Here is a 72,089-nt window from a genome sequence, read left to right on the forward strand (position 1 = left end):
AACGGTGTCTGGCAACAATGTATGCGCACTGGTGGTAATGGGAGTTGCACTGGCAACGGGGAGTGTCCGGGCAAGATAAGGGGGTGGGGAAAAGGCGGTTCCCTCCGACAAGCCTCCCCTAACAGTGGTATTTTGGGTGAGGAAATGGAGCTTGCCTCCGGCCTCACTTTCCCAGGCCCGGGGGGCTGCGGAGGGCGCTGTCACCCGTGCCCACCACCCTCCCCAGGGGCTGATCAGGTCCCCTAGCCCAGGCCCGCCAAGTTGAAGCACATAATCAGTGTCCCGCATTTCCCCCTTCTTTTCTAATTAAAGGAAGAAGCTTACCAGAGAGGTCCGCTAAGGGATGAGGGAAGGGGGAGGCCAGGGAGGGGAAAAAGGGGTTGACGGTGGCTCAGCGAGGCTGGAGCTCAGCGTTGGTGTGGCGCCCGGGCGCTCGACAGGGGCCTTGCTGCTTGCGGGATGGACGAGGGTGGGGGGTTTAAAGTTGGAGGTTCAGAGAAGCTGGAGCTCGAGGTTGGTGCGATGTTCAGGCGATCGAGAAGGGCCTCGCGGTCGGCGGGTTGACCGGTGGCGGTGAGGTCGCGGAGGGTTGGTTGTCATCTCGGAGTAGGGAGCGTCAGAGGTGGCAAGTCACTGGTACTGGACTTGCACGAATGAGGAGAAAATAGCATCCGTTTGTTTCCTTACAAGCTGGACAATTCTGCGGATAATGCAGGGTCCTTTCGAGCGCAGGTTTCTTCGACTCTGGAGACAAAGGTGGCGAAAGGCTTACTCGGCTCCTGGAGGAGCTTGGTGAATTTATTAGGCCGACAGGCGGAGCAGTTGGCAAAAGCTCGCAAGGCGATTCCCCAAAGGATAGGCCAAAAGGTGGCAGGTACATTAATATAAGCAGATGCATTTATAAACGCTCCCGTGCCCAAGTAAGCTTCGGGGTGATGATAGACTCCAGTGGCTGCGTCTTGCTCACTTTGCTTAGCTGCTTCTGCCTGGAAGTGAGCACGCCAATCAACAAACTGGCCGGGGTTAAGAATGGAACGGGCAAGCGAGGCCCAGTCTTGGGGGATGCAAAAGTCCATGGCGAGATCCTGCAGTATTTGGGAAGCGTATGGGCTACCTAACCCGTCCTCCTTGACGGCCCTGCGAAGCTGCTTGGTAGTATCTGAGTCAATGGGATACCAGTCGTACGGTTTCTGTGGTGTGGGGGTAAGGTTAAGAGGAAAGCAGTGAAAAGCACGAGAGAAAGGAGGACACGCTTGCAGAGGGCTTGGCGCGGGAGTGGGGGTAGGGGGAGCGTTGCCCCAAGGGTTGCCTTGAGGTGTAGAAGGCAGCCAGGGGTTGTTAGTCGGCAGGGTGGGAGGAGCGGCGGCAGCTGCCGGCAGCGGCTCCGAGGGGGAGCTCGCCGAAGGGGGAGGCGGAAGTGGGAGGCCCCAAGCGTCGCAAGACGGCGGCGCGGTGGGAGTGGCTAAGGCATAAGATGGTGGACTAGCTCCGCCCTGTGAAAGGGCGGGGTAAAGCGCTTGCGGTTTCCGGCCCAGCTTAGGGCTGACGTCATCGCCGGAGCACTTCCTCCCCTCGATGGAAGAAGAAGGAGGAGGAGGAAGTTCGCCATCTTGGCGAGGCTCAGTGTTATTTTGTTTTTTGGGAGTCACTTCGAGCGCGTTGTTAATCTGCTCGACTAAGGACTCTGTGTCCGAATCGTGGTCTACATTAGTATCGCTGTCTGAATCTGTTGACTGGGTTGATAGGGCCTCCTTGGATTTAATGGGGCCTCGATCAGGGGGGAGGGAGCCTTGAAGGCAGGAGCGGACGGTTATTAAGGTGGGGAGCAAGCCGGGAGGGAAGCGCTTGCTCTCATGTTCCATGGCGTTGGTGACCCGATCAATAAGGCGATCATAAGTAACAGGGTCCCAAAGGTGGCAAGTGGTGAGCCATGGGTTAAAGGGCAGCAGGAGGTCCCAGTATACTTGCAGCTGCCGGACAGACACCTTACAGCGATGTGTGTCTAGGAGACCAGCCAGAGCACGAACTTGGGGTGCTTGGCGTGCAGATAGACGATTACCCATAGCGGAGTGAGAAAAGAAAAAGGGGGGTTGATTATTGAGTAAAGAAAATGAGGTAAACCGTGGTTGCGAGGCCGAAGGAGACGGCGAGAATAGAAGGCAGGAGCCTCTAGTAGTGAGAGCAGTTTGGGGGGGGGCGGTCGCAAAGAGGCACACCGCGCCAAACAAAGAAACAAAGACACAAAGGACCACAGCAAAGTAATGGAGGGGAAGAGGGAAAGCTACTGGAGGAAGAGTGTTAGGAGGAATGGGGGGACATAGGAAGAGAAGACGAAAGGTAGTCGGGGGTAAGAGTTAGGTTAACGCGGGAAAGGAAGAGCGGCCCGGGCGCGGAGCGGCGTGGGAGAGGCGGCTCCGGACGTGGAGCGGCGAGGGAGAGGCGGCTCCGCGGGGCGGCGAGGGAGAGGCGGCCCTTACTTTGCAGGCGAGGAGAAGGGGAGCTGGAGAGGCGTCCGGGCGAGCGGGTGGTTTTACTGGACCGCTGCGTGGAGAGGACTTTTAATTCCAGGGGCCCCACGTTGGGCGCCAGTTGCGGTCGCAGTTGATTCGTCTGGGGGGGGGGGGTGGCGGCCGGTTGCTAAATCCTAGGCTCCCAGGATTGCTCGGAGGGTACCGGCGGCGGGGGCTCTTTCCCGGAGGCGAGGGCGAGGCGGGGGACTGGGCCAGGTCCCCGGCGGGGTGGCGTGCAAAGTATGGAGGGCGGCGAGAAAGGAACAGGCGGGACACGGTTCTTTTAGGGTGAAGAAGCCAAGAGAGAGAGTTTATTAGGGGAGAGTACAAGCTTATATCGGGCGTTTAGAGGGCGGGGTAGCTGTAGAGGTTAAAGGCTTGGATTGGTTCTGAGAGGGCGCGGAGGTTGATTGAAAAGGGGCGAGAGTTGCTCCGGTAACAGTGTCTGGCAACAATGTATGCGCACTGGTGGTAATGGGAGTTGCACTGGCAACGGGGAGTGTGCGGGCAAGATAAGGGGGTGGGGAAAAGGCGGTTCCCTCCGGCAAGCCTCCCCTAACAGTGTTATTTTGGGTGAGGAAATGGGGCCTGCCTCCGGCCTCACTTTCCCAGGCCCGGGGGGCTGAGGAGGGCGCTGTCGCCCGTGCCCACCACCCTCCCCAGGGGCTGATCAGGTCCCCTAGCCCAGGCCCGCCAAGTTGAAGCACGTAATCAGTGTCCCGCAGGGAATAAAGAGTATGGGATGGTTTGGGTGTTCTTTCTTATTTCTTTTATGTTTTTTATATTTTTTCTTTATTTTGGAGTGATGAAAATGTTTGAAACTTGATTGTGGCAATGAATGTACAACAATACAATGACACTGTGAGCCATTGGCTGTATACTTTGGATGGATTATATGGTGTGTGAGAATATCTCAAAAAACTTGTATTAAAAAAACTTTCCCCATAAATGTATAAATATACGTTTGTGTATTTCTTTTTTAGTTCTGCCAAGTTTTCCTTAATATAATTCAAGTTCTGCTGTTAAGTGAAAATACATTAAAGATTTATATATCCTCTTATGGAATTGACTTTGATCATTGTTTAGATACCCTTCTTTATCTGTAGTACCACTTCTTGCAGTACAGTCTTTATCTGATACTAGAATAGCCAGGGGCATTTTCTTTTGGTTCGTGTTTGCGTGGCTTATATTTTTCTATCATACTTTCAACCAATAGATTTCCTTCTATTTAAAATGATTATTTATAAACAGCACATAGTTGGGTCTTTTTAAAATAGAATTCAAACTAATATTCTTTTGTTTTTAATTCAAGTTGTTTGGTCCATTTTCATTTCATGTAATTAACAATATAACTCGGTTTTTGTCTACATAAACAAATGTTCCGCATTTATCCAATCTCATTTGTCCAATCTCTTCTTTGTTCCATTCCTTCTTTCTTGCCTTTATTTTCATTAATCAAGTATTTCTATTTCATTTTCTCTATATCAATCTATCTCTAACTCTCTGTCTATCTTTCTACCTATCATATTTTCAATTACACCTTTTTAGTATTAGTATTTTACTGAATACCCTGAACATTAAAATGTGCATCCTTAACTTATTAAAATTTTCATAAGTTGATACTTTAGCCACTTGTTGAAGAATGCAGGAATCTTTCAATAGTTTATTTACTTCCCATCTCCCCTTCCAGCTGCTGCCACCACTTATTTTACAAACCCCAAAGCCGTTGTTACTGCTATTGTTGTCTGAGCAGCAACACGTGTCCCCGTCCTGGTGGCATTTGTTCTTTTCTGCAGCCCCATATGCTTCCTTCTATTTTCCTTCACCTTGAAGAACGTACCTGAGTCTTTTTTTAGCGGCCGTCTGCTAGCGGTAAATTCTTTCAGCCTTCCTTGTCTTAAGACATCTTTATTTTCCTTTCCTTTTTCAAGGATGTTTTGCTGGGTGTAGAATTCTAGACGGGTAGGTCCTTTTGGTTTTCCTTGAGCATATTAGATGGCATTTCATAACTGTCACCTCCATGTTGTCCTACAAAAAGTCCATCATCACCCATCGTCACTCGCGTGAGTGGTTGTAAGGATTTTGATTATGATGTCCTTGGGGTGTTGGCTTTCCTTGTTTGAACTCAGTTTGGGGGTTGCTGAAGTGCTGGAATCTGTGGGGTAGTTTTCTTCATCAGTTTTGGCATATTTTTGACCAAGATTGCCTTGAATATTGTTACTGCCCCGGTGACTCTCCCCTCCTTTGATGGATGCCGTGTGCCTCTTAAACTGTGTGCTCTTGTTTCGGTTCTGTATTAGCCTCTGTGTGTAAGCTCAGATATTCTCTGGTGGCATGCCTTGGGTTTAACTCATCCTACTTCTGTGCCTAGTCTATTAAGATTTTGTATTTTTCAGTCCTAAAATGACCATTTGATGATTATTAATAAATCCCAATTCTGCATTGAAATTACCCACATTTCCCTCCATTTAATTAAGTGCTTCCTTTATTTTCTTCAACATATTTATAATACTTTTTAAAGGCCTTGTCTGCTAACTTCAAAGTCTGGAGCATCCAGCGTCTGCTCTGCTGTTTTCTTTCTCTATTGCCCATTGGTCAAAATTTTCTTCTTAATCCTATTTCTCATGTGCACGGGATGTTGTGTAGAAGGTGAACATCGGGATTGGAGTTGACCTCACACCCCGGGGGCGTGCTCTTTCCTCCAGAGCACACGGGTCACCACATCAGCTCGTCTGGACACAAGCTGCTTCAGGGCTTTGTCTAGACTCCATCCACCTCTGCCCTCACCGACTGCCAGGTGAGCCTCACCTGTGTTTCTTGCGTTGCCCCCTTCAGTGAGCCTTATTTTTCCTCTAAGCACCAGGAATCCGTAGGAGAGCTCTCTCTGCCTTTCCAGCCAAGGACCCCAGACCTCCTCCCAAATTCTGTGTGGGAAACGGCGGTTCATGTGTCCCTCCAAATCCCTTCACCTTGCAGGGTCCCGGCTTGGGTCTCATAAATTACTGCCGTGCTGCTAAGCAGGAAGGACGGCCTCCACTTCTTACAATTCCCTCCCCAGAAGTGGTAGTTCTTCCGTGGCATTTTTTGAACATTAAATATCACAATATTTGTCAAAATCCCTAGCAGAATTTTGACCACCAAATATATCTTCAGTAAGTGTCCCCTCCTTCCCTCTTCCTTCTCTTTCTCTCTCCCTTTCTTAATTTTGCACTCATTTGGCACTTACTCCCCTCTGCTTTGCAAATTCTCTTCTGTTGTCGTTGAACTCTTACTCGCTGCCATGACTACGTACTGCATGATGAGGGCGAATGTGCCCTAAGATTATTATTTCAGCACCATGCTGGCTCCACAACAAACACCATGTCTTGGTTTTGCTTTATTCTTTAAAAAACATGCTTGAAGTGTGAGAATGAAATTAAGTTTAGCTTTCACACAGAATAGGTGTGCCTTGCAGGGTGGGGCAGTTAAAAAATTGGCAGAAGGTTAAAAAGACAAACTGTAATCCACAGTCAGTCCCCCTGCTTATCCGCCCATTATCTGCTATCCTTGCAAGGTGGAGACTCAGGGTAGAGGTTCCCAAAATAGCCTCATAACTTGTTACCAAACTAGCCCAGACTGGCTCTAAAGAGGCCTGGGCATAACCATTATAGTCAGGGGTGGAGATTTGTTCCAACGGTTCCTAATGCTGCAAATTTGCCAGGGAAACATATTTCAAATGTTTCCAATTTGGGCGGGCTGCATGTTTCAAATTTGCGTGGCTAGTTAGGCTTGTGGAATAGAATGTAACCTCTGGAGTATCAGCCAATGGAGAAACAGGGGAGGGACTTGCGGTTAGGCATAGGGAATAAACACTGCTGGGTCTATTGTTCTGCGCGCCAACCCCCACATTTTGGTTGGGTGCCTGTTCTTGCAAGACCGTGAATAAATTCTTTTCTTCTCCACAATCAGGTGAGCGTTTATTCCTTTTAGGAACGGTGCTTGTTTCTCACAGAAGGAAAGGACGTTTGCAGACATTGTTTTAAATGTGTACCAGTGTCAGGTCTCTTTGGTAGGCGGGTGCACGGAGACCCACACTTACGCTCATCCCTAGAGTCCAGTGAGGCCATGTTACTGGTGACAGCCATTGAGATGTGAGTGAGGGCAGCCGCAGTCACTTCCAGAGGAGGCTGGTCACACCAGGGCTCTGCGCCCACCCTGCCCTCCACCCTGCACAGTGAGCACAGGAGCAAGGGGTCGAGATGGCAGCAGCACCCGCGGCGTGGCCCGACCCCCTGGAGACGGGGGGAAAGCGGGCTTGTGTCCTGTAAAATCTGCTGATCCTGGAGTTGGTTGTTACTGTAGCTTACAGGATACTAACCTGTGAGAAAGAAAAGTATCAAAATGTAAGAAAAATGGCAAAAATAGCATTTTCTCATCTATACCAATTTCAAAGTATTTTTCATTACCACAAATCAAAATGACATGCACAGAGAAGGGGGTGCCCAGGAGGAATGAGAAAAAATAAAACTAAAAATATTTGCAAAAATTCCAGATTTGGATAGAATCCAAGGAGGCCGCCATTGGCTGAGAGGAGTCAGAGGAAGGATAGGGGAAAGGGAGTGACCTGGGAAGCCGAGGGTTTTCCCTGGAATTCGGTGGGGAGCCTGTGGATGATGAGTGAGGTGTCCTGGTGTCTCTGGCAGCCAGGAACACTCAGAGCTTATCCAACTACAGTTCCAGTTATTTTTATTTGACATTTCATTTACTCTACTGCTTCTACTGGTTTATTTTATTCTAATTGTAGTTCATTTAAAGTTACATGGTAATTTTGATGCATTCAGCAAGTAACAATGTGAAAAATAAACCTCATCATCATAACACTAGAAGCTCACATTTATATAGCACTTGGGCTTCACCAGGTCTCATTATAAGTGATTTAAATATGCTACTCATATAATTATTAACAAACCTAACCACTGTATGACACAAAAGATTCATCACAATTTAACATCTTAAACATTTTCCATTCCATTCTCTAAATTTGGTTAATATAACAAGATTTCATATTAGTATGATTCAAAAATTGTTTTGAAGTTATATATTTTTATTGACAATTTCATTTTGTTGAAAGATTTAAAATAACATTAAAACATTTTTAGCCATATAGTAAGTAAGCATAAGTAAAAAAGCAGAATAGGAATCTTTGTAGGGGACATCTTAGTTCTGTGTGTAATGGTGCTTGAGAGTATTTGTGAGGGCATGAATTTATTTCCTCTTGGAATGAAATGCTATTTAACAATTACTTTTTCAAAGGACAAAATTATGTGGGATTTTTTAAATTTCCATCTAGAAACTACCTACTATTTTCTAAATATTCCACCATAAGTGTGTGCAGGAATTGTTTTTGATGAAATGTGCATATGATAAATTATTTTAAATTTATATATTCAAGGTAAAGTTTATGCAAATCAGCTTGTAGAAGGCAGAAGAACTCTAACCTTCATTCCCCATATTTCCTCCAAAAAATGAGGGAGTGGTCAACATTTCCACATTTGGCAGAGATGACCAGAAGAGGAGGCACAAAAAGCAGCTGATGAGCTTGCCAACCTGGAGGCCAGCTTGGACCCAGCAGTTTCAGGTGGAATCGTGGGGAAAGGAGCAGATGGCAGCAGTTTAGGGAGAAATGGGACTTTGGGACATGATCGGAGCAAACACAAAGCTTCTGGGTCAGTTGTCAGGAGGGTCCATTGGAGCCAAGAGGGTCTTCCCTCCGAGATCTATTTATCTACTGATCTATTTTTTATCAAGATGGGAAAAGTGTCTAGATGTTTAAATTCACTGGGAAATGCAGTGGCAGAGGCTGGAGAGGGAGAAGTGACGAGATGAGTCCATGGCGAGGCCAAGGAATGGGGTCAATGGCTGGTAGAGAGGCAGGCATTTCGGGGCCGGTGTCCGGGGCAGGGATGGGAGGGGCTGGAGGACCACGGAGGATGAGTGAGATGCCCATCTCGGAGGAGGTGGCCCGGAGACACGAGTTGGTGCCACAGTGTCAGCATCCTTGTCACGAGAAAGCGGAGAGAAAGTCCACGGTGGGCACCTGGCAGAACGTAGACCGTGGCTGTCAATGAGGCATTTTGTGGGTCTCCATAGCAGCTTCGGCAGTGATCTGAGGTGTGTCTGTCCCCAGCGCAGGAGCTCAGCAGCCGTGCATTCTGGACTCCACCAGGACAGGAGTGAGAGTAGAACGAGCTAGAGGCCGGCAGAGGGGATATTTGTCAATATGGAAGCATGAAAAACTAGGACTAATGGAGAGAGATACAGAACAGAGGGCTGTGGCCAGAGACCCGGGTATTTAAATTTAAGCTTTGTAAACACCTCTAGCTTTTGCCTTGGGGATTTGAGGGGTTCCTGGTAGCTCCGATGAGCTATGGGATGTGTAACAAGCCGGTACATGAGGAGGATGATGAGAGCAACTTCCCTTTTGGCGTGGTGAGTGTGGTGGACTGAATCATGAACCCCAAATAGGCGTGATCTTAATCTTAGTCTGCATCTCCGTGGGTGTGAACCCATCTAGAAACAGGACCTCTTGAAGACGTCACTTCCAGTTAAGCTGTGGCACGACTGAGCCAGGGCGGGCCTCACACAGGACTGGGGTCCTTCGGAAGCAGAGGAAATTCAGGCACAGTCAGAGAAGGCTCGGAGCAGAAGCCAGAAGCCAGTGGAAGCAGGAGAGAGAGACGGCACGTGACGGGAGGTAGTGATGCGAGCCAAGGAGCCTCAAGGATTGTGGTACCAGGATGCCACCAACGTCGGGGAGGAAGCAAGGTCTTGCCACCTGCTTCATTTTGGACTTCTAGCTCCTGAATCAAGAGACAACAAACGCCTGTTGTGAAGCTGACCCATTGTGCAGAACTGTGGCCGGGAAACAAAGACAGTGGGCTCGGGGTGTCGTCCACGTGGACGTGCAGGTGCAGCGTTCAGATCTAAGTTCCAGAGGAAGGTTCGGGCTCAACCTGAGATTTTTCAGCCCCGAGACAGAAGTCAAAGCCAACGTTGCAGGTGACCACAATTAAGAGCACACAGTGTTTCTCAACCCCCCTAATTAATGCCTGACCTCCTTCAGGAAGAAAAACCCCTCGTGCCTCCCTTCCGAATAGTTTGGCATAAATTACAAAGCTCAGTGGGACAGAGAGCTCCTTCCTCGTCAAGCTTCCCTGTCATCCCTCTCCTTCCATGAGCTTCCCCTTGATCAGAACAAGGAGAGAAATGAGAACAGAATGGAAATGGGAGACACAGCAGCATTTAGGAGGCGGGAAAGGAAAGGAATCCCTCCTCTGAGGGATGAAAGAAGAAACAAAGAGTCAATTTATAGAATCAGTGGGGAAGAGAGTTGAGCCAGAAGGAGTGTCATCAGTGCCAAGGAGAGAAGACTCACTGCTCCCCTTGGATTTGACAATATGGGATCAGGGAGTTAACTTTGCCAGTGTAGACTCGGTGAAATCACTCAGGTTACAGGAGCTTAAAGACAGGATCAGTGGTGACAGAGTAGACATTCGGGTAAGAGGGAAGGGACCCAGCTGGCTTCTGAGGTCTTTAGCTTGGGTGCCCCACTGGGTGGGTGTAAAAGTATTTTGATAAAAGGGAAACTTCAGGAAAAAATGATCTTTGAGAAATCTCACCCAACTTGTGTCTTGTATTATCTGTGGATAAGTGGAAAGTGTTGGATGGCATCGCTCTGCACCTAAAAGAAATAAAGTGAAATGTATGTGAAATGGCAGAATAAGACACCATTTGGGGTGATTTACACTTTCTGCAGAGAGGCGTGTCTCTTCCTTTGTCCTCCTGAGTTGCAGGAGAGAATTCAAGGAGTCTGGGGTGTGTGGTTGCAGAAGGATGCTATCCCCACCTCCCGTCATTTCCACACGGATCACTCACTTCTGCCATGGCTTAGGGAACTCATCCTGAGCCACCACTGGAGTGGGAACATGGTGGGAGAGTTTTCAGCCCCAGCTACTTTTATGAGGTGAGGGACCAGGTCATTAGTGTCCACCAAACTCTAATATCTAAACCTCACAATTCCCTTCTTTGTTTATTCATCTCAGAATGGAAGTCCTTGAAATATTTAAAAGCATTGATCCTCATTCCCCAACATTATTATCAGGGAACAAAATGTTATTTCATATGCTCATTTTGTCAGTTGCCAGAAGGACCCGAGGGACATGAAGAATTTCATAGCAGGCATTCACAATTTAACAGATTACAAATCCTTTCAACACTTTCAGCTAAATAGTCTGCTAAATAATTGAGTACATGTAATATCAACCTACTTAAAAGTCCTTCTCTCAAGCCAAAAGAACAGACACCCTCATCAATACTTGTCCCTACCAAATTATCCACATTGAATGCCAAAAAGTTCCTGTGATGGTTGGGTTCATGTGTCAACTTGGCCAGATGATGGTATCCAGGTATCTGGTCGAGCAAACACTGGCCTAATTGTTACTGCAAGGAAATTTGTAGCTGGTTAATAAACCAGAAGGCTGCTTTATTAAATCATTAGTCAATTGATTGCATCTGTGGCTGCTTACATCTAAGATCAACTAAGGGAGTGTCTTCCTCAATGAGAGAATCCAGTCAGTTGGATTTAACCCAATCTGTTGAAGACTTTTAAGGCAGAAGAGAGAACTTTTACTTCCTCTTCAGCCATCTGCTCCTGGGGAGTTCATCAAGGACCTTCACTGAAGTTGCCAGTTACTTGGAGTGGGTGACAGACACCTCAAATTTGGTATATCCAACCCAAAGTTACTGTCTTTCTCCCCAAATCAAGTCCCTATCCTGGGTCTCCCACCCTAGTGAAGGTGTCTGCCATTCCAGGGCTAGACCTCCAATCAATGTTTCACCTCCTTTGTGTGATTGTAAGAGCTTCAGCCTTCTGCACCTAATCGTGTTCTGACATCTCCCCTTGGAGATGTCACAGATGTGGCCAGTTCAACATCGCAAAAACTGAACCCGGTGTTCACCTCTTCAAATACCCCGGTTGGTCTTCCCTATCTCTGAAAATACTCACTGTCCCTGGTGTAAAACTGGACATCATCCTGTACATGCAGGCATCTAATAACTTGGCTCTTTGACCTGCTGATCACACTTAACTATTTGCAAGGTGTTTCTCTAGAGGGTGGGTAGAGTTTTTTTGGGTGAAGTCCAAGGATGTCACACCCTGGAAGTCTACACTTCTTATGGAGCTGCTCCAGAACAGAAAGACTCGGTTCTACTCAGCACACAGAATTCCTGGAGTGAAATGGAGCTCCTCAGTTTAGAAAGCAGCTTTAAAGTGCACACCACCTCTGTCTCAGAGTCCCCAGAAGCTGTGACCCCTTCCCGTGGCGGCTCATCACCTGCTCCCCTCCAAGCCTTAGACAAGTTTCTTAGATGGAGTTTGGGTATTCGCTTTTCCCCATCTAGATACGTTCTGTGCATTTTGAGTTCTGTGCATGTAATTTCCCCAAGCACGTTCCCATTAGTCAACCCTTTTCTCCAACTCTGTAGCCATCAATCATTAAGTCACGGCGATTCCAAGCAGTCAACATTTCTCAAATCTATGAATTCTCTCCTTCTGTACGTCATCAGGCCAGTCCAAGGGGCCATCATGTCTTCCTGGAATAGCAAATAGAATCCAGGTTCCTAAAACACTCTCTCTCTTAAAACATGAACCTGATCAGGTCAGTTTTCTACTTACAAAACTTCAGTGGCTTTCCGTTGTCCTTGCCACTGCTCTTCTTTGTCTCTCTACCGTTTAACACAAACTGCAATTATTAGATTTATTTGTTTGTTTACTTGTTGACTTGAATGGACTAAAGTCGAAAGATTCGGGTTCACCATATTTCCCCAAATTATAGCTCAGTGCCTGGTGCTCACGGATGTGGGGAGTAAACAAATCAGCGATTGCCATGGACTCTGCTCTCTGAAGTCTCCCCTCCACCCACCTCTTCTCTCCTCACACTTTGTGGTCCCAACTGTTAGAGAACCCAGAATATCGACCATCGCGACTGCTCCGCTCCCCCTGAAAAGCACCCCTCAGACAGAGTTAAACCATCCTTAGGTGTCTCCCTCCACTTGCTGTGGATTATCGCTCATTTCTCTTGGCAATGTTTCCTGTTTAGGGATCATGCACACTTCTTGTTAGATTTATTCCTCTGTGTTTGATGTATTCGATGCTATTATGTATAGCGGATTTTAAAAATTCCACTTCTAATGAATGTATTTATGTAAACACAAACTTGATTTTCATCTGTGTACTTGTATCCAACAACCATGATAGATGTAGATTCTTTCTTCTAATAATTATAACTTTTCTGAAGTTTTACATAATCAGTGATGCTGATTCAAATAATTTTTATTTCTTATATTCCAATCTTCATCCTTTGATTTCATTTCCTTGCCTTAATCTCCTGGCTACAATCTCCAGTTCAATGTTAAAAGTAAGTAGAGACAGCATACTTGTCGCATTCCCAATTTAGGGGAAAGATGCAGTATTTAACAATTAAGTCCTTCTGCTGTAGGTTTACTATAGATGGCCTTTATCAGATTAAGGAAGTTCCATTATATTCCTGGTTTGCTAAGAGTTTTTGTCATCTATTTTGTGCAACTATTAAAATGGTCATATGTTTTTGATAGTTCATTTTGCTAATATAGTGAATTATATTAACTAATTTTTGTTTAAGTTAGGACAGAATTAACATACAAAAATGCAAAGATTTTAAGTACTCAGTGTGATGAGTTTTAAAAATTGCCTACAACTGTGTAGCCAGCAGCAATACAAGACATATAACATCCCCATCTGTGCCGGTTTGTATATATTATGTCCCCCAGAAAGCTATATTCTTTAATGCATTCTTGTGGGGGCAGATGTATTAGTGTTGATTAGATTGTAATCCTTTGTTTCCATGGAGATGCGCCCCACCCAACTGTAGGTGATAACTCTGATTGGATAATTTCCGTGGAGGTGTGGCCCTGCACATTCAGTGTGGGCCTTGACGAGTTTACTGGAGCCCCATATAAGCTCAGACAGAAGGAGCGAGCTTGCTACAGCCAACAGGGACACTTTGAAGAATGCACAGGAGCTGAGAGAGGAGCTAGCTGGAGCAGAGACAGACGTTTTGAAGATGGCCATTGGAAGGTGATGCAGACATTTTGGAGAATGCCATTTTGGAACGCAACCTGGAAGCAAGCAGACACCAGCCACATGCCTTCCCAGCTAACAGAGGTTTTCCAGATGCCATTGGCCATCCTCCAGTGAAGGTACTCTTTGTTGATGGACACTTTATGGCCTTAAGACTGTAACTGTGTAACCAAATAAATCCCCTTTTATAAAAGCCAATCCATTTCTGGTGTTTTGCATTCTGGCAGCATTAGCAAACTAGAACACCATCCCTCCAGAAACTTTCTTCTGTCCATTTCCATTTATTCTTCTCCAGCCACCCACAACCAATTACCTATTCCTATCACTGCAGTTTTGTCTGTATTGATATTTCATAAAAATAGGAAATCCAGTATGCAAGTTTTTGTCCTCACTTCTTTTATGGAATATGTTTTTGCAATTTATCTGTGGTCTTGCATGTATTGGCAACTCATTATTTCCTTATCACTGGGTAATATTCCTTTATATGAATACTTGACTTGATCGTTTTCCTGTTGATAGACGTTTTGATTGTTTCCGATAGAGGGCAGGTATGAGTAAGCCGCTATGGACATTGTCATACAAGTCTTTGTGGGGACATACGGTCCACCACCCACAGCTAAAGACCTTGAAATGGAGAATCACGTGACAAGTGCATTTGTAATTCTATAAACAGCATCAGTTATCAAAAGTGGTTGCAGCATTTTACACTTCCAAGTGAAATGTACTGAAGTTGCATTTTTTCTAGGTTCGCACTAAAACTTAGTCATTGCATTTTAGCTATTCTATGAGTTTGAAGCAGTATCTCATTATGATTTTAGTTTGCATTAATTTCTCTGACGACTAAGGAGGCCGAAAACCTCTCTATGAACTTACTGACCATTTATGCATCTCCTTTGTAAGGTGTCTGGTCACGTCTCTTCCCCATTTGTTAAAAAATTAGATGATTCATCCTTTTATCCTTGAGTGATAGGAATTCTTGACCTATTATGGATACAATTTAGGAATTCCTTTATTTTTCTGCACTGTTTTTTAGTTTCACTTTAGAAGTGTTACAAAGTTTTTATTAGACTTATTCCTAGTTATTTAAAATATTTGATGCTCTTACAAATGATATTTTTAAATTTCATTTTCCAGTTCATTGCTATTATATAGAAATAAAATTTATGTCCATATATTGAATATCCTGTGACCTTCCTAAACTAATTTATTATGTCTAGTAGATTACTTATAGATTTGTTTAGATTTTTTATGCACACAATTATCTTTCCAACAAGAAAATTTTGAGTTAGTCTTTTCCAATTTTCCTTGTTTTATTTCCTTTTAAAAATAATAAAACAATTTCATTTTTTTTATAATTTTGTTTTAATAGAACAGTTATAAAAATGTGCTTTGATCAATTGTAACAAATATATCACACCAATGCAGTGTGATAATGATAGGGGCGTGTATGGGGATCCTATATTTTATGAATGATTGCTCTGTAAACCCACAACTTCTCTAAGAGGAATAAAATAAAATAAACATACTGACATGGCACTTCATTTTAGTTTTGAATATAAGTGTTAAAAGTGGATAACCTCACCTTATTCCTGCTCTTACAGAGAAACTGTTCAATATTTTGTAATTAAGATCTTAGTTGTGTTTATAAATGTCTTTTATTAGATTAAGGAAGTCAATTTTTGTTCCTATTTTGCTGAGAGTTTTTATAATGAAGGACTATTGAACCTGATCAGATGCTTTTTCTGTATCTATTAAAATAATCATGTTTGTTTTTTCCTCTTGTAATCTCTTAAAATGGTGCAGTACATTGATTCGTGAATATTATAAACAACCTCACATTCTTGTAATAAAAATCAACTTAGGCACAATGTTTTTCCCTTTTTATTTATTGATGGATTTTGATTGTAATACTTTATTAAGTACCACTGCATCTTCATGCGTGAGTGACCCTGGTTTGCAATTTTACTTTCCAATAAATTGTTGGGATCTGGTTCCATCCTCTTCTATTGTCTGAAAACATTTGTGTGATATTTGTGCTATTTCTTCCTTAAATAATTGGTAGCATTCACCAATAAAACCATTAACAACTTTGATGAAACAAATGCATTTCTTGAAAGATACAAAATATCAAACCAGACACAGGGAAAAGTAGAAAATTGAGGGAAACCTCATTATATAAATTGAAGTCATGATCAAAAACCTTCCCCCAAAAGAAAATTCAATATACCATTATGATTAACTCTGAACTCTCAATTGTATCCCATTGGAAAATGTGAGACTTTCAAATTTGTTCTTCTTTTTAAATATTGTTTTGCCTATTATCCTGGTATTTCTATATTAATTATAGGGTCTCCTTTTTAATTTCTGCAAAAAAGGAAACTGGGATTTAGATAGGGATTGCATCAAGTCTGTAGGTAAATTTGGGGCATATTACCACCTTAGTAATGTCTTACAACCCATGTAATTTCTCTCCATGTATTTAGACCTTCTTTCACTTATTTCAACAATGTTTTGTAAGTTTTCAGTGTATGAGTCTTACACTAACTTTGGTAAATTTATTCCTAAGGATTTTATTCTTTTTGATGCAAATTCAAATTAAATTAGTTTCTTAATTTCATTTTTAGAGTGTGCATTGCTAGTGTATAGAGATACAACTGATTTTAATATAGCTGTTTATCATACAAACTTGCTGAATATCTTTATTAGTTCTAATAGCTTTTTAGTGCATAACTTAGTATTTTTATACACAAGACCCTGTGTTTATGAATAGAGATAACTTTCTTTCCTTCTTTCCAAACTGGATGATGTTTATTTCCTTTTCTTGCCCAATTGTCTTGGCCACAATCACCAGTATGATGCTGAATAGAAATGGAGAGAGAAGACATTCTTGCCCTGTCCCTGATCTTGGAGGAACGCTTTCGGGCATTCACAAAGTGTGAGATCAGCCATGGGTTCTCTGTAGATGTCTTTAATCTGGCAAAGAAACTCCCTTCTATTCCCAGATAGTTGAGTGGTCCTTTCAGGAAAGGGGGGTGGATTTTGTAAAATGCATTTTTTCATATATTGAGACAATCATGCGATCTTCTTCCTTTTTTCCATTATTATCTATATAAATATAGATTTCAGTTAATGTAGTCTTAAGTTATATGCTTTCCATTTGACTATAAAGTTTGATTTCTCCATCCTTTGGTCTATTTTATTAAACATTGTTGCATTTGTCACAACTATGAAGATTGAACATACTTATTTAAAATTTCACTTATTTTAACTGTTTCTTCTATGGATTTCAGTCCTTTGTTTTTGTTTGCTTGGTTGGGTTTTTGTCTCTGTTTTCAGTCATTTCTGGTGTTTTCACATGATTCCTTTTGATTAGGAGTGAGGTGTGAGAGAAGGGACCTGACCTGCTTCCGGAGGGCCTGGAGGGAGCAGCTGGCTCCCCAGCGGGGTTGGGGCTGAGCTGGGCTGGGCGTCCATGGGTGGGAGGGCAACCCCACAGCTGATCTGGCCTCCCCGGGGCGTCTCCTACAGTCCCATTTCATAGGCGCCGTCTCGGGGGCTCCATGATGCAAGCACGTCCCCTGTGATTGTCAAGACCCCGCGGATATTTTCTGCCTTTACCCGCCTCTTTGCCTCAGATCCTCGGCCTCTCCCCTGCTTTAGAATCTGCAGAGCCTTTGCAAGGAAAAGCAACCCTACTTGTTGCCCTCTCCTTTCAGGCTCTCTTTGCTTCAGCGTCGTGCCCTGGAAGGCCTCTGGTGCTTCCAAATTGAGTTTTTCATCTACTAGAGTTTTCTTGTGCTTTTCAGTGGCAGGGAGGGTCTGTGGAAAGCTCATCTGCCTTAGCTGGAAGCACAGTTCCCATTACCATCGTGAACTGTTAATTAAAAAGGTAGAATTTCCATGCTTGTATTTAAATTATGCATTTATTTGATTGCTTGAGAAGTTAATCAGTTTTTCTACAAGCTTTATAAAAATTTTTGTCTTCTGGTCTGTGAGTTATTTACTTTTGTAAATAACTTCATACCAGTTATATCCTTACAAATTATTTATTTGCTTTTGCTCTTTATTTATGGAGACTAATAACCCTTATTTAATTATTTAAAATATTTCCACAATTTCCTTTTTGCTATTTTCTATGCTATTTTTCATACATAGAAAAGTACTGGCTTTTTTTTTTTTTTTTTTCTGTTTGTTTCCTTCCCTTACTTTTCTTTATTTATTTTTTTTTAATCTTCATTTTATTGAGATATATTCACATACCACGCGGTCATACAAAACAAATCGTACTTTCGATTGTTTACAGTACCATTACATAGTGGTACATTCATCACCCAAATCAATCCCTGGCACCTTCATTAGCACACACACAAAAATAACAAGAATAATAATTAGAGTGAAAAAGAGCAATTGAAGTAAAAAAGAACACTGGGTACCTTTGTTTGTTTGTTTCCTTCCCCTACTTTTCTACTCATCCATCCATAAACTAGACAAAGTGGAGTGTGGTCCTTATGGCTTTCCCAATCCCATTGTCACCCCTCATAAGCTACATTTTTATACAACTGTCTTCGAGATTCATGGGTTCTGGGTTGTAGTTTGATAGTTTCAGGTATCCACCACCAGCTACCCCAATTCTTTAGAACCTAAAAAGGGTTGTCTAAAGTGTGCGTAAGAATGCCCACCAGAGTGACCTCTCGGCTCCTTTTGGAATCTCTCTGCCACTGAAGCTTATTTCATTTCCTTTCACATCCCCCTTTTGGTCAAGAAGATGTTCTCCGTCCCACGATGCCAGGTCTACATTCCTCCCCGGGAGTCGTATTCCACGTTGCCAGGGAGATTCACTCCCCTGGGTGTCTGATCCCACGTAGGGGGGAGGGCAGTGATTTCACCTTTCAAGTTGGCTTAGCTAGAGAGATAGGGCCACATCTGAGCAACAAAGAGGCATTCGGGAGGAGGCTCTTAGACACAACCATAGGGAGGCCTAGACTCTCCTTTGCAGCAACCGTCTTCCCAAGGGTAAAAACTGTGGTAGAGGGCTCAACCCATCAAACCACCAGTCCCCTATGTCTGTGGTCATGTTAGCAACCATGGAGGTGGGGTAGGCGAATACCCCTGCATTCTCCACAGGCTCCTCAAGGGGGCACTACATCTTTTTTTTTTCCTTGTTTTTTTTTTTTTTTTTTTTTTAACTTTCCCTTCATTTTTAAATCAACTGTATGAAAAAAAAAAAGTTAAAAAGAAAACAAACATACAATAAAAGAACATTTCAAAGAGACCATAACAACGGAGTAAGAAAAAGACAACTAACCTAAGATAACTGCTTAACTTCCAACATGATCCTACTTTACCCCAAGAAAGTTACTTAATATAGCAACATTTCTGTGAACTTGTTCCTACTATATCCATCAGAAATTAACAGACCATAGTCATTTCTGGGCATCCCCAGAACGTTAAATAGCTTATCTGTTCTTCTTGGATTATTGTTCCCCCTTCCTTAATTGCTCTCTATTGCTAGTTCCCCTACATTCTACATTATAAACCGTTTGTTTTACATTTTTCAAAGTTCACATTAGTGGTAGCATATAATATTTCTCTTTTTGTGCCTGGCTTATTTCGCTCAGCATTATGTCTTCAAGGTTCATCCATGTTGTCATATGTTTCACGAGATCGTTCCTTCTTACTGCCGCATAGTATTCCATCGTGTGTATATACCACATTTTATTTATCCACTCATCTGTTGAAGGACATTTGGGTTGTTTCCATCTCTTGGCAATTGTGAATAATGCTGCTATGAACATTGGCGTGCAGATATCTGTTCGTGTCACTGCTTTCCGACCTTCCGGGTATGTACCGAGAAGTGCAATCGCTGGATCGAATGGTAACTTTATTTCTAGTTTTCTAAGGAACTGCCAGACTGACTTCCAGAGTGGCTGAACCATTATACAGTCCCACCAACAATGAATAAGAGTTCCAATTTCTCCACATCCCCTCCAGCATTTGTAGTTTCCTGTTTGTTTAATGGCAGCCATTCTAACCGGTGTTAGATGATATCTCATTGTGGTCTTAATTTGCATCTCTCTAATAGCTAGTGAAGCTGAACATTTTTTCATGTGTTTCTTGGCCATTTGTATTTCCTCTTCAGAGAACTGTCTTTTCATATCTTTTGCCCATTTTATAATTGGGCCGACTGTACTATTGTCATTGAGTTGTAGGATTTCTTTATATATGCAAGATATCAGTCTTTTGTCAGATACATGGTTTCCAAAAATTTTTTCCCATTGAGTTGGCTGCCTCTTTACCTTTTTGAGAAATTCCTTTGAGGTGCAGAAACTTCTAAGCTTGAGGAGTTCCCATTTATCTATTTTCTCTTTTGTTGCTTGTGCTTTGAGTGTAAAGTCTAGGAAGTGGCCGCCTAATACAAGGTCTTGAAGATGTTTTCCTACATTATCTTCTAGGAGTTTTATGGTACTTTCTTTTATATTGAGATCTTTGGTCCATTTTGAGTTAATTTTTGTGTAGGGGGTGAGGTAGGGGTCCTCTTTCATTCTTTTGGGTATGGATATCCAACTCTCCCAGCCCCATTTGTTGAAAAGACCATTATGACTCAGTTCAGTGACTTTGGGGGCCTTATCAAAGATCAGTCAGCCATAGATCTGAGGGTCTATCTCTGAATTCTCAATTCGGTTCCATTGATCTATATGTCTATCTTTGTGCCAGTACCATGCTGTTTTGGCAACTGTGGCTTTATAATAAGCTTCAAAGTCAGGGAGTGTAAGTCCTCCCACTTCGTTTTTCTTTTGTAGAGTGTCTTTAGCAATTCGAGGCATCTTCCCTTTCCAAATAAATTTGATAACTAGCTTTTCCAAGTTTGCAAGGTAGGTTGTTGGAATTTTGATTGGGATTGCATTAAATCTGTAGATGAGTTTGGGTAGAATTGACATCTTAATGACATTTAGTCTTCCTATCCATGAACATGGAATATTTTTCCATCTTTTAAGGTCCCCTTCTATTTCTTTTAGTAGAGTTATGTAGTTTTCTTTGTATAGGTCTTTTACATCTTTGGTTAAGTTTATTCCTAGGTACTTGATTTTTTTAGTTGCTATTGAAAATGGTATCTTTTTCTTGAGTGTCTCTTCAATTTGCTCATTTCTAGCATATAGAAACATTACTGACTTATGTGCATTAACCTTGTATCCCGCTACTTTGCTAAATTTGTTTATTAGCTCTAGTAGCTGTATCGTCGATTTCTCAGGGTTTTCTAGATATAAGATCATATCATCTGCAAACAATGACAGTTTTACTTCTTCTTTTCCAATTTGGATGCCTTTTATTTCTTTGTCTTGCCGGATTGCCCTGGCTAGCACTTCCAGCACAATGTTGAATAACAGTGGTGACAGCGGGCATCCTTGTCTTGTTCCTGATCTTAGAGGGAAGGCTTTCAGTCTCTCACCATTGAGTACTATGCTGGCTGTGGGTTTTTCATATATGCTGTTTATCATGTTGAGGAAGTTTCCTTCAATTCCTACCTTTTGAAGTGTTTTTATCAAAAAGGGATGTTGGATTTTGTCAAATGCTTTTTCAGCATCTATTGAGATGATCAATTGATTTTTCCCTTTTGACTTGTTAATGTGTTGTAATACATTGATTGATTTTCTTATGTTGAACCATCCTTGCATGCCTGGAATGAACCCCACTTGGTCATGGTGTATGATTTTTTTAATGTGTCTTTGGATTCGATTTGCAAGTATTTTGTTGAGGATTTTTGCATCTATATTCATTAGGGAGATTGGTCGGTAGTTTTCCTGTTTTGTAGCATCTTTGCCTGGTTTTGGTATTAGATTGATGTTAGCTTCATAAAATGAGTTAGGTAATGTTCCATTTTCTTCAATGTTTTGAAAGAGTTTGAGTAAGATTGGTGTCAGTTCTTTCTGGAAAGTTTGGTAGAATTCCCCTGTGAAGCCATCTGGCCCTGGGCATTTATTTGTGGGAAGATTTTTGATGACTGATTGGATCTCTTTACTTGTGATGGGTTGGTTGAGGTCTTCTATTTCTTCTCTGGTCAGTCTAGGTTGTTCATATGTTTCCAGGAAATTGTCCATTTCCTCTACATTATCCAGTTTGTTGCCATACAGTTGTTCATAGTATCCTCTTGTAATTTTTTAATTTCTTCTGGATCTGCAGTTATGTCACCTTTTGCATTCATTATTTTGTTTATATGGGTCTTCTCTCTTTTTGATTTTGTCAGTCTAGCTAGGGGCTTGTCAATCTTGTTGATCTTCTCAAAGAACCAACTTTTGGTGATATTTATCCTCTCTATTGTTTTTTTGTTCTCTATGTCATTTATTTCTGCTTTAATCCTTGTTATTTCTTTTCTTCTACTTGGTTTAGGATTGGTTTGCTGTTCATTTTCTAGCTTCTTCAGTTGATCCATTAGTTCTTTGATTTTGGCTCTTTCTTCCTTTTTAATATATGCGTTTAGTGCTATAAATTTCCCCCTTAGCACTGCTTTTGCTGCATCCCATAGGTTTTGGTATGTTGTGTTCTCATTTTCATTTGTCTCTATATATTTAGCAATTTCTCTTGCTATTTCTTCTTTAACCCACTGATTGTTTAGGAGTGTGTTGTTTAACCTCCAGGTATTTGTGAATTTTCTAAGTCTCTGATGGTTATTGACTTCTAATTGTATTCCATTGTGGTCAGAGAATGTGCTTTGAATAATTTCAATCTTTTTGAATTTATTGAGGCTTGTTTTATGTCCCAGCATATGATCTATTCTGGAGAAAGTTCCATGAGCACTAGAAAAGTATGTGTATCCTGGTGATTTGGGATGTAATGACCTGTATATGTCTGTTAAATCTAATTCCTTTATCAGATTGTTTAGGTTTTCAATTTCCTTATTGGTCTTCTGTCTGGTTGATCTATCTATAGGAGAGAGTGATGTGTTGAAGTCTCCCACAATTATTGTGGAAACATCAATTGCTTCCTTTAGTTTTGCCAGTGTTTCTCTCATGTATTTTGTGGCACCTTGATTGGGTGCATAGACATTTACGATTGTTATTTCTTCTTGCTGAATTGCCCCTTTTATTAGTATGTAGTGGCCTTCTTTGTCTCTCAAAACATCCCTGCATTTGAAGTCTATTTTATCTGAGATTAATATTGCTACACCTGCTTTCTTTTGGCTGTAGCTTGCATGAAATATTTTTTCCATCCTTTCACTTTCAGTTTCTTTGTGTCCCTGTGTCTAAGATGAGTCTCTTGTATGCAACATATTGATGGTTCATTTTTTTTTGATCCATTCTGCGAATCTATATCTTTTAATTGGGAAGTTTATTCCATTTACATTCAACGTTATAACCGTGAAGGCATTTCTTGAATCAGCCATCTTATCCTTTGGTTTATGTTTGTCATATTTTTCCCCTCTCTCTATTAATATCCTTTATTGTACCCATACCGAATCTCTTTAGTACTGAACCTTTCTCCAAGTCTCTCTGTCCTTTCTTTGTTTCTCTGTCTGTAGGGCTCTCTTTAGTATCTCCAGTAGGGCAGGTCTCTTGTTAGCATATTCTCTCAGCATTTGTTTGTCTGTGAAAAATTTAAGCTCTCCCTCAAATTTGAAGGAGAGCTTTGCTGGATAAAGTATTCTTGGCTGGAAATTTTTCTCACTCAGAATTTTAAATATATCGTGCCACTGCCTTCTTGCCTCCATGGTGGCTGCTGAGTAGTCACTACTTAGTTTTATGCTGTTTCCTTTGTATGTGGTGAATTGCTTTTCTCTTGCTGCTTTCAGAACTTGCTCCTTCTCTTCTGTGTTTGACAGTGTGATCAGTATATGTCTCGGAGTGGGTTTATTTGGATTTATTCTATTTGGAGTTCGCTGAGCATTTATGATTTGTGTATTTATGTTGTTTAGAAGATTTGGGAAGTTTTCCCCAACAATTTCTTTGAATACTCTTCCTAGACCTTTACCCTTTTCTTCCCCTTCTGGGACACCAATGAGTCTTATATTTGGATGTTTCATATTATCTATCATATCCCTGAGGTCCATTTCGATTTTTTCAATTTTTTTCCCCATTCTTTCTTTTATGCTTTCATTTTCCATTCTGTCATCTTCGAGGTCACTGATTCGTTGTTCAACTTCTTCTAGTCTTGTACTATGAGTGTCCAGAATCTTTTTAATTTGGTCAACAGTTTCTTTAATTTCCATAAGATCATCCATTTTTTTATTTAGTCTTGCAATGTCTTCTTTACGCTCTTCTAGGGTCTTCTTGATTTTCTTTGTCTCCCATACTATGGTCTCATTGTTCATCTTTAGTTCTTTGAGTAGCTGCTCTAGGTGCTGTGTCTCTTCTGATCTTTTGATTTGGGTGCTTGGGCTTGGGTTATCCATATCGTCTGGTTTTTTCATATGCTTTATAATTTTCTGTTGTTTTTGGCCTCGTGGCATTTGCTGAACTTGATAGGGTTCTTTTAGGATTTGTAGACCAATTGAAGTCCTTATCTCTAATTTATCAGATCTACAGCTTCGTGGAGTACACTTTGTCTAACTAACCAGCAGGTGGCGTCCACGAGCCACCTGTTCTCCACAAACCAGTTCTCCCCTGCTTAGCCTTTTTGGTGAGTGGGGGAGTGAGTCTTGTGGGGTCCAATTGGTGTACCAAGCTTGCGTGTGTAGTTGGTTTTGCCTGCCCTGTATATGGGGCGTGTTTCAGGGCAGTGGGTGGGGGGGTGGCTCTAACAATCAAATCTCCCTGGTGATCCTAGAGTTTTAAGGCTGCTGCAATAGTCTAATCCTTCAGTTCAGTCCTGCCACAGTTTGTCTCTGCCACTGACCCACAAGTCCTTGGTATTGGCGTATGGCTCCTGAGACTTGCAAGTGGGCCCCTCTTCCAGGCCGCGCACCCCCTGGTCCTCTGTTGAGGGATGACTGTGCTATGTCACAGGTGAGTGCTGTCCCCCCAGGGCAGTTCTGGGCTGCTGGGCTGTGTAGGGAGGCTCCCAGTCTGCTGAAATGATGGCTGAATCGGGCTTTGTTAATTCACACTGCTTTACCTTCCCAACTCTGGGACAATCAGCTGAGGTTGCAGGGAAGGCTAATGTCCACGCCCAGTTTTGTGGTGTGTGCCTGCTATCTGAAGCACTTCCATCACACTGGGTTGTCTGGGGCAGCTCTGGGCTATGGGGCTGGCGACGGGCAGGAGTGTTTCCTGTCCACCAGGATGATGGCTGTGAGCGGACACCCCCCTTTTCTTGGGAAGTTGTGGTGTTTAGTGAATTTTCTCAGCCACTGGATTATTACGTTTTGTCTCAGAGCTCTCCTAGTTCTGCTCTTGACTTGTCCTGCCCAAATTGCAGGTCTTTGAAGCTTTCTGTATTGGGCTTCTTAGAGTAATTGTTTTAGAAAAAGAAAAAAGGATTAAAAAAAAAAAAAAAAAAAAAAGGGCCCTCCTCAGAGATCTAATGGGTTATTGAAATGCTAAGAGACAAAGCAACCAGGGCCATTAAGGAAAGGTCCACAGGGCAGAGAGATCAGCTTTTCTTCGGGATTTGCATATGCGCCTCAGGGCCCGAGCTCGGGCCTGAGCTCTGCCCTTCCCCCTTCCACACTCACCAGAACTCCAAAAATCCTCCGCTTGTATTTTGGAGTTTTTCGTGTTGTTTTTTTTCTATGCCTGTCTCCTCTCTGCTGGGCTGGCTGCTCTCAGATTCTCTGGTGTCTGGTCTCCGTCTATCAATGGTTGGCATTTGGATCAGCAGAATGAGTTTCCGATAAGGGCTGCCACTGCAGTTCTCCCTTCTCCTTCCCGGCGCTGACAGCCCCTCCTCCCACGGGACTGAGCCTGGCAGGGAGGGGCGCGGGTCCCCTGGCCGCAAAAACTTACAGATTTCGCTGATCTCAGCAGTTCCACGTTTTCATGAGTGTTGTATGAAGTATGCCCAAAGTCAGATTGCTCTGTGGTGTCCAGTCCACGCAGTTCCTGGCTTTCTACCTCCTTTCCTGGAGGAGTAACTAAAACATACAGCTCACCAGTCTGCCATCTTGCCCCGCCTCCAGTACTGGCTTTTTAACCTGGTATAACTTCTGCCCTTTGGAACATATTGATATTGGAGCAGGAGGGTGAGAAAATCTGAGTTTTTTCATGGAAAGTGTTGCTCCCCATCACTGGGACAGGATGCCTTGCCTCACAGCTTACAATCATTTGGGATCTTCAATTTAAAGCTATGGGATGAGTTACAGAAAGAAGCCCTGGGTAGGGGAAAGAGGGAAATAAGTGTGATTGGATTTGGAGACCCAGGGCTGTGTGCTGAGCTCCTATTTGTTGGAATGAGTATTTCATCGTTTTAAAGAGCATGCAAGCTCAGCTGCTCATTTAGTTTTGTTTTTTTTTATTTATTTTTATTTATTTATTTATTGGATGACGGGCTTAGCAGCCAAGTGGGCAGGAGTCACACATGACATGTTGAACATCTGAGAAAGGAAACAAAATCCAGTTAACAATCCCTTTCCCGTGACCAATCCCACAGCCCTCCCACAGCCTGTTATCCCCCGTAGCTTCTCCCTAAACAGCCCAGGATACTGCCCGTAAACCCAGCGGCTCTGCCTTCTTCACTGGAGACATCCTTTGGCTCTGGGCTGGTACCTGTCGGACCAGGCTCTGTAATGTGGCAAAAGGCTCCTCAGAGTGGCCGTTATTTCCTAGGGCTCAGCTGTGGGGTCAGTGACCAAGCTGGAGATGGGGTGGGGGCCTCGGGGACGCCAGGACCCTCCCGCTGGACAGGAAGGCTATGTGTTCACTCACCAGGGGCCAGGGGACAACGTCGGCTCGATGCCCGTACCTCCACCTCTTCCCACCCCTGCCCATTGCCAGGCGGCCCCCTCAGGCGTGGGGACAAGAGGGGCTCCCTGTGGTCACTGCCTGGCCAGCTGCCAGCTCAGGGAAGGCCGGATTTGCAGTGGGTCTGAACACGTCAGTGAAACAAGCCAGGTATTAACTAGGTTTTTAAAACTAAATTCTCGATGCAACAGGTTAAACACAGAGAGTCATGTCATAAAAGCACCAAATGGCATGGGAGCAGAAAGCGCTGGAGAGGCCATCCAAGCCAGGGATTCAGGGGCGATTATCGGGCAGGGACCTGGCAGAGGACCCAGCGCACAGAACGCATGTATTTGAGGGGAGAGACCTGTTGGTTTGATCCTGTCCAGGACCTCAAGTCCAAGCCCACTGTGGTTCCTCACCTGCTTGGCCCTTCTGGAGTGTTCCTTGAGCTACTCCCTCCTTCCATCCTGAGATCTGCACTGCGCTTGACATCGACCACATCAGACCCTTCTGCTGCTCTCCTGCCACCCCAGCTGCCACCACGCAGCCTTCTTGGGCATCCTCTTGTCTCTAATCAAGACCTTTAATTATTGGGGCTCTTCAGTGTCCGGCTCACCAGGGCCCTGGCAGGGAGTGGAGGAGAGTCGAGTGATGTCCCTGTTCACCAAGGTGTGGACGGGTTTAGGGAACCCACCACTGTGGCAAAGCCCCCAGAGCCAGCAGCAGGGGTCTCACCTGCCCCCACAGGTGAGGTGGAGAAGGAGGATGCACCTGGAGGAGCACACAGAAAAGATCCAGCCAGATTCGTTCTCTCCCTCCTCTCCTTCAGTGATTCCAGCTGACTCGATACTTCTGCCCACTTCTAAATGCCATCATTCAATAAATTCTCACCCAAATTAGTTCAACAAATGTCTCACCATCCTATAGCCAACCTTAAAAATCCCACAGAACAGCACACTCAAGCCCAGATGAACCCACAGTCTCCTCCCAGGCCCTGAGCCTCCGTTGTCTTCTTGAGGCCCCGGTCTGTCCCCTGACCCCACACTCACTGACAATTCCTGGATCCCGGAACTCTCCATAATCTGTCAGTTACCTCTACCCCCCAACCTCCTTTAGCCCAAACCCCATCAGCTCCCACCCATACTACCCCCATCCCCCACCTCCACTCCTGCAGCTGCTCAAGGGAAGCTCTTAAACCAGAGGTTGGACCAAACCCCCTGCCAGCTCCATCCTCACATCCTGGTCTGCCCCTCAGCCTCCCTGTCCTCCCCACCCAGCCTCCCTCCCCACCTGGCTTCTAGCTGGGCCCGTAGCCAAGGCCCGGGTCTCCCCTTGGCAGTGCTCTGTGCACACTAGACAATTAAATGTGCCCCTTCCCGTCAAGTGTATTACAGCTTCTCATTCCAGCGTGCGTCTCATCCAAACCCTGCTTTATTCCCAGGAACTGCCACATCATGTGGGCTCAGTAAATACTTCTGGAGTGATAAACAGACCATTGCAAGGCGAAAGCACAGGTCTACCAACAGGCAGAGTGGGGATAGCTCAGCTCATTCACATTCTTCGAGAAGGACCTATAAAAAGTACACCCCCCCATGCGGTAAAGCCAACCCTCCATGGCCAGTCAGGGCATGGAAGGAATGTGGGAATATTTTAGATGCAAAATTATGATTTCAGGATCAACCTCTGTAAAGCTAAGAGGCTGCAGCCAATTTGCAACTCAGAATTATTTTTTTACAGATTCCAGCATGTCTCCTCCGGGCAGATGGAAGTGCAAGGCTGGCGATGGCCAATTCACACGGAAACGTTGATTCCTGTCCGGGGTATTTGGGCATCCAGCCCTCTCTCTGTCACTGTCGGCTCTGTCCACCCCGCGGGCAGCAGCAGCCCCTAATTACTCTCCCATTCAAGGAAGTGTCCCCTGGATCGGACTGAGCCAGGTCATCCACGGCTGCGCAGCCCAGCGAGGGCTCCTTAGCCAAGCGCTTGGCGCTGGGACCGTTTCCCAGCTGCTGATACAGAGGGAGCTTTGCAGAAACGTGCTGGGGCTTGTGCGAGGGGTGGAGGGACGTCAGCGCCACATGCCCCACAGCCCCCAGTGGCGAGGCCTCTCCCCACCACAGCGGACAGTCCCAGCCACGGGCGGGTACTGGGTCAGGACACGGGGAGAGCCCATTTGTCGGGCACCTCTGCCCACACTGAGGAGAGGAGTAGAGGAGGAGGGGACCCCCACCCTGATTGGACTTGGGAGACCCAGACAGCCCCAACATAGGCACCCTTCCTTCCGCCGCTCCGGTTTCTAGATTAGGATATTCCTACAGGCAAAGGTGTTTCATATTTTCTCGTGCTGAGTTCTACCAGCCTCCTGGCAGGGGCCCTTTCACCCTCTGAAGGGGCCCCTTTAAGACGAGGAAGGATCCCAAAGGAGAAGGGCTTTATAGCCCAGGCAACAGACCCCTTCTCCAGCCCCTCTTGGAACCAGCCAATAAGTAAATCAACAAGTGGCAGGGAGGAACGCGTGCCAGCTGCGTTGGCATCGGGGGCTCCCTCTGAAGGGAAACCTGCCAGCCACACTGCAGATGGGGCCAGAGTTAGAGGAAGACGCCGAGGGCCAGTTAGAATGTGTGCCCACCGGAAACCCAGCGGTCGGCTGGTCCAGGAAGATGGGTGAGCAGCCAGGGCCGTGGCCGACACATGGAATCCCTTCTGGGGACACGGCTGGCAGGTTCAGGGGGCTCCACCAGAGAGAGGACAGAGATCCCAAAGCCAGTGAGATTCCCGCCCAGCACAGAGCCAGAGATGGCTCCCTCGAGGCCAAGGGCAGCCTCAGAGAGGAAGTTTGGAGTGGGGTGTGGAGCGGGGGCCCGGCAGACCAAACGTGAGATGGGCATCCCTGGCTTCCAGCACAGCGGCCTCATCCAAAGCAGCCTGGCTTCCTCCCCGCTGCCTGCTGGCCCCGCCTGCCCACCGCGGACCACTGACCGCTGACCACTGTCCAGCAGAGAGACCCAAAGCTGACGTTCAGGCAGCCTCCCCGCACACCTCTTTGTGGGGTTGAATGCACTGGCTCTGGTTGCCTGACAGTAGCCCCAGCACTAGGAACTCACCGCACCCCCAGTTTGTGAATAAGGGGAGCAAGCAGAATGTGGCATCCCGTCCTATCAGTAGTGCACGGAGGACCCGGCTTTCCAGTGCAGCAAGCGGCTCCCGGCAGGGACTCCTGGCCCCTCGGCCGAGCTGCTTCCGTGGAAAGGACTTGGGGACCTGGGGGGTTGGACACCCAGGTGGGTCGGGGAGGAGCCGGGGACGGCAAGCAGCCCGCTTTCCAGCAGGAGGCCTGGTAGCGCTCTCTGTTCAGGACACCAAACAAAACAAGGCCTCTTTCCAGGACAAAGAAACAGAAAAAGAAGTCAGTGTGTGCTGTCGGTACTTTTTCTGAGAAATAGACTCTGAAGTAAGACATAAAGTTGAGACAACCAGATAAGACAGAAATGGAGCCTCCAAACTGGCAACAAAAATGAAAGTGGTGCTGGGTAAAGCAGGTGGAACTTGGGCCTGTAGAGCGGGGGTTGCGTATGTAAAGACACTGTAAAGGGAGATGTAGCAAAAAAGTAAATTCAACCCTGCAGGAAATCAACCTAGTGTGCGAACGGCAGAGGTGAGCAGCACTGTCAAAGCTCCTGGGAGGAGGGAAGCGGGAGGGATGGAGAGCAGGTCAAAGGTCAGGCAGGTGGAAACAGGAGCTGCGTCTTCAGACCCAGAGGCGCTCCCGAGGTGCAGATGCAAATCTTAGCACCTGCCGCTCTGGGCCCCCCAGCAGGCCTCAGTTTCCCCTTCGTAGGTGGGTGAGAGTGTCCCGTCTCAAGTCGGTGTTATCAGCTGCAGATTCTGAGCCGATTCGCCGAGGAGGAGGAGGAGGCGGGCAGCAGGGAGGGATGGGGCCGGGGAACGCACAGGAAGGCTGGAGTCCCGGGCCTCTCCCTGTGCCCCGAGGCGCCCCCGACGCCGCCAGCCTTGGGCTCGGGGAGAGCAATTCCACAGGAAGAGCCTGAAGCAGAAACGGCCTCAGAGCTGGGGGCGGGCGCCGGCCCCGCGGGAGGAGGCTCCGATTCATCACGTGCCCGTGATGCTGTTTCTGGGAAAAACTCCAAACAGCGAATCCTGTGCAAAACCAAATGCACTTGCCATAAATCATCCTTGAAACGAGAGCTAAATGATTCAATGCTGGTAATTTAAACTTGAAAGAATCGTGCATAAAATGTTGGACTTTACCCATGATAACCAGCAAGCAGGAGGGAGGAAATAAGAAGAATAAGTCATTCTTAATAAATCAATCCCATCGTTGCATTAGGGTGGTAAAAACCGATAGTGTGTTGCTTTTATTAGTCATTACAGAAATGTAAGTCTGAGTATTTTTTTTTGATAAAGGACAACCATTAGAAGAATTAAAGAGTGTGGTCTAGATAGATACGGTATTCTAAATTAAATAAAGCATAGTGCATATGACAAAAGATTGAAAATCCATGAAAAAACAAGGAAGAAAAATAAAGAAAGTAAGAAAGAAAAAGCTGCAGAGAGCATTAGGATGTCAAAACAAGACAAACGACCTTAATAATGATAACAAATAAGCATGTGGGGAGAACCATTAAGAACACAAGGATGCTGGGTGCTGGGGCCTGTGGGCCGCTTCAGGCTTTCCTGGTGTTCAAGATGATTTGGGTTTCACTTGGGAAGTTTGGAGTGAGACATCAGGGTATACGTTGCTGCTCTGACACTAAGTGACCACCCGAATCTGGCCAAGGGATTTGACCCTCAAACGCTCCACCGTCTCGTCCACAGGGGGAAACTGGAATCAGTGACCTCCACCACCACGCGGGACGGACGGGAGGTACAGCGTCAGGGTGCAGAGAACCTGCATTTTGGGAAAAATAATATAAAACAATGAATGAATCAAAGTAGAATTATTTTCATGTCACATTAGGAGAGTGATTTTATTTTAAGAAATATAAAATATAAAAAAGTTCTAATCATCTAAACAGATTTGATTAGGCAAGAGATTTAGTGTGAGACGCCAGTTCCGCAAGTTCTGCCTGAAATAACCAAACAGATTTAAGTAATTTTAAAAGAAAAAGAGAAGCTCCTTCGGCCGGGAACCAAGGGAGGGAGGGGCGCAGATGCCCCGGGACGGGCTGAAGGGGCCCCCGGGCAGCTCTCGCGGGGAATCCGGGCCCCGCTGCCCAAGCCCGACTGTGCCCCTGGAGTGACCCATGCGCAGCCTGGGACAGGAAACCTGGGGACAGACACACCTGGAACAGGTGCGCTCACTCTGCCTCTACCTGAGCAACCCCCAGAGACACTCGCTCCCCCGGGGTGACGGGCTACACCCACCAGCAGGTAGAAAAGAACACATTCCCTGAAGGCCTCAGCGCCCGTGATCGCTGACTGGGTGTCACGCAGCTGTCAGAAACCACACTGCAGCACAGTCTGACCGTCCTGGTCACACAGCCTCCTCCGTGCGCCTTTCGACGAGCCGCGCTGCGGTGGACGACGTGCAGGTTGGAAATCCGCGCTTGGAGTCCACAGCCAGACCCCTGCTCCTGCCGGGCCCGTGACCCGCACAGCCACACCCCGGCCACGCAGGGGAGCCCCCGGTCCTTCTCTGGGACGTTGTCGTCTCCACGCCTCGGGTGGATGTGCCGGAATGTCCCACCGGGGTTTTAAGTTGATTTCTCTGACAACTAGCGAGCGCAGCATCTTTCCCCCATATTGTCCCGTGTCTGCCCCTTTTCTGAGGCGTGACCGGCTCCCTTTCCTAGGGGCCGTCGTCTAACCGCAGGGCCTTTTCCTGCTGCAGTGATGCCCACACGTCGGGAGAGCCCCTCTCGTCTGGGACGATGGCTATCACGGTGCTCACCCCCCAGGCTGCTCTGCGGTGGGGCAGACAGGGCCCTGAACCGATTCACCCTCCAGGCAGCAGCTCAGCCCTGAGACAGGAGCCCCCTGTGCAGGAGTTTGCCTGGCGACAGATACAGTAACTTAATTGAGCTCTGGGATGCATCTATAAAATATTTAACAACCTGAGACATGAATGAAACATGCAGGGCTCTCGCTTGCCCGGCATAGGAGGACAAGGTGACTGCCTCCTCACGGGTGTGCAAACAAGTGCCCACGTCCCTCCATGTCCTCAGGGTGGGACAGCGTGGTCTGAAGCAGAGGCTACCGGGATTTCTCATTTCACACAATTTCAGGCTAATGTTTCAACATTTGTCAGCACAACTGTCCCTCAAATTCAAGAGGACATTTTTATAATTCTGTGAGCAAAGTAGGAAAACTGGACATTTTGACTGATTTATATAAGCATTTATAACTCAAGAAACATGGGGAAAATTCACCCAGAATATCCCACATCAAGCTAAAACCCTCTGAGTTGAAATGAGATAAGATCCTTGAAGCCCAGGCTTGAAATATTAGGTCCTTACATTTTTAATAGGATATTGTCTGATTAACAATAATTTACAATGTTTGAAGACAGCAAATTGCCTGATCTTTGTTGAGGCAAATTAAATTCCATGCCCCCAATGAAATAAATAAATACAAGTAAAAAGAGGAGCACCCAAAGATGGATACACAATTCATGACTGAGCTCACCTGAAGGGTGGGAGGGAGGGGGCAGCTTGGGCCCCGGGGTAACGGTAGCTCCCTCTTATAAGCTGGGAGGGGCACACAGCTGGGCACATTGCTCTTGTTTTAAGACCCTTTACACAAAGTATAAATGTTATTTTATGTAAGCAATATTTAATAAAGATAATTTTAAAAAATCAGTGTGTCTATTGCATTGGTTAAACACAGATGGGAATCTGCAGAAGGGGGAATCAGTTACCTGAAAGAGAGGGAGAGGTAATTACCCAGATTGCATAGAAGGCATCGTGGGAAATAGGAAGGAGCCGGGAAGAGAGTGGGGGATTGAAAGGAAATGACTCGGGAGGCGGGGCAAGATGGCGGACTGGTGAGCTGTATGTTTTAGTTACTCCTCCAGGAAAGTAGGTAGAAAGCCAGGAACTGCGTGGACTGGTCACCACAGAGCAATCTGACTTTGGGCATACTTCATACAACACTCATGAAAACGTGGAACTGCTGAGATCAGCGAAATCTGTAAGTTTTTGCGGCCAGGGGACCCACGTCCCTCCCAGCCAGGCTCAGTCCCGTGGGAGGAGGGGCTGTCAGCTCCGGGAAGGAGAAGGGAGAACTGCAGTGGCAGCCCTTATCAGAAACTCATTCTACTGATCCAAACTCCACCCATAGATAGACTGAGACCAGACACCAGAGAATCTGAGAGCAGCCAGCCCAGCAGAGAGGAGACAGACATAGGAAAAAACAGCACGAAAAACTCCAAAATAAAAGCGGAGGATTTTTGGAGTTCTGGTGAACATAGAAAGGGGAAGGGCAGAGCTCAGGCCCTGAGGCTCATATGCAAATCCCGAAGAAAAGCTGATCTCTCTGCCCTGTGGACCTTTCCTTAATGGCCCTAATTGCTTTGTCTCCTAGCATTTCAATAACCCATTAGATCTCTGAGGAGCGCCCTTTTTTTTTTAATCCTTTTTTCTTTTTCTAAAACAATTACTCTAAGAAGCCTAATACAGAAAGCTTCAAAGACTTGCAATTTGGGCAGGTCAAGACAAGAGCAGAACAAAGAGAGCTCTGAAACAAAAGGCAATAATCCAGTGGCTGAGAAAATTCACTAAACACCACAACTTCCCAAGAAAAGAGGGGTGTCCACTCACAGCCATCATCCTGGTGGACAGGAAACACTCCTGCCCGTCACCAGCCCCATAGCCCAGACCTGCCCCGGACAACCCAGTGTGACGGAAGTGCTTCAAATAACAGGCACACACCACAAAACTGGGCGTGGACATTAGCCTTCCCTGCAACCTCAGCTGATTGTCCCAGAGTTGGGAAGGTGGAGCAGTGTGAATTAACAAAGCCCCATTCAGCCATCATTTCAGCAGACTGGGAGCCTCCCTACACAGCCCAGCAGACCAGAACTGCCCTGGGGGGACAGCACTCACCTGTGACATAGCACAGTCATCCCTCAACAGAGGACCCGGGGTGCACAGCCTGGAAGAGGGGCCCACTTGCAAGTCTCAGGAGCCATACGCCAATACCAAGGACTTGTGGGTCAGTGGCAGAGACAAACTGTGGCAGGACTGAACTGAAGGATTAGACTATTGCAGCAGCTTTAAAACTCTAGGATCACCAGGGAGATTTGATTGTTAGGGCCACCCCCCCTCCCCGACTGCCCAGAAACACGCCCCACATACAGGGCAGACAACACCAACTACACACGCAAGCTTGGTACACCAATTGGGCCCCACAAGACTCACTCCCCCACTCACCATAAAGGCTAAGCAGGGGAGAACTGGCTTGTGGAGAACAGGTGGCTTGTGGACGCCACCTGCTGGTTAGTTAGAGAAAGTGTACTCCACGAAGCTATAGATCTGATAAATTAGAGATAAGGACTTCAATTGGTCTACAAATCCTAAAAGAACCCTATCAAGTTCAGCAAATGCCAAGAGGCCAAAAACAACAGAAAATTATAAAGCATATGAAAAAACCAGATGATATGGATAACCCAAGCCCAAGCACCCAAATCAAAAGATCAGAAGAGACACAGCACCTAGAGCAGCTACTCAAAGAACTAAAGATGAACAATGAGACCATAGTACGGGATACAAAGGAGATCAAGAAGACCCTAGAAGAACATAAAGAAGACATTGCAAGACTAATTAAAAAAATGGATGATCTTATGGAAATTAAAGAAACTGTTGACCAAATCAAAAAGATTCTGGACACTCATAGTACAAGACTAGAGGAAGTTGAACAACGAATCAGTGACCTGGAAGATGACAGAATGGAAAATGAAAGCATAAAAGAAAGAATGGGGAAAAAAAATTGAAAAAAATCGAAATGGACCTCAGGGATATGATAGATGATATGAAACGTCCGAATATAAGACTCATTGGTGTTCCAGAAGGGGAAGAAAAGGGTAAAGGTCTAGGAAGAGTATTCAAAGAAATTGTTGGGGAAAACTTCCCAAATCTTCTAAACAACATAAATACACAAATCATAAATGCTCAGCGAACTCCAAATAGAATAAATCCAAATAAACCCACTCCGAGACATATTCTGATCACACTGTCAAACACAGAAGAGAAGGAGCAAGTTCTGAAAGCAGCAAGAGAAAAACAATTCACCACATACAAAGGAAGCAGCATAAGACTAAGTAGTGACTATTCAGCAGCCACCATGGAGGCGAGAAGGCAGTGGCACGATATATTTAAAATTCTGAGTGAGAAAAATTTCCAGCCAAGAATACTTTATCCAGCAAAGTTCTCCTTCAAATTTGAGGGAGAGCTTAAATTTTTCACAGACAAACAAATGCTGAGAGAATTTGCTAACAAGAGACCTGCCCTACTGGAGATACTCAAGGGAGCCCTACAGATAGAGAAACAAAGAAAGGACAGAGAGACTTGGAGAAAGGTTCAGTACTAAAGAGATTCGGTATGGGTACAATAAAGGATATTAATAGACAGAGGGGAAAAATATGACAAACATAAACCAAAGGATAAGATGGCTGATTCAAGAAATGCCTTCACGGTTATAACGCTGAATGTAAATGGATTAAACTCCCCAATTAAAAGATATAGATTAGCAGAATGGATCAAAAAAAATGAACCATCAATATGTTGCATACAAGAGACTCATCTTACACACAGGGACACAAAGAAACTGAAAGTGAAAGGATGGAAAAAAATATTTCATGCAAGCTACAGCCAAAAGAAAGCAGGTGTAGCAATATTAATCTCAGATAAAATAGACTTCAAATGCAGGGATGTTTTGAGATACAAAGAAGGCGACTACATACTAATAAAAGGGGCAATTCAGCAAGAAGAAATAACAATCGTAAATGTCTATGCACCCAATCAAGGTGCCACAAAATACATGAGAGAAACACTGGCAAAACTAAAGGAAGCAATTGATGTTTCCACAATAATTGTGGGAGACTTCAACACATCACTCTCTCCTATAGATAGATCAACCAGACAGAAGACCAATAAGGAAATTGAAAACCTAAACAATCTGATAAAGGAATTAGATTTAACAGACATATACAGGACATTACATCCCAAATCACCAGGATACACATACTTTTCTAGTGCTCATGGAACTTTCTCCAGAATAGATCATATGCTAGGACATAAAACAAGCCTCAATAAATTTAAAAAGATTGAAATTATTCAAAGCACATTCTCTGACCACAATGGAATACAATTAGAAGTCAATAACCATCAGAGACTTAGAAAATTCACAAATACCTGGAGGTTAAACAACACACTCCTAAACAATCAGTGGGTTAAAGAAGAAATAGCAAGAGAAATTGCTAAATATATAGAGACGAATGAAAATGAGAACACAACATACCAAAACTTATGGGATGCAGCAAAAGCAGTGCTAAGGGGGAAATTTATAGCACTAAACGCATATATTAAAAAGGAAGAAAGAGCCAAAATCAAAGAACTAATGGATCAACTGAAGAAGCTAGAAAATGAACAGCAAACCAATCCTAAACCAAGTAGAAGAAAAGAAATAACAAGGATTAGAGCTGAAATAAATGACATAGAGAACAAAAAAAAACAATAGAGAGGATAAATATCACCAAAAGTTTGTTCTTTGAGAAGATCAACAAGATTGACAAGCCCCTAGCTAGACTGACAAAATCAAAAAGAGAGAAGACCCATATAAACAAAATAATGAATGAAAAAGGTGACATAACTGCAGATCCTGAAGAAATTAAAAAAATTATAAGAGGATACTATGAACAACTGTATGCCAACAAACGGGATAATGTAGAGGAAATGGACAATTTCCTGGAAACATATGAACAACCTAGACTGACCAGAGAAGAAACAGAAGACCTCAACCAACCCATCACAAGCAAAGAGATCCAATCAGTCATCAAAAATCTTCCCACAAATAAATGCCCAGGGCCAGATGGCTTCACAGGGGAATTCTACCAAACTTTCCAGAAAGAACTGACACCAATCTTACTCAAACTCTTTCAAAACATTGAAGAAAATGGAACACTACCTAACTCATTTTATGAAGCTAACATCAATCTAATACCAAAACCAGGCAAAGATGCTACAAAAAAGGAAAACTACCGGCCAATCTCCCTAATGAATATAGATGCAAAAATCCTCAACAAAATACTTGCAAATCGAATCCAAAGACACATTAAAAAAATCATACACCATGACCAAGTGGGGTTCATTCCAGGCATGCAAGGATGGTTCAACATAAGAAAATCAATCAATGTATTACTACACATTAACAAGTCAAAAGGGAAAAATCAATTGATCATCTCAATAGATGCTGAAAAAGCATTTGACAAAATCCAACATCCATTTTTGATAAAAACACTTCAAAAGGTAGGAATTGAAGGAAACTTCCTCAACATGATAAAGAGCATATATGAAAAACCCACAGCCAGCATAGTACTCAATGGTGAGAGACTGAATGCCTTCCCTCTAAGATCAGGAACAAGACAAGGATGCCCGCTGTCACCACTGTTATTCAACATTGTGCTGGAAGTGCTAGCCAGGGCAATCCGGCAAGACAAAGAAATAAAAGGCATCCAAATTGGAAAAGAAGAAGTAAAACTGTCATTGTTTGCAGATGATATGATCTTATATCTAGAAAACCCTGAGAAATCGACGATACAGCTACTAGAGCTAATAAACAAATTTAGCAAAGTAGCGGGATACAAGATTAATGCACATAAGTCAGTAATGTTTCTATATGCTAGAAATGAACAAACTGAAGAGATACTCAAGAAAAAGATACCATTTTCAATAGCAACTAAAAAAATCAATCACCTAGGAATAAACTTAACCAAAGATGTAAAAGACCTATACAAAGAAAACTACATAACTCTACTAAAAGAAATAGAAGGGGACCTTAAAAGATGGAAAAATATTCCATGTTCATGGATAGGAAGGCTAAATGTCATTAAGATGTCAATTCTACCCAAACTCATCTACAGATTCAATGCAATCCCAATCAAAATTCCAACCACCTACTTTGCAGACTTGGAAAAGCTAGTTATCAAATTTATTTGGAAAGGGAAGATGCCTCGAATTGCTAAAGACACTCTAAAAAAGAAAAACGAAGTGGGAGGACTTACACTCCCTGACTTTGAAGCTTATTATAAAGCCACAGTTGCCAAAACAGCATGGTACTGGCACAAAGATAGACATAGAGATCAATGGAATCGAATTGAGAATTCAGAGATAGACCCTCAGATCTATGGCCGACTGATCTTTGATAAGGCCCCCAAAGTCACTGAACTGAGTCATAATGGTCTTTTCAACAAATGGGGCTGGGAGAATTGGATATCCATATCCAAAAGAATGAAAGAGGACCCCTACCTCACCCCCTACACAAAAATTAACTCAAAATGGACCAAAGATCTCAATATAAAAGAAAGTACCATAAAACTCCTAGAAGATAATGTAGGAAAACATCTTCAAGACCTTGTATTAGGCAGCCACTTCCTAGACTTTACACCCAAAGCACAAGCAACAAAAGAAAAAATAGATAAATGGGAACTCCTCAAGCTGAGAAGTTTCTGCACCTCAAAGGAATTTCTCAAAAAGCTAAAGAGGCAGCCAACTCAATGGGAAAAAATTTTTGGAAACCATGTATCTGACAAAAGACTGATATCTTGCATATATAAAGAAATCCTACAACTCAATGACAATAGGACAGGCAGCCCAATTATAAAATGGGCAAAAGATATGAAAAGACAGTTCTCTGAAGAGGAAATACAAATGGCCAAGAAACACATGAAAAAATGTTCAGCTTCACTAGCTATTAGAGAGATGCAAATTAAGACCACAATGAGATACCATCTAACACCGATTAGAATGGCCGCCATTAAACAAACAGGAAACTACAAATGCTGGAGGGGATGTGGAGAAATTGGAACTCTTATTCATTGTTGGTGGGACTGTATAATGGTTCAGCCACTCTGGAAGTCAGTCTGGCAGTTCCTTAGAAAACTAGAAATAAAGTTACCATTCGATCCAGCGATTGCACTTCTCGGTACATACCCGGAAGGTCGGAAAGCAGTGACACGAACAGATATCTGCACGCCAATGTTCATAGCAGCATTATTCACAATTGCCAAGAGATGGAAACAACCCAAATGTCCTTCAACAGATGAGTGGATAAATAAAATGTGGTATATACACACGATGGAATACTACGCGGCAGTAAGAAGGAACGATCTCGTGAAACATATGACAACATGGATGAACCTTGAAGACATAATGCTGAGCGAAATAAGCCAGGCACAAAAAGAGAAATACTATATGCTACCACTAATGTGAACTTTGAAAAATGTACAACAAATGGTTTATAATGTAGAATGTAGGGAAACTAGCAATAGAGAGCAATTAAGGAAGGGGGAACAATAATCCAAGAAGAACAGATAAGCTATTTAATGTTCTGGGGATGGCCACTAATGACTATGGTCTGTTAATTTCTGATGCATATAGTAGGAACAAGTTCACAGAAATGTTGCTATATTAGGTAACTTTCTTGGGGTAAAGTAGGAACATGTTGGAAGTTAAGCAGTTATCTTAGGTTAGTTGTCTTTTTCTTACTCCGTTGTTATGGTCTCTTTGAAATGTTCTTTTATTGTATGTTTGTTTTCTTTTTAACTTTTTTTTCATACAGTTGATTTAAAAAAGAAGGGAAAGTTAAAAAAAAAAAAAAAAGAAAAACAAGGATTAAAAGATGTAGTGCCCCCTTGAGGAGCCTGTGGAGAATGCAGGGGTATTCGCCTACCCCACCTCGATGGTTGCTAACATGACCACAGACATAGGGGACTGGTGGCTTGATGGGTTGAGCCCTCTACCATAAGTTTTACCCTTGGGAAGACGGTTGCTGCAAAGGAGAGGCTAGGCCTCCCTATGGTTGTGCCTAAGAGCCTCCTCCCGAATGCCTCTTTGTTGCTCAGATGTGGCCCTCTCTCTGTGGCTAAGCCAACTTGAAAGGTGAAATCACTGCCCTCCCCCCTACGTGGGATCAGACACCCAGGGGAGTGAATCTCCCTGGCAACGTGGAATATGACTCCCAGGGAGGAATGTAGACCCGGCATCGTGGGATGGAGAACATCTTCTTGACCAAAAGGGGGATGTGAAAGGAAATGAAATAAGCTTCAGTGGCAGAGAGATTCCAAAGGAGCCGAGAGGTCACTCTGGTGGGCACTCTTACGCACACTTTAGACAACCCTTTTTAGGTTCTAAAGAATTGGGGTAGCTGGTGGTGGATACCTGAAACTATCAAACTACAACCCAGAACCCATGAATCTCAAAGACAGTTGTATAAAAATGTAGCTTTTGAGGGGTGACAATGGGATTGGGAAAGCCATAAGGACCACACTCCACTTTGTCTAGTTTAGGGATGGATGAGTAGAAAAATAGGGGAAGGAAACAAACAGACAAAGGTACCCAGTATTCTTTTTTACTTCAATTGCTCTTTTTCACTCTAATTATTATTCTTGTTATTTTTGTGTGTGTGCTAATGAAGGTGCCAGGGATTGATTTAGGTGATGAATGTACAACTATGTAATGGTACTGTGAACAATCGAAAGTGCGATTTGTTTTGTATGACCGCGTGGTATGTGAATATATCTCAATAAAATGATTAAAAAAAAAAAAAAAAAAAAGAAAGGAAATGACTCAACATTCGTCCACAGGGGTCCTATGAAGAGGGAAGAGAGGAGTGGAGGAGAGGGGATGGTGGCACTTCAATCACAGCTGACTACCTTCCAGAACAGAAGGAAAAGACAAGCCTTGCACACAGGAGTCGCACTGCGAACCAGCACCGAATGTGGCAACAAGTCCTCGTGTAGACACCTTGTAGGGAAAACGCTGAACCCAGAGACGAAGAGAAATATCTTAAAGCCAGCATAGTAAACTTACATTACCTGCAAAGGAAGGACAATTAGACTGACAGCCAAGTCTTCATCAACAGAATATCGGATGTCAAAGGAATAATATCTTCACAACACAGAGAATATGGCCACGAGGAATGAGAAAATGCACAGGTCCAAGCTAAAAAGATCACTGTTTCTAATTTAATTCTATCAGTAATTAGTAATAACTCCCTGCAACGCAACTTGTATGACTCGGGCATGTTGATGTTGTCTTTTTACAGAAGGTTGTTTGGCCTCTTTGCTTGTGTGGGAAACTCAAATGCGTAAGTTAAGGAAGAGAAACACCAGAAGCCCATCACAGCGTGAGGCGTGCACACAAGTACACACACGCACACACACATGCACACCACAAACCTAATGCAGGAAGTGTGCCGAGCACGAGCAACATCACATCAGAGCCAAGGGGAAGGGGTTTTCGCTCGGGAAGCTAGAAAGGATCTGTCGATTGAGGGAAGTCAGGGTGGTGATTTGAAAGGCAGCGATGTGGGAGGGAGCATGTTGGGGAGGGAGGTGGGGGCAGTGGAGGCCCTGAGCTGTGACTTATGCAGACAGGAGGGCTGTGGGTGCTGAGGGACCCTCTACAGCCAACGCAAGGGAAAAAGCCCCCTGCAAAACCGACTCGACGGGAGTCTCCGAGCCGCCTTCCAAGTCACACGCAAGTTGAGCCTCCCAGGGTCTGGTGGGTAGAGGCAGGTGCAGTGGGATACGGGGAAAAGGGGGTCAGCTCCAGGCACCCCCACATTGGAGGAGGGGTCAGCTCCAGGCACCCCCACATTGGAGGAGGGGCAGCGAGAAGTTCATTCTTAAAGACTTAAGTTTTATTCCTGAGTTAAAATTGTTTTCAAATCAAAGTTTGTTACAATAGAGTGTTTTCTGTTTTCTAAAGAAACTCAGACTTTGCTTGGAATGGACTTTCTTGGAGCTCTGTGTTGGCCACAAGCCTTCTGTAAATAATACAGAGTTGGAAAGGAAATCGCAGTTAAAACCGATTCCTATTGCGCAACTCCAGGAACAATCTTTTTCCTTTTGTTCATGAATCAAGATTCAGCGCCACAGGTTAGCATTTTTTATGGCCAAGTCAGCAGCCTCCGAACTAAATTTTTGATGAATCCAGCTGTAAAATATTCACAACCTGGAAATATATAATATGATTCATATTTTTACCTTTTTTTATATTTGTCCTATAAATGCGACAGAAAATATTAGTCAGGAGTGAAACACGGAGGCTGAGCTCAACAAGAACAACAGCTCCTCCAGAGGAAATTAAATTGTCCTCCAAATGCCCAGAGCTCCCAGGGGGTCCCCATTTATTAATTTTAAAAGATAACCAGAGTAAATGAAAGTGCACTTTTCTGGCACGAGTGGTAGTGACGCGTCTCTCTTCCTGTTTCATTTTGCTTTGTGGATGCTCCTCAGTGAACTTGGACCTTAAAGAAGTTCAGAATGGAACCCGTAACTCATTTCGTCAACCAGATGAGAAATGCCCCTTTTAATGGGAAGACACAGAAATGGAGAATTATTTTTTTGATGGACGGACTGCATTACAAAAGGGTGTAAGTAGATCTAAGCTCGCTGCAGGATACTTCAATTATGGGGTCCCTAATTGGGGTGAGCGAGTCTATGCAGCCCAAACAACCCACGTGCCTTGACGTTCAGCCCCAGGGATTTGCTTAAGAGCTAAATTCCACCACAGTGCCCCGAGAGTCACCCACGTGGACACTTTGGTTTACAGATGGGTAAACTGAGGCCCTGTTGGTCTTCCCGGCCTGAGGTTGTGCAGTGGCAAACCCAGAAGCGGGGACCCAAGCCGAGGTCTTCCTAGGACCTTAAGCAGTCAGCCCAGTTCATCACAATTTGTCATTCTCCAGGAGACGACGGGAATTTAAGGTGGATTTGTCAAAATAAAAATGGAAGCACCTTTGGCTGTGTTGGTGGGGATTCGGTCCTTGATTGCAGCTCTCTGTCTTCGTGGTGTTCGATTGGGCCCAGAGGTGGCCCCCGAGAGCCTCCAGGGAGCATCCGCACCCCCTGAGGGCCAGGAGCTCCCTGAAGTGGAGGGGGCACGGCTACCCCTCCCAGCCTTTCCCAGAGGAGGCCCTGACTCAGCCTCCCCCTCGTGCGGGGCCTCCGAGGCGCTAACTGCTGGGGGTTCAAAGAGAAGCTGTGCCCTGTTCTCGATCCACGCAAGGCAGTTGTGAGCCAGATGAGGCTCGACGAATTTTGAAACTGAATATAAGAGATGGAGGCTCTTTGTCAATATTTTGAACCCTAATGGCCATTCCCACACTGTAACCGTGTTTTTCTTTCCCCTGACGCCGCTGTGCTCCACTCGGCCCCGTGATCTTGGACTCCCCCTGGGGACCTGCCCACAGCCCCACGCTGCCCCTTGGGTTTGCGTAGCGTTCCATCAGGCTTTCCCTCGTTCCCTCCACACCGGGAGCCCTGGAAACAAATATTCTTCCCCAGTGGCTGGGGAACCAGTGAGGACAACAAACGTGTTAGGGAGTCATAATGCACAGAGCAAGACCTTCTCCAACAGGAAAGGAGAGTCATCACAGCCTCGGTTAGAGCTCAGCGTCCTCGAACAGGCGGAGGGACCAGAGGTCTCGCCTGCTCTTTCTCTGCTGAGGCAGAGCTTCCTGAGGGTCTTGGAACAGGAAAAATACGGAGTATAGAGGAGCAGTTTCTCCACTGAGCAACTTCTCAACTTAGGCTTATTTTGAATAGTGGCAGCACAATGCATTTTTCTGGGCACCGGTTTGTGTCACAGCAGGAACTTCCACTACCTTGATCACAACTTCAGATCGGGCCTAGAGGCTGGCGAGGGCAGGGGCTCCTCAGGGTGCCCACTGGTCCATGCCTGGGACCCTTTCAGGGGGTCAGGGCCTCCACGCCCGGCTTCCGGAAGCCTCCGGCTGTGGGGGCAAGCTCGCTTACGCAGGGCTCCAGGGGAGTTAACACAACACAGACCATAAAAGCGACTGGGGAGTTAGACAAGGGTAAAGTCACGTGGAAACACAAAGAGAGAGCGGGCCAGCAGCCCAGGGCTGGGGGGAGAGGAGAGAAGCTGGGGCTCCCGGGGTGGCTGGGTGGAGGGGAGCCCAGAGATTCCCGGCACCCTGGAAGAGAAAATCACAGCACTGTCGACGTGCTTAGGGAGGGGGCATTAGCAAAGGACTACATTTGTGAATCGTGTGACACCACACAGTGTGCTGTGGGGAAATTGAAAAGAAACAAATTTGATGGTGTTGAGACAAAGGGATTAAATTGCTCAGTTTTGGTCAAGTTAGGTTTGAGAATTTTGTGGGAAATCCAAGAAGAGCTGTCCAGTGTCCAGCTGGGACGTGAGGCTCTGGGGTGCAAAGCAGAGGTCTGGGTGAGAGCTTATTTGGAAGTAGGGGGCTTTTGGTAGATGAAAGTGATGTGGGCCTGAATTACAAAGCTCGTAGGCTGTGGAAAGCAGGCAAGCAACGCAGAAGAATGGTGCACCACACGGATCCAAAGTTCAGGTGTAAACTAGTGGTGGGAGTGTCAAAAACTAGCACACAAATGATCAGACACAACTCCAGACAGAAAGTTGAAGAAAGGAAAGCAATCCAAGTATATCACAGAATTCAGTTGGGTGTAATATTCACGTAGTCACAATAACAAAACACTGAGTGTTGATCTAGTAAAATTGCATCATAATTGACGGGCGGAAAGGGCCTGTGCAGGAGCAGCTCAGAGGGGAGATGCGGAAGGAAAGTCCTGACACTGTAATCGAAGCCCCCAGGTACTATGGAAGGCGCACTCTACACAGCCACCTCCCAAAGCACATTCCCCCTTCTCCTGGGTGCACTGCAAGTGCCCCAAGACCCCTGCAGCTCAGCATGACCTTGAAACGACCAGGTGATGGGACATGTGGACATGGTGCGCTGGCCCCTGACAAGCTTAACTGCACAAGCTTCCTCCTCTTTCCTTGTCTGCCGGCTGGAGCAGAGGCTCAGCGTCCCCAGAAGCCGTCCATCCGAGAGGATGGAGCTGCGGGCTCCGAGGAGCCTGGGCCCTGACTCACCGGCTGGCGGAGGGTGGCCTGCTGCTTGGACGCACTTTATCTGGACTTGACTTCAGCCAGAAATAAACTTCCATTGCCACTGAGACTGCAGAGGGAACCTTTAAATGAGGCCCCTGGGAAGTGGAATTATACGTGGAGTTTTCATTAAGTCCTAGGAGTTATCTGACTTCTAAAGCTCTGTACGTGGAGACCTCGATGATGAATAAAAATTTCACAAAGAATTAATGGCTGACGACAAGAGGAGTTACGATGCATGGAGAAGTCTTTGGCTCCAAACAGTAGCAGATAAAGAGAATTCTGACTATAGGGATACACTGGTTTAAGAGATGCCTGTGCAGTTAATTCACTTGTTTTCTTGTGCATAGACGATTCTAGAATATGTTTCTAAACCAATGAAAATCACATGGTAAAAAGGGAAGTGCTAAACATAAGCAGCAGCCCCGTAGGAGGAGAGTCTCCTGCTGCGCCGGGAAGGAAGGGAGCTGAGGGCAGATGCGGTGGTTTTGCAGACTTGGCAGCAGAAAGCCTACGGCAAGGCCAGTCCCGGGGCTGACGGCCTCTGTGCATCGCCGAGCCCGGTGGGAGCTGAAGAGGGGAGACGGGCGAGAGCAGCTTGGAACTGAGGGAGGGGTGGGGTATTTGTGACGGCCGTGGCAGAGCCAGGCAACTAGAGGGATCCCCAGGGGCGCTGACCACACCTGAGTCCACGTTTGAGATCTGTGGGCCGGGATGGATCCGCCGTGTCCCCAGCCTTCCAGGGTCTGTGGTTGTCACCAGGGGCCAACTCCGCTGCAGGAGCGCAGCCGTGCGAGGACAGATAACGCGATGCGAGGACGGACGACGCGATGCAAGGACAGACAGCGCGATGCGAGGACAGACGACGCAATGTGTCCCTGGCTCTGCTTTCCCAAGTCACAGTGAAACGGCCATGGATGGACCTCTGAAACCAAACTGGGAACAGTGGGGAATTAGAAACAAAGGGGGCTCTAATAGAGGGAAAGCAGGGGTGACTATCCTAATGAAGCACTTTTATTTCTGCCGGGCAACGTTCTCTGCACTTTCTATAATTCCCTTATTTAAACCTCACAGTGATCCTCTGAAGCAGGGCCCAGTATCATCCCCATTTTACAGACAGAAAACTGAGGACTGGGGAAGGGTCCGTGATCCATGTCATCAGTCCAGGAGTGGTTGTGCAAGTTAGCTACTTCTACAAAACAAGAGGAGCTGGAAGTTTTCCTCCTGGGTCAGCAGGGCTTGGCGTGAGGTCTCAGCCCGGCTCCCCCTGGTCTCAGCCCCAGCAGGCCGGCCTGGCTCGGCCTCACAGTGACCCAGAAAGTAAGAGTGAGCCCGGCCATGCCAGAGGGCGAGTGGAAGCCCCTGGGACCTCCCGAGACCACAGCTCTGAACAGAGAGATACACAAAGCCACCCTTGAAGGGGCTAAGGGCACAGGGCACAGAGCGTGGGTCCCAGGAGGCGGCTCGGGCGGGTCACACAGGCTCTTGCTCCAGCGCAGGTGCACAGCTGCCAACACCCAGGGGCGGCCCGAGCCCGGGTTTTGTGGGTCGTCCCTGTGGGGTCAGAGCCAGTGGGTGAGGCCTGGAGCAGGAGGTGACAGGGGAGGGGAGATTTTAAACCATCACTCTGGGTGTGGAGTTAAGTAATGTGTAGTTAAGAGCACTAAACTGGTTTTTTCTCAATTTTAAGAGTTAGAGCAGAGAGAAAAGATCATGTATTTTATGCTCACAATGATGTAAAATACACAAATGAAAAACATTGATTGAAATAATTTACCTAACATTTAGTAATGATTTATCCCCAGGGGACAGGACGGTGGGTGACGGCAGTTTGCTTCCTTCTATGTGTATATATTTTCCAAATGTTCTACAACAGGAACACACTAATTGTTCATTAAAAAATGATTATCTAGTGTCTTCTGGGTGTGCTGTATCTTGATGATAAACACCTCACGGCTGACACACTCTGGGTTTCCCCAAGCCGGCCGCAGCCAGGCCCCGCTTCGGACCCAGGCCCTTGGTGGGGACGTCCCAGCTCAAGAAGCCGGGGTCTCTGGGGTCAGCGACATCACGGGGTCCTCCCTGGACTGTGGGCGGGTCCGAGCACAAGTTTCACAACCCACCTGTGGCGGGACCGGTGCGGGAGCTGGAACTCCACCTGCTTTTAATAAGAAGGGGAGGCATCCTAGTCTATAAATCTATAGACGTCTTTAAAAATAAAAGTGACCTTTAGGGTGTGTATTTCTGCTCCCAGCCCTGCCCTGCCTGGGGCTCTGCAGCTTGAACCTGCGCTGGGCGGCGGCTGCCCCCACAGGACGCGAGAGCGCAGCGCCGGGCAGTCAGCAGAGGAGCAGCCGACACCTGCGCTGTGGCTCCCACCTGCCAGGTGCGCTTCGGGCCCTGGGCCTGCTTTAACTCGCAGTGTCCACACTCCCTGGAAGTTGGTTCTCCTCTTATCGAAGCGCAGAGGCTGACTGATCGGCCCCAGGGCCCCCATGAGCTTCCAGCTGAAGGTCAAACCCAGAGTGTGTAGTTTTAACCCTGTGCTACCCACGGTCTCGCTAATAAAGCGAGGCCGCTGCGAACACGAGGGGAGCTGGCAAGGGCTAAATCGGTGCGTGGCCTCCACGGGAGCAGGGAGGGCTTCCTGCCTGCCCAGGGGGAGTCATGCCCAGGGTAGAGGGCGAGGGGCGTCAGGGACAGCTTCCTCCGGAGGTGGCAGCTCCTCCAGGCCACCTGCACAGGTGAGCGGGCCTCTCCGAGGGAATGGTGACGGCAAATGCCGGTGCTGAAGACCCTGCTCCGTAGGGAGCCAGGAGAGCCGGCAGGTGTGGCTCCCACCTGGGGGCAAGGACGAGGGGTGCAGGAGGGGGCGGGAGGGGCAGGCTGGGCGGGGATCACAAGCAGGTGTGGGGAGCGCACCTAAGCGCGGCTCTCACAGGCAACGGTGTGATTTCACTTGGGTTTACAGGCGTCACTCTGGCTCCTCCTTGGGGCTCCCAGGGGTCCCTCCTGGTGATCCTGCAGAGAGAGCGGGCCAGCAGGATGCAGCTTGGCCAGGTCGGGGCACTGGGGGTTACAAATAGTGCATGGGTCAGAGGTGTCTCCTGGATAAAGACACCAAAGTCCTCCACTTCCAGCTGATTATGCAGAAGAGAATCAGTTCTCACAATAGGTCTCCCTAAAACAGGCCACACGAAGGAAAGGGAAGGACCTCGGCCCACAGCAGGGAAACCGAGGCAGGAGCAGGCCTGGGCGGCTCACCTCGGAGCAGCTCCTTGGCCCCGGGAAGCAAAGAGACAGGGTCAGGGGTGGGGAAAGGGAAGGCACGGGGGAGGGGTAGGACCCCCCAAAACCGCCTGTCAGGGGATGTGCTGACTTCCAGCACCAGCCACACTAGTCAAATGTTTCATCAGCTCGTTGGTGATTTCTTCTTTGACCCATGAGTTCTTTAAAAGAGAGTGGCCTAATTTTCAAGTACTGCAGGGGGTTCTAATTTTCTGTCATCTGTCGCCCATTCCAGTCCACTGTGGTCAGAGAATGTTTTCTGGTTTCTCTCCTTTGATGTTTGTTGGGACTGGCCTGGTAGTGAGGCAGGAATGTTCCACATGGACAGAAAAAGGACCAATATTCTGCATTATTTGGGTGTAATGTATGTACATATGTAATATATTGATGTCTACCAGGAACATGGCCTAACCCACTCTGTTGTCTCTTCCTTGACTGTTTTTTCTCCTTCTATAGCTACCGAGAGATGAATGTGAAAATCTCCAAATGGGACAGTGGCTGCGTCTATTTCTCCTTACAAATTTACAAATTTGTATGTTCTTAGTAATTTATCATTGTTGGGTCTAACTGTTAATTGACACTTTTATCATTATGAAATGTGCTTTTTGTCTAACAATACTTTTGCCTCAGAGTCTACTTTGATGTTGGTAAAATCAATGGTTAGGGATCACATGGTGTAATTTCCCAAACTTTGATTATAAATTCTCAAGATTTTTGCTTCCTGGTATTTAAAGTGTGTTATGCAAATAGCCGATAGTTGTTGTTTTAATCCAGCACGACATTTTGAAAAAAATTACTTGCTGTATTAACACCATTTATATTTAATGTAAATGCCGGTATTTTAAAATTTAAGTCTAACATTTTTGCTCTTTGTTTTCTATTAATCTCATCTGTAATTTCTTCATTGCTTCCCCCTTTTTTTCTTCTTTAGGATGAATCACATACTTATTTTTTATAATTTCATCTTTTCCTCCATTCGTTTGTTTTTTTTTTTTTTCAAGTTATGCACTCCTTTCCTTTTCGCTTTCTGATGAGGAAGAAAAACACACAAATAAACATACAAACAAGCATTCTTAACTTTTTATAGACTGCTATAAATCAGGACATTTACCTCTTTCTGAAAAACACAAGATCCGTACAGCAACTTAATTCGATTTACCCCCTCCAGCCTTTTGTGCATGGTTGCTAGCCACATATTTGTTCATATACCTACACCTATACATATTATACATTTATAATAGGCATATATTTACTTATATAATAACAAAATATACTATTATCCTTACCTTAAGTAGTCAGTGTTCCTTTATAGTGACTCACATATTTACCTTTTCCAGAGTTCTTTATCCCTCATAAGTTCTCCGTTTCCAACTGGGATCACTTACCTTCACCCAGAAGGATTTCATTTCTTATAACGCAGGTTTTCTGCCAATTAATACTCTCAGATTTGGGGGGTGAAAAGATCTCTATTTCGACTTAATTTTTAAATGTTTTCACTCAGTTAGGAATGCCGGGGGGCACTTCTCCCTGACAAGCCTTAGCCGAGGGTCACCTCACAGTTGCTCCTTCAAAGGTTTCCCGAGTCACCCCACCCACCCCACCCAGCTCTGAATTTTTTCTATTAAGATTTTCTTATTACATTTGGTTTTCATCGGTTTCATCTGAGTGTGCCTAGATTTGGATTTCTTTGCATTTATTTTGAATAGGGTACAGAGCAGTTTTTGAATCTTCAGTTTGATATATTTCATCAGTTTTGAATTCTGGGCATTCTTCGAATAATTCCTGGGCATTTTTTCTTCAAACTCTACTTCCACCCCGTCCTCCGCCTCCTCTCCCCGTAAGATTCTGTCCACACAAGTGTTGGCCACTAGCCAGGCTCTGTATGTCTCTCGCACTCTTTTCAGTATTTTCCAAGTTTTCTTCTTTGCTTTAATAGGATTATTTTCACATGCCTTGCCTTACAGTTCACAAATCCTCTGCTCAAATTGACCTATTCCTCCATTAATCCACCGTCACCAAACTACTAAACCCAACACGTACACAGCATTTCCATTTGACCTGTATGTATTTACAGAGAGAGACCCTGGTGTTTGCTGGAAGTGTACATCCCTCTTCTCTAGGCTTTGAACATATCACTCATCATTCAAGTCTCTGTCTGCCAACACAAATATCTGAATCGCCTTTTCTGTTGTCTTTTTCTTATGATTTTTTTTTGGGGGGGGGGAATTATTCATTTATTTACTTTTTATTTAGTAAGTCTTGTAATTTGTATTGGATGATAAAACATTGTGGGCAAAATGTTATAGAATACTGAACCAAGCTATTTTCTCTAAAGAGGGTTACATTTTCTTGTAGCAAGAGAACATTGGAATAGATCATTTTTTCACTTTTATTGAAATTTTGATGCAGGCTTTGTTCGAGCTGGTCCAGTTCAGTTCTTTTGTTCCTTTTCTCCTAAGAGACAACATTTATGGAGTCTCCGCTGAAAGCTGGGAGTGGGGCTGCCCATACGTTCACACGGTTTGTCTGCAATCTCGGTGACCCCAGCCACAAGTAGCTGCTGACATCTGCTCAGTTATGTGTCCATCAACGGCTGCATTCATTTGGGATCTTTGGAACTTTGTCATGCACATGAACCGTGTGACTGGAGAGTCATTTGTGCACAAATTTTTAGCTTCCCTGAAGTTCTCTTCTTTCTAATCCCCACACTCCCACCCTGCTTAGCCATTTAGCACTTTGGAGTTCGGATATGTGAATCTTTTCTCTACTTGGATATTTGATAAAATGCATTTCATATTTTTAACAAAGTATTTGATGAAGTAGAAACAGGCTGATAATTTCTCAACACAATAAAACGTGTTTTGCAGGCAGTGCATGTAATCAGTGACATGCTCAAAATTTAAATGAAATATTTTCATTAAAGCTAGGAACACAGCAATGGTCTGGGCTCATATCATTATTATATGACAAATTCTGGCCAACACAACTGCATAAAATGCAAAATCCACTGTGTAAAATAAATATTATTCATAAATAAAGTAATTGTATTCTGTTAATCTCTGTAAAATCAAGTGAGGATAAACATAACTATAGAGATGGAGGATAACAACATGTTTACACAAAACCAATGGCATTTTTATATGTCAACTTTAGCAGTTAGAAAACTTAATGGGAAAAAGTCCATTCATAATAGCAAAAAGGACATAATTATGACCCTAGCCTTGTATATTTTTGTGCATGTGTGTATGTGTTCAAATTTTTATTGTGGCAACACACACACATAATATAATTTCCCATTTTAAACACATTCAAATATACAATTCAGTGGTATTAATTACATTTGCAATGCTGGGTAGCCATTGCCACCATCCATTGCCAAAACTTGTCCATCAACCCAAACAGAAACTCTGCACCCGTTAGGGGGTCTCAACTGGAAGATGGGAGTGGGGCTACCAGTCCTCCCCCACCCCAGGTCCTGGTCGGCTGCCATCTGCTTTCTGTCGCTATGAATTTGCATATTCTGGGCATTGCAAATAAGAGAGCTCATGCAATATTTGTTTGCTTTCTCTCAACGTGATGTCTCCAAGGGTTGCCTATTTTGTAGCATGTATCCAAATTCCATTCCTCCCTATGGCTGAACAGTGTTCCCTGGCGAGCACAGACCACCTTTCGCTCATCCACTCGTCCGCTGACGGACACTTGGGCTGGTTCCAGCTTCTGGCTATCGTGAATCACGCACGATGAACGTTGGTGCACAAACATCGGCCTGAGCCCCTGCTTTCACTTCTTCTGTTTATATACCTCAAAATGAGGTAGCTGGGCCATATGGTAACTCCATATTTAACTTTTTGAGAGACTGCCAGACTATTTTCCACAGCAGCTGCACCATTCTACTTTCCCACCAGCGATGTGTAAGGGTTTCATTTCTCCACATCCTCATCAACACTTCTTATTTCCCATTTCTCTAATAACAGCCATTCTAGTAGATGTGAAGTGGGGTCTTGTAGGTTGACCCTGTTTACACTAGAAATATATTCTAATTTATTTTACTTTAAATAATTTTCAAACCAACAGAATAACTGCAAGAATAATAAACTCCCATAAGCCTTTGTCCAAATTCACCAATTTTTGACATTTTGCTACCCTTGTTTATCACCTCTCATCTGTCATTCCCTCTCTCTCTCTCTCTCTCTCTCTCTCTCTCTCTCTCTCTCTCTCTCTCTCTCTCTCTCTCTCTCTCTCTCTCTCTCTCTCTCTCTCTCTCTCTGCCTTTGTCCTTCTCTGAACAGTCTGGGGGTTGGTTGCACGCATCATGACCCCTTACTCCTTAACACTTCAGTGTATGTTTCCAGAACAAAGCCCATCCTCTTATATAAGCACAATGTGGTTGGCAAGTTCAGGAACTCTTACGTGGAGGCGATGGTTTTCCCTGCTCTGTTTTTCATCAGTTGCCGCAGTGTCACTCTTTGCGGCCTCTTTCCGCTCCGTGAGGGGAGCCAGCATCCTAACTCTCCTGTCCCTTTAGCCTCCTTGAATCGGGAGCTCTTGCACCACCTTCCTCTGACTCCCGCGCCATCGCTTCTTTGCAGGATTCAAGCACTGTGTTGGCTCTGCTTGCTCGGCTGAAGAGCCACCCGTGGGATGTCGTGTCCTTCTCGAGACATCTCGTCCAGAGCCACACCATGTCCATCTGTCCTTCGACCACTCATCAGCATGAGGTCTGTGTTCTCCTCTGCAAAGTGACCGTACCTCTGACTGTAACTGCCCAGATGCTTGGAAGTGTCGTCAGTATTTCCCCGGGGAGGTTAGGGTGAGCCCTGCGGTGTTGGAGCAGTGTCTGAGTTAGTATCGACCATCATCTGTACGTCTGTCTATATCATATGTGGGCAGAATCAAGTGAGGAGCAGGATATTTGCACAGGCTCAAGGATCTCCCCAAATGATGTTCTTTGAAGTCGCAGCAGGTGGTGCTGGGACGTCCTGCCTTGTGCGCCCCAAAATCTGCACCTGAACTTCCATGGCATTCTTGCCAAAACATCCGAGGAGATATCAGACAAACCCAAGCTGAGGGGCAGTCTGCAAACTAACTGGGCATTATTCTTCAGCAGTGCCAAGGTCATGAAAAACAAAGGAACTATCTCAGACCAGAGGAGTCTAAAGACACCCCACATCTGAACGCACCGGGGACCCCAGCTTCAATCACGGAACAGCAAGATGGCAAGAGTGAGACAGCGAGTGAAATTTGAATAAGGTCTGAGATTAGTTGAATGTATTGCATCCTAGTTTTGACAATTTTAATACGTAAGATATTAACATTTGGGGAGGATGAGTGAAGGGTATAGGGGAATTCTTTGACAAATTTTTTGCAAATATCCTACAATTCTGAAATTGTTTCAAAATTTAAAATAATAAAATAACCCCCCTAAATTTAGCATCCACTGATCAATTTTACCCAAACCAATAATTTCTAAGATGGATGCAAAATGCTGTTTTCATTGGCTGACATTCTGCTGTATGGAAAAGCCTGTCCACATCCCCTACTATTCAGCTATTTACTTATCATCGTTGTGAACACATGGAGCCCTCTTTTTCAATAATTTATTGTTCATCCCTGCCTGTAATTATTTTGATGTTTAAATTGTGCCATAGTTGGCCAGGGATGCCCCTGTGCATGTCTTTGAGACGGTTCCCTATTATTTTTTGAACAGTTTCTTACTCTCCAGCAAAATGCGATTCCCAAATGCCTCTTCTACCTTCCCTGATGTCAAATCTAGACTCCGCCATTTAACCAGGAAAGACTTTAAGACTTTTTAAGGAAAACATTTTCTTCAGAATCATGCCAATTCTGATGACCATTCATTGAGTCAGAATACTCTTAATTCTATTAAACCAAACTTAATTATTTAAACAAATTTCAATATGTGAGCAGATAAAACATTTCCAATATTTTCATTTTCATTTTGATTTTATTAAAATATTTTCATTGGGATCACACAGCTTACATTTTTATTTTTCAATAAAGATATGATTAATAGTCTTTTCAAACACATCCATTGACTGATTATAGTTTTTTGCCTTTAGTGATTTTTGAGGTAATTGTATCAATAAAGTCCAATTTCAGGGTATTAAATTATACATATCCAATTTGTTTTCAAGCACAAACTCCATCAATCTTTAATTGGTGTTCAGTTTTAATCACTGTCAGTTTTACTCAGGTCTGGCTAGTTCTAGCTGTGGTCTTTACTATGAAGTGCATATAGAGCTATTAATTCTAATTATTGATTAGATTAATAATCAATTAATTCTTATCTCCTCTGGGCTTATCCCAGCTGGCACCCACCCTGGCCTACTGGTCGACCCTCTTCTCTGGGCCCCTCACCTGCCCCCCCCACCCTCCGCCAGCTCGGCTGACTCCTTGGTCTCTGCATTTCCACTTGCAAAGCACTTCTCAGGGGTGTTTCCAGCCCATTGGCAGAGGGCCCCTTGTCTCCCCGCAGTGCACGTGACTTCCTTTATTCCTCCTTTCCTTCCTCCCCATCGTGAGACCTTGTACCACCCAACATCTGCCTTCTGCGAGCTCCCTGCTGCTCCCAGGCTCTCAGTATACTTCTGCATTTGAGACTCAACAATTTTTTGAGTCAGATACTGTTTTTCTACTCATTTTGCAGTAATGTGTATATTGCATTTTGTATATATTTATATTATTCATGTATATATACTTTGCATATATTATTTATATAAATTAAATATAAACGTAAAGCTGGAAGTGGCCTGCCCAGTGAGATGCTGGCAAAGAGCCCGGCAGCACCCAGAGCCTTGCCCGCCCCCGGCCACCCGTGCGGCCAACGGGGATGCAGACGCTGCCCCGCTGGACGGGAGGTTCCTGGCAGTGCCGGGTCCGTGCCTTCCCCTTGGAGCCCCCTTGCTGAAAACGCCGCTTGGCACGTAGCAGGTCGTCGGGAAATGTTTCCCCCTCACCTGACCTGAGGCACAGCCACTGTGCATTGTTTTGTTGAATAATTGAATGAATAAAAGAGGACTTCTATTTGCTCTGTCAATACTGAAACAGCACTTTTTCAAATAATATTATTAAAGATGGCTTATTCATTAAGGGGTGCTGAGAAACTAGTTAGGCATGGGGGGGTTCTCTTTAGTACAAATTAAATTCTAGAATGTTAATGACTTAATTATTTTAAAAGAACCAAAATAAAATATTGAGTATTCTTATAGTTTTTGTAGGTAAGGTCTTTTCTTATTTTTAAAACCACTTAACCCACGTCATAAAAAAAGGAAGAACTGGCTACATAAAAGTGTTAAATGCAAGCACAAATAACATGAATACATGAATTTCAAGCCGTAAAAACTTCTTTGCATCCTGTATGCCAGACAAAGATTTAATAGCTCTAAAATATGAAATTTCCTCAAAGTTGATGCAAACAGCCCACATGAGAAAACAAATGCTCAAATCTATAAATAGGTAAATGACAGAAGAGGAAATAAAAACAGAAAACAATGAATAAACATGAAAAGGAATCCAGCGTCAATAGAACAAAAGGAAGGCAAAGTGAAATAGAACCAGTGTTAGTCTCCAAGTAACTTGGCAAAGATCCGGAAGACTGAGCAGCCCAGTGCTGGCGGGGTCGTGGGGGACAAGCTCCCCCCTGCACTGTTTTGGAACTGTAACTTTGAACAACTTTCTGGGAGAGCAGTTTGTCACCATGGATCAAAATTTTAAATGCATGTGCTTTTGAAGCCAGCATTTCCTCCTCTGGGAATTTATTTTGTCATTAAGCGAATGTTTTTGGCGCACCTCCATGTCCCCAACCTCACAAAGTGATGGGAACCTGTGGAGAGCCTGAGCTGTTCCCACACAAACAGTTGCAGCCATAAAGATACATTGGCAAGAGTATTCATTATAGCGCTGTTAATAATCGGGAGAAAATGGAAACATCAGTGGCCATTTGTTGCCTTTGCATGAGGGAGCCTCGAAGGTCCTGAGTTGGTGACTGGATCTGACTGGGTGGGCACAGAGGGGTTGGGGTGCGGTTGGCGGACTGAGAGATTCAGGGTGCTCGGACCCCCGGCTATTCCAGGAGAAGGGAACGCAGACCTGGTGTGCCAGTTTAAATGTATTATGTTCCCCAAATGCCATTAACTTTGATGTAATCTTGTGCGGCAGATTGATTGGTCTTTTGATTAGGACGTGATCTTTTGATTGGATGTTTCCATGGAGATGTGACCCACCCAACTGTAGGTGATAACTGATGAGATATTTCCATGGAGGCGTGGCCCCACCCATTCAGGGTGGGCCTTGATCCATGGAGCCATATAAATGAGCTGACAGGCAGAGGGAACGCAGTGCAGCTGTGAGTGACATTTTGAAGAGGAGCTACAGCCAAGAGGGACACTTGGAAGAAAGCATAGGAGCTGCAGATCAGAGACAGTTTGAAGATGGCTGTTGAAAGCAGACTCTTGCTCCGGAGAAGCTGAGAGAGGACAAACAGCCCAAGAGCAACTGAGAGTGACATTTGTGAGGAACTGCAGCCTAGAGAGGAACGTCCTGGGAGAAAGCCATTTTGAAACCAGAACTTTGGAGCAGACGCCAACCATGTGCCTTCCTAGCTAACAGAGGTTTTCCAGACGCCATTGGCCATCCTCCAGTGAAGGTACCCGATTGCTGATGTGTTACCTTGGATACTTTATGGCCTTAAGACTGTAACTATGTAACCAAATAAACCCCCTTTTATAAAAGCCAATCCATCTCTGGTGTTTTGCATTCTGGAAGCATTAGCAAACTAGAACACCTGCTATGGCCATGGCTTCCTGCTTTATGAAGAATGCACACTCGTCATTTTTAACGTCCATTAAAGTATTTTCATTAGAAATCATCAAAGATGCGGCCTGATGTCACTTGTTGCCACACGTACAAGCCCCGGCTCCTCACTGCCCAGGGAGCAGCCACCCCAGGCTGGTCGGGGAGGCCGGGGCTTGCACTGACTGTCCTTGCGTGACTCTGCTTGTTCATCTGGGAGGCTGGGGCAGTGGCAGCAGCAGCCGGGCAGGATGGGCTGGTGGAGGGCTGCAGAGCACAAGCCGACAGTACCAGCCAGGGGCTCGGACTCGCACGGTGAGCCAGGGGAGGACCCGGGTACCACCTGAGGAGGGGGTGGGCAGGCTGTGCCTGGAGACCCGGAGTCTTCCTGGCTGGACTGTGTCATGCTCATCACGGATGTTTAATGATGATGTCAGAAGAATCACCTGGAAAGAATCAGGGCCAGGGTTTAAGCCTAGATCAATGGGCCCTAACCACCTCCCTGACCTCCTTCCAAAGCGAAACACCACAGGATTGCTGAGAAGTCTTATCTACAATATTCACCTGGAAAAACATCAGTGCTTAAAGCTGGGATAATGGGGGCAGAGCAACATGGTTCCCCAACAAATGAGGCCAAGGTTGGACCCCATTGGCAGACCCACCCTGGGGTACCCATTTGAGGGGCCTCGCCTATCGCTGAGCTTGTCCCACCCTCGTCTCCCCCCACCCCCACCCCCGCCCCCGCCTACCTCCAGCAGCTGGTCAGTTAGGAAGGGGCCTTGCACGATTGTCACTTTATTCATAACTGAGGAAAACATGCCTCCGTTGCCTGCGCGCCCTGTAGTTTCATTCTGTGCATCAGGAAACAGGTTTCCAGAGTTGTTTACAGCACTTTGCAGGGGACACTTCCTCCCCCCACCCTTTGGCTACAGTAATTGCTGCCTGAGCCTCAAAGGCTGGAAATCGTTGTTCGTCTCATGCGTGAAGACTCGCCACGTGATTGATGCCGGCGCGGAGCCTTGCCTTCCTCGCGGAGCTGCACTAATTTGCAAGCTAAGACAATATTAGCCGAGTACTAATGGTCCGTGAAACTGCAGCGGCGGCCCTCGGTGTTGTGCTGTGGCTCTCCCACAGCGGACGCGGCTCACCCAGACTCCCGCAGTGGCAGCTAGGAGGGGGGCTCCAAAACCCCGTCGCCGGGGGAGGAAGAGCTGCATCGGGCTGCTGACCCCCCGAGGATTCGCATGTTGGGCACGTGAGCAGTTACAGACCCAGCTCAGACAGAGCGGGCCTGGGCAGTGGTTTGGCTTGAATTTTCACATGGACTGAAGGCTGGCACAGATCCTCTGTCTGAGCAAATGCTGCAACTTTCTTTTCTAGCTCAGCTGATCTGCCCGCATCTGCCAACGGACTCTTCTCCGGAGGAGAAAGCTGCTCTGCTTGGACAATAGTACCCGCTCGGCCCAAAGGCGGCCGGGCACAGAGCTCGGCAGATCCTGCTGCAGTTCTGGTGCCAGTTGTCCTGGGAGGCTAAAGGGGTCTGCTGGGATTTGGAGGAGCCCGTCCATCCCTGTGCTGAGGGGACATGAGAGGACACGATGGCAGGAGAGGATGCAGGGCGAGGCGGGGGCAGGTTTCGTGGTGGACGAACTTGCAGCTTTGAAACACAATACTCAGGGCCAGTGACAGGAGATCCAGGCCACAGACGGCTGATTCCTTCGGGTCAGATATGTCGGGACCCTCTGAGGAGGGCCCTGGAGGGAAGGGACAGTTGCTTTAAACGAGGTACAGGCAGAGCAACAAGTGGCTGCCTTCTAAGGCCACCGTTGGCCCAGGCACATTTAGGCTCTGCTCGAGGACCACCCTCCGATGGTGGCAAACACCAGAGCAGGGCAGCCTTCCCACTGTGCGGGAAAACCCCATCGGTCCCCCACCCAGCTCCAGGTGCCATTTGTCTTCCTGAGCACCTTGTGAGGGTGGGATGACCAGCTCATTCCGGAACCAAATCCACTCCAAATGGACCATAAATGCACCGCCAAGCTAGTCAAAGGATACACCACGGTTCTGAAAACAGACTTCCAAAAGGTAAATATGCTTTGAGTAGACTTTAGGGGACGTTAAATCCTTAAGACGCTCATCTGAAGGGCTGGCCATTTTGATGTCGTTTTGTGCTTGTTTTTCCTCTGGAAGTTGGGGGGTGAGGCTGGGTGAGGGGCGGGGGCAGCGAGGAAGAGTGAGGCCCATTTCCGCCAAGGCGGTTCACCCTCACTTTGCTCAGCTCCTGCTGAGGGACCCAGGCTCCAGGCTTCCGGCAGCTCAACACGGAAAGGACCTGCCTCCCCAGGGACAAATGCCATGTCCAGACCCCAGTGAGTGGACATCTTTGAAGTCCCCTGCATCTGGCTGCTCCCTGGGGTCTCCTGCTCTCCTGAGGCCCAGCCCTGCCAGAGCGTCCTTCCTTCACTGCTCGGAATTCTGCCTGCCGGAACCTTCTGCAGCATCTACTTCTGCAGATTTTTTTTCTCTTAAAATATTTATCAAGGGCTGTCCAAGGCCAGCCATGGCCGAGACAGAGCACCTGCCTCACGGAGCTGACATTCCAGCAAAGAAGGGGACAAGCCCTTCAGTCTGGACGTCTGAAGAACCCCACCCCCAGGGCTCCCCTTCCGGAGGCTCCCACACTTCCTGGAGGACCATGCATTTCCCTCCCCAAGTCCCACGGGGCTTGGTTCTGGGCCCTCAGATGATCCCACCAGCCCAGCCTTGACCCTGAAATGGAGCCGCTGGGGAGACAGGGCAGGCCACCTGCTCTGGGGGACATCATCCAGTCCTGGCCCGGCCACTCGGCCGTCCCAATGTGGCCCCAAAAGGAGTTGTTCTTGTCATCAGTGCCTGTATTTAGTGTATATATTGGATTTGTGATATTTAAGAAAACAACTATGTTTTCATGAGACATGTACTTTAGACAAAATAATGTCCTCCCCTGAGTGCCACCGCAGGCCCTCAGATCGTATTCCATTATTTACATTATCTTGTTTAATTTTTGCAACAATCTCGAGAGTTTAACACAATGTCTCCAACTCAGCCGTGAAGCACTGGAGAGCTGTGTGTGGTGACAGCAATGCCAGGTTTAACCTCGTGCACCTCAGTCTGGAGCCTGCACCCCACACTCTGCTCACCTGGTACAGGATCTGCAGCTCCATCCTCCCCGGGCAGGGTCCAGAGTCTCGTATTTATCCTGCACCCAAAGGTGTCACCACAGCCTCGTCTGCACAGGACCAACTAATCAGGGCCCGCAAGTGTCAAAGGGAAAGTGTTGAAATCCATACAAGAGGACTTTCTGGGGAAAACATCTTCACTGTGTGATGGAGGGTTCTGCACAGCTAACATCACAAAGCCAAGCCTCACTTGAACAAGCAGAGTCACGGAACGCAGACGGTGATGCCATGCTTGTTTACCGAGAGCTGAATTCTTCATTTTTCAGGGCCTTATCGAGCCCGGTCAGCCTCCTCCTGACCACGCCACCTTACAGGGGGTGCACGGGGAAGTTCGAGCATCGGAGCCCACACTTCCATACGCCACTAACCACCGAGCTGATGAAAGCTAGACACTTGGAAATGATATAAACACATGCTATTAAACCATTAGTGGGCACAAAATCAACATGGACGTCATACTGTTTTTCTTTAAAACTCTGATCACTGCATTATAATTCTTAAAAAAAAAAAGGCTCAAAAGTATGTGTAATTCAAATAAAAGCTTAATTCCTACTGATTAGGAATTTGAGTCTATTTAGACAATGCCTGAGCTATTACCTTTTGATGTATAAAAACATATTTAAAATGTATCATGTAAATCAATGCAGATGCAGGAGGCCAACATGTCAAGGAATAACATTTGCTGATAAGCAGGGTGTGACTTCCAGATCACCATCCCTCGTCTCGCCTGTGGCTCCCCGAAGCCAGGTGAGTGATTCCAGGGCATTCACACATTCACACACTTGCACACACACTCACAATACACTCCTCGAGTCAGTCTCATCTCACTGACATTTGGCTGAGCAGCCCCTGTCGGACTCTAGAACGGGGACACCAAGGGATGACGAAGCCAACAGCCATGGTGGGGAGCTCAGAGCTTGAGGGTGGGCCATAAAGCAGATGGGGAGCAGAGCAGAACTGTACCAGGCAGGATCCTTTTGTTGGCAAGAAATGTCATCAGTGCAATTAAAGAGGGTTTTAATAAGAGGAAATGGATCCTTTTCCTAAAAAATGGCAGGTCAGGTGTTCTGAGTGGGCTTTCTGCTGTGACTGTATTAGATCCCACCGGGAGCACTGCCTTCTGCCTCCGGAGGACTGTAGGAAGTGGTGGAATTGCCAAGTAGGGGCAGCGGACAGCGTCGTTGGAAGCTGACCAGGGGAGTCGTCCCCGGGGTGTCCCTCAAGTGGGAGGGCAGCTCAGGGGCCCAGCAGCTGAGGGGGCAGAGCCAGAGTTTCCTGGAGCAGGTGTCTCTGGAGTGGGCAGCAGTGGTGCCAGCAGAGCAGAGCTCCCGGCCCCAGTGAAAGTCAGTCTCAATGTGGTTTCCATGATTCCCAGAGATTAATATCAACCAAAATGAGCTCAAGCTCAAAACTCACCAAATATGCAAGAAAAGGAGTCAGGAGGAGGAACAAACCATAAATTTAAACCCCATGTCCTTCAAATACCCTAAACTACAGAGCATAAATTAACCATGTAGAAAATGTTTAAAGAACTAAAAAGTGGAATTACAAAAACAAACAAGCAATGAACAGGCAGAACTGCAAAAAACAAATTTAGCCCCAGAAATGAAAATTTTAATTGTTGAAATAAAAAACTCAGTGTCTGGGGAAACAGTTGAAGAGAGAGTCAACAAACTGAAAGATATACCTGAACAAATTACCTAAAATGCATCATTGAGACAACAAGAGACACAAACATGACAGCAAAGTTTGAAAACTTACAGGGTAGAAGCTCCCCCGATTCAGTCACACGAGAGAGCAGGAAAGAGAGCGAGACACCCGCTGGGGCACAGCTCAGCTGAAGGCAGAGTCCCCACGTATAGGCTACATTCTCAGGGGACAGGACAACTAAAGTAGAAGTGAGCATAAAATAGACAATTTTTTAAAAATCCCACAAGTTGCAATTTGATAACCATATTCCTCAATTTCTCATGCTTCAAAGAAGAAATTCTAATGGGAGTTAAAAGACACTCAGGAGTGAATGACAGTGAATAAATCACATATCAAAACATGTGAGATTCAGGAAAAGGGATATTTTGAAGGAAAGGTAAAACTTCCTAATATTTATTTAAAAATAAGAAAAGTAGAAAATGAATGAATTAATTAACTAAAGATTTTAGAGAAAAACACAACACAGTCAATAACCTAAACATAAAGAAGATGAAAATGATACACAACAGTATGTATCAAAATCAGTCCTGTAAAAAGACTAATAAAATGAAGTCACTGGTGAGACTGATAAAGGGGGAAAAGGAAATTAGAAAAAAGTGAGCATCATTAGTAAGGAAGTTTGGAGACTAACCAGAGATGTAGTAGACATTGAAAGAGAGAAAGAAAGAAAGAGAAAACATCAAACCAGCTTGTAGAATGTATTTGAAAACAAATAAAATATACAAGTCCCCCCAAAAATGATCAAAACTGACTTAGGAAAAAATAGAAATTCTGGTAGATCTATAAATATTAAATAAATTCCATATTCATTCAAAAATCTTGGTATAAAGAAACTACCAAGAGCAGATGGTTTTAGAAGTGAATTCTATCAATTTTCAAGGAATAGATCATCCTATATTTATACAAATTATTTCAGAGACAAGAAAAAAATAAATACTCTCCATATCCTCAAGGAGCAGAGTATAACTCTGGTAACAAAAAAACAATGAAAATAAAAGAAAATAAAGTTATGGGCCAACCTCATTCATGAACATAGATGCTAAAACTCTAAGGAAAATTCTTAGTAAAATAATCCAGTAATGTACAAAAAATTACTGATCATGTTTTATTTATCCCAGGGATGGGTTTACATAAGAAAAATATCTGATGGTCACTCACCAAATTATCTCATCAAAGGAGAATTACCTTATAATTATCTCAACATATGCAAAAACATCTTTCATTAAATCTGATATTCATTAATTATTTTTAAAAGACCCTCAGTAAAACAAAAAATTTAAAAAAAATTTCTTAATCCAATTAAGTGTTATCTACCAGAAAGGTGAGGCAAACAGAATTCTTAAAGGTGAAATGAAATTAAATTCAGAACTCACATCATATGCAAATATTAATTCCAGACGGATTGGATAGGAACTTAAATATGCAAGGCAGAATGTTAAAATTCTGAGATACTGTAACGTAAAGCTACCTCATGTGGAGAAGAGTTGCTTAAAGCAAAAAACACAAATAAACAAATGATAAACAGTAACCATAAAGTTAGCGATTAATTTGATTACATTAGAATATGAACATCTGTTCATCTCATGAGTCCAGAGAAACAATGAAAAATATTCATGAATGAGTAATGTTAGTAATGTATCAATAAGAAAAAGTGTCAAGAATATTAAAAACATGAGTAAGAAAAAGGCAAGTCACTGAACAAATAAAAAAGAACAAAAAAAACAAAGCAAAGGCAATAATATTGGTCTTGGGGTGTGTGCTAGTTCCGCAGGTTTTCCTGTTGACTACATGGCCTTGCTGTTTAAGCTTGTGCCAATGACTCTATTTTACACGAGTGACACGTGGAGGACGTGGAGTAACTCCTGTCGACCGAAATCCCAGAGTCCAGGTGAGCAGAGCAAGGTTTCCTGGGGACACGTCGCCGCGCTCTCCATGGTGGCCTCCGTCCACACCTGGCCCCCTCTGCGCCGCGCGTGCTGTCAGGAGCTCCCAGCTCCCTGTTTCTCTCTCTGTCCAGTGCAGAGGGACCCCTGTCCCGGCAGCCGGCCTCCGTGCTGGGGTGATCTCGGGCAACCTGGTCGGAAGGTGGGGTGCTCTCTGCTCAGACCAGCCGTCAGCTCCCCTTCCCGTGACTCCAGGAAAACACGGTGTCCTGGGGGGCTGGAGGGGTGGCCACCAGCCAGGGAGGGGGGCCAGGACGCCAAACCCACCCGTGTCCACAGCAGCTGGGGGTCGGCACGGCCACATGTTCCCTCTGAGAGCTGCTTTGGAGCCCCGAGGAGTTCAGCCAGGCCAGGGTGGGCAGGGGAGGAGCGGATCATGAGATCGGAAGGCCTCGAGCAGGTGCAAAAGCAGCTAAAGTTGTAAAAGCAGACAAAAGCAGTGGCCATTTCTGTGTGTCCTTAAAAATCCAGGAGGTTTCCCCCAAATGCGCTCAGTCGTGCCTGCTGGCCGGTGGCTGCACCCACCGTTAGAGCAGAGACTAACACGTAGCCATGGGGGCACCACTTTTCCCAGGGAAGGAAAGAGTAGTGGGCTTTCAAAGTCCAAGTCACCAGGTTCTGACAATGTTGACCTTCACCCACGCACTGAGCTCCCAGAAGCAGGGAGGGTGAAGAAAGCCCCCATCCTTTGGTTTCTCCAATCCCCACCCACTGGTGTGCCACAAGAAGACACCATTCCCCATGTGATGCAGACAAGGCTCGCCGTCCACTCTGGCGACTTCCATAAGACTCGCAGACGTCCCTGGCTTCCCGGTCACATGTCCAGACACAGATGCTGCCCTCTGACTCCGGCCAACTGCCCGCTCTTGTCTCACATGTGATTAACCAAGATCAGAAGCGTCCGTCCCCTGGAACTCCCCGCATTCCCTGCTGAGCTGAGCCTGCCCTGCTTGGGAGGCACCCCGACTGTAGATTACCCCGCCTGCAGCTTGGGGGCCCTCCCTGGAGACGTCTGAGGCCGGGCCACCCTGCAGAGACCCTCCCGTCCTTGGGTGTGGGCCTCCTCGGCTGTGCTCCCTCCTTGTTCAGCTTTGGCCTTCGACGGTTCCCGGCCTGGCTCGACAGCTTACAGGTTTGAAACACCTAAAGGGCAGCAATCGAGGACAGATGTTACAGCTCTTCTCCACGGATGCCATGGTTGAGAGCACAGCAAGTCCCTGTGTCGCCGCGGCCTTGGGAACCCGGCACAGAGGATGGCCCCCGGGGCTCTCCTTACTCCCCAGAGGACCGATGCGGGAGACCCCAGACCCAGATGGGCTGGGCAGGTGGCTCGGCTCAGCACGCGTGCGCTGGACAAACGGGGCAAGGGGCCGGGGAGGGTCTTGGGTCTTGTCCGCGTCTTGGTCCAGGCCTGCTTGTCGGCGAGTGGTGGAGCTTGGCCTCAGCGAGGCTGTGTGTCCTCGGGTGGCTGCGGCTGAAAGTCCCAACTGGGATCCAACAAGGCCCCCGAGCCTGGGGCCACCACCTCTGTCCCCTGGGCACGGGGCGGTGGGGAGGGATGGAGGCAACTCCAAACGCGCGTTCTTTCAGGGTATTCTTTTAGGCTTTTGATTCGTTTTGCTAAATTGGCCTTTAAAATTTATCCCAGTTTGCATTCTTACCCATTGTGTATAAAAATATCTTTTCCCCACAGACATGCTAATACCACTGAAACAGATAAGAAAAAAAGTAGATTTTGGTTTTTAAATTAACACCTTGAACATTTACAACATTTTTAAGAAATTTTTATTTCATCTTTTTGAGTTTTCTACTTCATATAGTTTGTCTACTTCCTTAATGGTCTCAAGAAAAAGTTAAAATTAATAGTGAGAAGTGTTCAAAGAAATCCTTTTGAGATTTTGGAAGTAAGATTTACCAGCTTCTTTAGCTGATGGAAATCGCCTAAAGTATCACTGCTCCATCCTGCGGGCAATCTAATTCCCCAGCCAGAAAGTAAATGAGTTCCTTCTCTCTCTTCTCCTTCATAGAAAAAGATACATAAATTCAGTCTAAGCTTTTACTTCAATTCCCTCTGGGAAAACAGAATGAAAAAATATCTACACTTTCTGGGTCTCCTTCTCACCCCTCCCCATGCCTTTGGATTCATGAAACCCATCAGGCATGGAAAGTCTGCAAACAGACTGTGTTTTAGAAGCAAGCAGCTGTGTTTTAACTTTAAAAATATTCTGTTTTATTCTCAAGCCTCAAGTTTTCTCTCAATTACACAAATTAGCATGAAGTTTGCTCCTAAGACCAAGAATATATGTTGCACACACAGGCCTTCCCAGAGAGCCATCTCTAAAGTCCAGAAGTCCCTATTGAAACAAATTTGCCCACTTGGAAATGTCCTGATCCCCCGCAAGTACGTATGTGTGCATACAAATTTACACATGTATTTGTGTGTGCATGTATGCATTGTACATATGAATTCACAAACATATGTGCGGGACACTGATTACGTGCTTCGACTTGGCGGGCCTGGGCCAGGGGATCGGCCACCCCTGGGGAGGGTAGTGGGTACGGGTGAACAGCGCCCTTCACAGCCCCCCGGGCCTGGGAAAGTGAGGCCGGAGGCAGGCCCCATTTCCTCTCCCAAAATACCACTGTTGGGAGAGGCTTGCCGGAGGGAACCGCCTTTTCCCCACCCCCTTATCTTGCCCGCACACCCCCCGTTGCCAGTGCAACTCCCATCACCACCAGTGTGCATACATTGTTGCCAGACACCGTTGCCAGAGCAACTCCCGCCCCTTTTCAAACTACCTCCGTGCTCTCTTAGAACCAATCCTAACCTCCGCACCCTCTCAGAACCAATCCTAGCCTTTATCCCCTCAGCATTGACTTGTAACAACCCCCGCCCTCTATGCCAGCCTATATAACCTGTGCTCACCCCCAATAAACTCTCTTGGCTTCTTCACCCTCAAAAAACCGTGTCCTGCCTGTTCCTTCTCGCCGCCCTCCACACCTTGCACGCCTCCGCCGGGGACCGGGCCCAGTCCCCCGCCTCGCCCTCGCCTCCGGGAAAGAGCCCCCGCCGCCGGTACCCTCCGAGCAACGCCGAGAGCCGAGGGTTCAGCAACCGGCCGCCCCCCCCCCCCCAGATAAATCAACTGCGACCGCAACTGGCGCCCAGCGTGGGGCAGGTCCTCTCCACGCAGCGGTCCAGTAAACCACTCGCTCGCCCGGACGCCTCTCCAACTCCCCTTCTCCTCGCCTGCAAGGTAAGGGCCGCCTCTCCCTCGCCGCCCCGCGGAGCCGCCTCTCCCTTGCCGCTCCACGTCCGGAGCCGCCTCTCCCTCGCCGTTCCGCGCCCGGGCCGCTCCTCCTTTCCCGTATTAACCCGGCTTTGCCCCCGACTACCTTTCGTCCCCTCTTCCTATGTCCCTCATTCCTCCTGACACTCTTCCTCCAGACACTCTCCCTCTTCCCCTCCATTACTTTGCTGTAGTCCTTTGTGACTTTGTTTCTTTGTTTGGCGCCGTGTGCCTCTTTGCAACCGCCCCCCCCAGACTGCTCCAAAATGGCGAACTTCCTCCTCCTTCTTCTACTGAGGGGAGGAAGTGCTCTAGTGATGACGTCAGCCCTAAGCCGGGCGGAAACCGCATGCGCTTTACCCCACCCTTTCACAGGGCGGAGCTAGTCCGCCATCTTATGCCTTAGGCCCCTCCCTTTCACAGGGCGGAGCTAGTCCGCCATCTTATGCCTTAAGCCCCGCCCTTTTGCAGGGCGGAGCTAGTCCGCCATCTTATGCCTTAAGCCCCGCCCTTTCGCAGGGCGGAGTTAGTCCGCCATCTTATGCCTTAGACCCCGCCCTTTCACAGGGCGGAGCTAGTCCGCCATCTTGTGCCTTGGACCCCGCCCTTTCCCAGGGCGGGGCTGGTCCGCCATCTTGTGTCTTGGCCACGCCTACCGCGCCGCCCTCTTGCGACGCTTGGGGCCTCCCACTTCCGCCTCCCCCTCCGGCGAGCTCCCCCTCGGGGCCGCTACCGGCAGCTGCCGCCGCTCCTCCCACCCTGCCGACTAACAACCCCTGGCTGCCTTCTACACCTCAAGGCAACCCTTAGAACAGCGCTGCCCCTACCCCCACTCCCGTGCCAGGCCTTCTACTTTGAGTGCACCCTACTAAAAGCCGGCTTAGGAAAATTTGCCCCGCAGTGCGGCTCTGGATCAGCCTAGCTTCAGATCTAGTCACCCTGGCTGTTCATGTATTCGGAGAGCCGCCGGAAAAAATTGTTTGGCCCCTGGACGCAGGCCAAACCCGCCTGCTTATACGTGATAACCCGGACATGCAAATCCTCTTAGAAGGATTTCAGGGGGAATTCAGCTGCCATTATCCTAGCCATCGACTGTTACAGGGGCTCGCCAAGCTTCCCTTCCGCAGCCCCTTCCATCCTTTCCCTTCCTCTGCACCCATCCCGGGTGCCACTACCGTCTTCACTGACGCCTCCAAAACCCGTTTCGCCTTCCTCTCTTATTCTCAGGACTACCCAAAACCCCACCTATTCAGCTATGTCAACCTTCATTCAGTCCAAGTGGGGGAAATTCTGGCGGTATCATATGCAATAAAAGCCCACTGCAACCACCCAGTAAACCTTTTCACAGATAGCCTCTACACGTATCAGGTCTGCCGAGTCCTCGCGTTTTCCACCTTTTTCCCGGGAGACTCGGCCATTGATAAAGCCCTTTCTAACCTCAGAAGCATCCTGGAGCATCGACAGGATCCTTGGTTCATTAGCCACATTCGTAGTCATTCACGCCTTCCGGGGCCCTTGGCTAATGGCAATCGTATAGTAGACCAAGCGGTCTCAGCTCAGACTACCCAAGCTATGCTAACCCACACGGCAGCCCCTCCGGGGGACGCTGTTAACCAGGCCAAGTTATTGCATTCCAGGTTTCACTTTTCGGCTACGTCGTTGCATCATCTATGTGGCCTCCCCCTAGATACCTGTAAACATCTTGTCCATAATTGTGCAACTTGTGCGCCCTTCGCGCCGCTTGGCCCCCTGCAACCTCAGGGAGTCAACCCACGAGGCCTAAAACCCAATTCTAGATGGCAAATGGACGTAACTCACGTTCCGTCCTTTGGACGCCTCAAATATGTACATGTAATAATTGACACCTTCTCGGCCATGTGTTATGCAGTCCCCCTTGCCGGGGAAGCGGCCAAACACTGTATCAAGGCCCTAAGACAAGGAATTCTCTTCATGGGAGTCCCCTGGGACCTCAAAACGGACAATGGGCCTGCCTATCGCAGTGCCTCCTTTGCGGCCTTTCTTCAGTTATATAACATCACCCATCATTTCGGCATCCCCTATAATCCACAGGGGCAAGCCATTGTGGAAGCCGTCCATAGCCGCTTACTCACATTCAATAAGGATGGGCTTTCGCCCCTACATAAACATTGGGGGCCCTCGTATAGGCCCACCCAGGCCCCGATGGTTTACTGGAAGGACCCAGAGAATAATGCCTGGAAAGGTCCCTCCCCACTCCTCGCCCAGGGGCGCGGGTTTGCTTGTGTTTTCCCAGATGATGCAGCACAACCAATCTGGATCCCAGGAAGAGCAATCCGGCCCGCCACCAGCAACCACGCATCTAACGAGACGAGAACGCCGTCGTCTTCGCAACCTGGTGCACCAGATGACAACAGTACACCTGGGCCTGGACCCCAGTCCGAGTGAACCCCCTTTTTCCACAGCCCTCCAGCCGCACCTCAGCTCCAGCCAGTCGCACCTCAGCTGCAAACAACGCATCGCCAACCCCATAACCCCAACCTTTCTTACCCCCCTCTCGTTACTCCTCTCCCCTCCTCGGCCTTATCCAAGCAGCCTTCACCTCGGTGAATTTCTCCAGCCCTAATCTTACCTCTTCTTGTTGGCTTTGCCTCTCCACCTCCTTCCCCCTATATGAGCCAGTTGCCTCCAACCTCTCCTTTTCGGAAAACACAGAGGACAGCCCTTCGGAATGCAATTGGAATACCTCTGCCGTCCCTCTAACTTTTCACTCAGTCTCCTTTACAGGAAAGTGCATCCGTCCTCGCTCAAGCAACTCTCCCAGCCTCACAGCTTGTGCCAACTACTCCTCTCCCAGCAGCTCTGCCAAGTTTCTTATTCCCCACAACTCCTCCCAATGGCTGTGCTCCTCTACAGGACTTACCCCCTGCCTTAATGTGCAAACCCTCAATACCACTAATGAAACTTGCCTCCTAATTGTCCTTATCCCTAGGGTCTTATACCACAGCGAGGAAGACTTCTTCCTCCGCCTGGAAAGAACTGCAGATCCCGCCCTTCTGCAAAAGCGAGAGCCCATCACCGCCCTCACAATTGCCTCCCTCCTAGGTCTTGCAGGCGCTGGCACCGGAATCGCTGCATTAGCCAGTCAAGGCTCCGCCCTAACTCACCTCCGAGCGGCGGTTGACGAGGACATTCGTCACCTACAAAACGCTATTTCCCATCTTAAAAATTCTGTTAACTCCCTCTCTGAGGTAGTGCTCCAAAACCGCCGAGGTCTCGACCTTCTCCTCCTCAAAGAAGGAGGCCTTTGCGCCGCCCTAGGAGAAGAGTGCTGTGTATATGCCAATTCCACAGGTCTCGCCGAGGACAGCCTAAAGAAGGTCCGAGAGGGACTGGAACAACGTAGAAGAGACCGTGAAGCCACCAGCTATTGGTCCCACATCTTTACCCCCCTCCTCCCTTACCTCCTCCCTCTCCTCGGCCCCCTACTAATGATCATTTGAGCTCTCACTTTAGGACCCTGCATTATCCGCAGAATCGTCCAACTTGTAAGAAAACAAACAGATGCTATTTTTTCCTCGTTCGTGCAAATCCAGTACCAGCGACTCGCCACCTCTGACACTCCCTACTCCAAGATGACAACCAACCCTCCGCAACCTCACCGCCACCGGTCAACCCGCCGACCACGAGGCCCTTCTCAATCGCCTGAACCTCGTACCAACCTCGAGCTCCAGTTAAACCTTCCACCTTCGCCCATCCCGCTAGCAGCGAGGCCCTTGTCGAGCGCCCGGGCGCCACACCAACGCTGAGCTCCAGCCTTGCTGAGCCACCGTCAACCCTTTTTCCCCTCCCCAACCTTCCCCTTCCCTCATCCTTTAGCGGACCTCTCCGGTAAGCTTCTTCCTTTAATTAGAAAAAAAGGGGGAAATGCGGGACACTGATTACGTGCTTCGACTTGGCGGGCCTGGGCCAGGGGATCGGCCACCCCTGGGGAGGGTAGTGGGTACGGGTGAACAGCGCCCTTCACAGCCCCCCGGGCCTGGGAAAGTGAGGCCGGAGGCAGGCCCCATTTCCTCACCCAAAATACCACTGTTAGGAGAGGCTTGCCGGAGGGAACCGCCTTTTCCCCACCCCCTTATCTTGCCCGGACACTCCCCGTTGCCAGTGCAACTCCCATCACCACCAGTGTGCATACATTGTTGCCAGACACCGTTGCCAGAGCAACTCCCGCCCCTTTTCAAACAACCTC

Source organism: Choloepus didactylus, chromosome 8 (genome assembly GCF_015220235.1).
Source record: "Choloepus didactylus isolate mChoDid1 chromosome 8, mChoDid1.pri, whole genome shotgun sequence".
Classification (NCBI taxonomy): Eukaryota; Metazoa; Chordata; class Mammalia; order Pilosa; family Megalonychidae; genus Choloepus; species Choloepus didactylus.